The sequence below is a fragment of the Leptonychotes weddellii genome, chromosome X (assembly GCF_054177405.1).
Source record: "Leptonychotes weddellii isolate Sample4059 chromosome X, ASM5417740v2, whole genome shotgun sequence".
In the NCBI taxonomy this organism is placed as follows: Eukaryota; Metazoa; Chordata; class Mammalia; order Carnivora; family Phocidae; genus Leptonychotes; species Leptonychotes weddellii.
The window spans coordinates 79,030,506-79,102,594 of NC_138385.1; the positions used below are offsets into that span (position 1 = coordinate 79,030,506).

The 72,089-nt window shown below is 36.6% G+C and overlaps 1 protein-coding gene across 1 annotated transcript; it reads right to left on the reverse strand.

Annotated features, from left to right (window-relative positions):
- Positions 1 to 21,961: 21,961 nt before the first annotated feature.
- On the reverse strand, positions 21,962 to 53,163 carry LOC145717738 (cilia- and flagella-associated protein 47-like). The gene is made up of 4 exons (XM_081807961.1): positions 52,920 to 53,163; positions 27,758 to 27,858; positions 23,384 to 23,509; positions 21,962 to 22,197 (listed from the first exon to the last, which is right to left on the reverse strand). The coding sequence occupies exons 1-4, from the start codon at positions 53,012 to 53,014 to the stop codon at positions 21,962 to 21,964; spliced, it is 558 nt and encodes a 185-aa protein (XP_081664087.1). The 5' UTR covers positions 53,015 to 53,163.
- Positions 53,164 to 72,089: the final 18,926 nt, after the last annotated feature.

Below are 72,089 nucleotides of genomic sequence, written 5' to 3' on the forward strand. Positions count from 1 at the left end.
ATGTCAATAAAACTTTTCTTTCTAATAGAACAACAGACTTAAAATATTCTATTTCAGTGATAATGATATCACAACAATCAGCTTTCAGTATGTCACTAATGGCTACCATATTGAAGAAACTTCAGGAAACATTTTAGCATATGAAAGCCATAGATCATAGTTTATTGCATTTAAATTCATCATCATCATCATCTACTGTGTGTCATGTAATACATACTTTATTATTTCTAATTCTATTATCAACCAAGTTTGGGAATTAACATCTTCAACTTTACGGATATTGAAATTGAAGCTTAAACAGATTAACTTGTGCAAAGTCACAGAAGTACAGAAGAGCTAGAATTTAAGCCTGCATCTACCTAATTCAAAAGCCATGCTTTCACCAAAATAAAGTGAATTCTTCCAGAATCACTCCTAGACTGCCGCTTTAAAATATTTTCATTCTTAGATGCAATTCCCTTAAATAAGATACCATAATGGTCATGCATAAGTAAGAAGGGTATAAAGTTTTCAAAGATAAAAGAAATGAAGTCACAAATGGAATTAAATTTAAAGGGAAGTAAGTTGGTTTCCTAAGTGTATTTATTTTTGTGAATGAAAAATTTATTTAAAAATCAATGATATTGGGGCACCTGGGTGGCTCAGTTGGTTAAGTGTCTGCCTTCGACTCAGGTCATGATCACAGGATCCTGGGATCAACCTCTGCATCGGGCTCCCTGCTCAGTGGGGAGTCTACTTCTTCCTCTCCCTCTGCCCCTCCCCCCACTCATGCTCTCTTTCTCTCAAATAAATAAAATCTTTAAAAAAAATCAGTAATATTAGAAAGTAAGAGTTATAATAGTTTTATATTATGTGCTATCCTACATTACAGTTTCAAAGCAGGATACATAGTATTTTTATTCTGCTGCTGTTTTAGTTTTATATTACGGAAATTATCAACCAAAAAAGTTTATTTTTTCAGTGAAAGTTAATTATATCATAAAAATGATTATTGTTTATAAATAAATGAAATTATATCAAAGGATATTAGGCACTGTGTTAATCTGCTCGGTCTGTCATAACAGAATACCACAGTCTGGGTATACAATAGAAATTTATTTTCTCACAGTTGTGGAGACAAGAAGCCCAAGAACAAGATGGTGGAAAATTTGGTTGCTTGTGAGCCCTCTCTTCCTGGCTTGCAAACAGCTTAGGGGTCCCATCTTTATGATATCATTAACCATAATTACATTCTTAAAGGTCTTGTCTCCAAACAATTGCATTGGAGGTTAGGGCTTCAACATGTGACCTGGAGGGAGACCCAATTCATTCCATAACAGGCACAAATGACAAGAAACATTAAGGATATTATTTCACATACACGAATAAGAAATTTATTACACAATATAATGCCTTTTTTCAAAATAGTTTTTACAACATATATGACATTGTCATGGGCTGAATTGTGTCCCCCCCAAAAGTCACATGTTGAAACCCTAACACTTGGTACTTCAGAATGTGACTATATATTTGGAGTTAAGGCCTTCAAAGAGGAAATTAAGATAAAATAAGGCCATTAGGATGGGCCCTAATCCAAACTAACTGGTGTCCTTAATATGAAGATGAAATTTGGACACACAGACACCAGGGGTGTGTGCACACAGAGGAAAGACCATGTGAGGACACAGAGAGAAGGTGGCTGTCTGCAAGCCAAGCAGAGAGGCCTCAGAAGAGACCCAATCTGCCAACACCTTGATCTTGCACTGCCAGCCCCCAGAACTGTAAGAAAATAAATAATAAATAAATTTCTGTTGTTTAAGCCTTCCAGTCTGTTATGGTAGCCAGAGCAAATTAATATGGCTATGAGGGAATAAATGCCTTAATAGTTATTTGGGGGAGGGGGTTAGGGGGAGGGAGTAACAGGGCGTTGGGTATTAAGGAGGGCACATGTTGTGATGAGCACTGGGTGTTATATATAACTAATAAATTAGTGAACACTACATCAAAAACTAGGTCAGCTAGCTATACAGTGGCTGACTGAAAATAAAAAATAAATAAATAAAATAAAATAAAAAATTTTAAAAGTCTCTTGTAAAAAAAATTAAAATAATTAGCTATTTTTAAGAATTTATAATTTAAAATTATCAGCCAAGTTCAATGTATAACTTTCATAGTACATATTCCAACTTTTTCCAACTTGATCCTTTCTCACTGGTTACACCTTCTCTCCTGGAATGCAAATGCTTTACAACTTTCCTTCTCTGATCCCTAATTTTTCATATTTCACATTTTCTCCATTCCTATATGACTATCCTGAGACCCAATTGCAAAGTTTTATTCCTTTCACCACACAGGCTGTGAAAAACAATGTTAATAAATAATGTTAATAAATAAATAAATAAAAAGAATAAACAATGTTAATAAATAAATATTCAATGAACATTGGCCCCATTCTGTGTTATCAAGGATCCTGGGTGTTAGAGATGCCAGATGAGTGAGATGTGCTTCCTGCCCTCAACATGCACATAAATTAGGGGGGTATAACTCACGAATAAGTCAGTAGTATTGAAAAATAATTTACAAAGTTACACATAGCTGTGCTGTTTTCCTTAACTGATATAATCTTTCTCATTCTCTCAACCAGATTGGGTACAAAGGAATAGGGAAAAAACATAGACTTAAATGTTCACATATTTTAGAGTCCTCTAACTTCAACAGTCTCCTTACAGTAATTCTGTTTTTTGGGATAAGCAATCAAAATTTCAGACCTCCCCATCACCCCACACGATGGCATCTGGGAAGAGGCAGATTTATTGTGTAGTAAATAAAGCTTCAACTTGAGATTTCGTCACTTTCATGAGTCTCTTCTAAAGCCATGTTTCTAAAGTTTGTATTTTTAATTTGATATTATTTTACAAAGGAGGGATCTCCAAATTGTGTAAGGCCTCTCAGAACATGGGTCAACCCTACATTTAAGCTTACATGAAGTAGGTGAGAGGGACTCTTGTACCTCTACAAGCAGATCTGTGATTACTTTTCTGGATCCTCAGTCTCTATGGCAATGCCCCCTATCACTGCCTGGAATCTAGTTGCCATGTGGGCAATTGCTGCTGAAGCCTGAGATGAGGATCTTGCATTTCTCCTCTTACCTGATCGAGGACAAAGAGGTCCCTCCTAACTGACTCAGCCACACACCAGTCCTCATATATTTGTCATTCATACTCTGGCTTCAGAGCCAGCCACTCCTACCCTTCTGCCTCTTCAGTGGAATCCTTCTCATTTAATCTACCTCCATAACAGGCTGCCTGGGTCTTAACTCAGTCCCCTTCAGGGACTTAGAAACTTCTAGATCCCTTACAAATCACAAGAAACTCAAGCCAGTTTTGACCATTCACATGGTAGAGCCTAAGAAATGAAGAAAGGATAATTTGTTCAGTTCCATATCTAATTTTATTTATTATTTAAATTCCAGATAGTTAACATAGTGTAATAATAGTTTCAGGTGTACAAGACAGTGATTCAACACTTCCATACAACACCTGGTACTCATTGCAGCAAGTGCACTCCTTAATCCCCATCATCTATATAACCCATTCCCCAATCAAAGCCATCCGGTAACCATCAGTTTGTTCTCTACAGTTAAGAGTCTGTTTCTTGGTTTGCCTCTCTTTTTTTTTTCCCTTTGCTCATTTGTTTCGTTTTTTAAATTCCACATGAGTGAAATCATATGGTATTTGTCTTTCTCTGACTTATTTCACTTAGCATGATACTCTCTAGCTCCATCCACGTCACTGCAAATGGCAAGATTTCCTTTTTATGGCTAAGTAATATTCCTGTGTGTGTGTGTGTGTGTGTGTGTGCGCGTGCGCCATTTATTTATCAATTCATCAATCGATGGACACTTGGGGTATTTCCATAATTTGGCTATTGCAAATAATGCAGCTATAAACATCAGGAACATCAGGGTGCATGTATCCCTCTGAATTAGTATTTTTATATTCTTTGGGAAAATACCTAGTAGTGTGATTGCTGAATTGTAGGATAGTTCTATTTTTAACTTTTTGAAGAACCTTCATGTTTTTCACAGTGGCTGTACCAGTTTGCATTCCCATCAACAGTGCAAGAGGGTTCCCCTTTCTCCACATCCTCAGCAATACCTGTTGTTTCTTGTGTTGTTGATTTTAGCCATTCTGCCAGGTGTGAGGTGATACCTCATTGTAGTTTTGATTTGTGTTTCCCTGATGATCAGTGATTTTGAAGACCTTTCCATGTCTTTATTGGCCATCTATATGTCTTCTTTGGAAAAATGTCTTCTGCCCATTTTTTCATTGAATTATTTATTTTTGGGGTGTTGAGTCATATAAGTTTTTTATACATTTTGGATATTTATCTTTATCAGATAGGCCATTTGAAAATATCTTCTACCATGCAGTAGGTTGTCTTTTAGTCTTGTTGATTGTTTCCTTCTCTGTGCAGAGGCTTCCTATTTTGATGTAGTCCCAATAGTTTTATTTTTGCCTTTGTTTCCCTTGCCTCAGGAGACATATATATAAAGAAGTTGCTACACCCGATGTTAAAGAGGTTACTGCCTGTGTTCTCTTCTAGGACTTTTATGGTTTCAGGTCACACATTTAGGTCCTTAATCCATTTTGAATTTATTTTTCTAACTCGTGTAAAAAAGTTTTCCAGTTTCATTCTTTTGCATGTTGCTGTCCAGTTTTCCCAACAACATTTGTTGAAGAAACAGTCTTTATCCCATTGTATATTCTTTTCTGCTTTGTCAAAGATTGACCATATAATTGTGGGTTTATTTCTGGGTTTTCTATTGTGTTGCATTGATCTATGTGTCTATTTTTGTGCCAGTACCATACTGTGTTGATAACTACAGCTTTGTAATATAACTTGAAGTCTATAAGAGTGATGCCTCCAGCTTTGCTTTTCTTTTTCAAGACTGCTTTGGCTATTCAGGTTCTTTTGTGGCTCCACACAAATTTCAGGACTGTATGTTCTAGCTCTGTGAAAAATGCTGCTGGTGTTTTGATAGGCATTGCATTAAAAGTGTAGATTGCTTTGAGTAGTACAGACATTTTAACAAAATTTTTTCTTCCAATCCATGAGCATGGAATGTCTTTCCATTTGTTTGAGTTTTCTCCAATTTCTTCTATTAAAGTTTTGTAGTTTTCAGAGCAAAAGTCTTTCACCACTTTGGTTAGGTTTATTCTGAGATAGCTTAATGTTTATGGTGCAATTATAAAAGGGATTGATTCCTTAATTTCTCTTTTTGCTGCTTCATTATTAGTATATAGAAATGCCATAGATTTCTGTATGTTGATTTTGTATCCTGCAACTTTACTGAATTTGTGTATCAATTCTAACGGTTTTTTGGTGGAGACTTTCGGGTTTTCTATATATATAGCATCATGTCATCTGCAAATAGTGAAAGTTCTATTTCTTCCTTGCCAATTTGGAAGCTTTTTATCTTTTTGTTGTCTGATTACTGTGGCTAGGACTTCCAGTACTATGTTGAATAGAAGTAGTGAGAGTGGACATTCCTGTCTTGTTCCTGATTATAGAGTAAAAGTTCTCAGCTTTTCCTCATTTAGGATGATGTTAGCTGTGGGTTTTTCATATATGGCCTTTATTATGTTGAGGTATATTCCCTTTAAACCTACTTTGTTGAGGGTTTTTTTTTTTTATTATGAATGGATGTTGCACTTTGTCAAATGCTTTTTCTGTATCTACAGAAAGGATCATATGGTTCTTTTACTCTGTGATGTACCACACTGACTGATTAGCAAATATTGAACCACCCTTGCAACCCTGGAATAAATCCCACCTGATTGTGGTGAATGATTTTTAAATTTTTGTTGAATACGGTTTGCTAGTATTTTATTGAGGAGTTTTGCATATATGTTCATCAGAGATACTGGCCTATACTCTTTTTTTGTGGTGTCTTTATCTAGTTTTGGTATCAGGGTAACGCTGGTCTCAAGGAATGAATTTGGAAGGTTTTCCTCCATTTCTATTTTTTGGTATAGTTTGCGAGGAATAGGTATTAACTCTTCTTTAAATGTTTGGTAGAATTCACTTGTGAAGCCCTCTGGTTCTGGACTTTCGTTTGTTGGGAGGTTTTTGATTACTGATTAAATTTCTTTGCTTGTTATCAATCTGTTCAAATTTTCTATTTCTTCCTGATTCAGTTTTTGTGATTTACAGGTTTCTAGGAATTTAACCCTCTCTTCTAGGTTGTGCAATTTGTTGACATATAGTTTTTCATAATATTCTCTTATGATTATTTGTATTTCTGTGGTGTTGGATGTTATTTCTTCTCTCTCATTTGTGATTTTATTTATTTGGTCCTTTCTATTTTCTTTTCAATATGTCTGGCTACAGGTTTATCAATTTTATTAATTTTTTTCAAAGAACCAAGTCCTAGTTTCATTCATGTGTTCTACTGTTCTTTTAGTTTCTATATTATCTATTTCTGCTCTAATTATTATTTCCTTCCTTCTTCTGGCTTTAGGCTTCATTTGTTGTTTTATTTTCTAGTTCCTTTAGGTATAAAGTTAGGTTGTTTATTTGAGATTTTTCTTGCTTCTTGAGGTAGGTCTGTATTGCTATATATTTCCCTCTTAGGGCCTATTTGTTGCATCCCAGAGGTTTTAGACCATTGTGTTTCAATTTTCATTTGTTTCCATGTATTTTTTAATCTCTTCTCTGATTTCTTTATTGACCCATTCATTGTTTAGTAGCATGTTATTTAACTTCCATATATTTGTTGTCTTTCCAGATTTTTTCTTGTGGTTGCCTTCTAGTTTCATAATGTTGTGGTCAGAAAAGGTGCATAGTATGACTTCAATCTTATTGTATTTGTTGAGGTTTGTTTTGTGGCCTAATATGTGATGTAGTCTGGAGAATGTTCCATGTGCACTTGAAAAGAATGTGTATTCTGCTGTTTTAGGTTGGAATGTTCTGAATATATGTGTAAAGTCCATCTGGTCCAGTGTGTCATTCAAAGCCACTGTTTTCTTATTGATTTTCTGTTTAGATGATCTGTCCATTGATGTAAGTGGGGGTGGTAAAGTCCCCGACTATTATTGTATTATTACTGATTAGTTCCTTGATATTGTTATTAACTATTTTATGTATTTGTGTGCTCCCATGTTGGATGCGTAAATATTTGCAATTGTTGTATCTTCTTGTTGGATTGTCCCCTTTGTTATTATGTAGAACCCTTCTTTGTCTCTTGTTACAGTCTTTGTTTTAAAGTCCAGTTTGTCCAATGTAGGTATTGCTAATCTGGCTTTCTTTTGACATCCATGTGCATGTAAATATTTCTCCATTCCTTCACTTTCAATCTACAGGTGTCATGAGTCTCTTGTAGGCAGCATATAGATGGGTCTTCTTTCTTTTTTTCCATCCATTCTGACACCCTATGTCTTTTGACTGGAGCCTTTAGTCCATCTACATTCAAAGTAATTATTGATAACTATATATTACCATTTTATTACTTTTTTTGTGGTTGTTTCTGGAGATTTTCTCTGACCTCTTGTCTTCCTCTTTTTTATGTTTTGCTTATTTTCTTTAGTGATATATTTGGATTTCTTTCTCTTTATTCTTTGCATTTCTAGTAGTGGTTTGTCCTATATGGTTACCATTAGGTTTGTATATAACCTCTTCTGAATATAGCAGTCTATATTAAGTTGATGGTCATTTAAGTCTGAACCCATTCTTTTCTCCTCTTTTCCCCATGTTTGAGATACATGTTAATATATTTTATACCCTTTTTTTGGTGAGTTCCTTGACTGATTTTTTTACAGAAATATTCATTTTTACTGCATTTGTGTTTCCTGCATTGGTCCTGTCACTTTTGGTCTCTCGTTTCCACTTAGAGAGTCCCTTTTAATATTTCTTGCAGGGCTAGTTTAGTGGTCACAAACTCCTTTAGTTTTTGTTTGTCTGGGGAAATGCTTATCTCTCCTATTCTGAACTGAGGCCTTGTTGGATAGAGGATTCTTGGCTTCAGATTATTCCCATTCAGCCCTCTGAATATATCGTGCCACTCTCTTCTGGCTTGCCAAGTTTCTGTTGAAGAATCCCCATCTGGCCTTATGGGTTTTCTCTTGTAAGTTAATGACTTCTTTTGTCTTGCTGCTTGTAAGATTTTTTATCACTATACTTAGAAAATTTAATTATAATATGTCTTGGTGTTGGCCTGCTTTTGTTGATTTTGTTGGGGGTTCTCTGTGCCTCCTGGATGAGGATGTCTGTTTCCTTCTCCAGATTAGGGAAGTTTTCAGCTATTATTTCTTCAAATAAATTTTCTGCACCCTTTTCTCTCTTCCTCTGGAACTCCTATAACACAAATGCTATTACGTTTGATAGAGTCACTGAGTTCCCTAAGTTTATTCTCATTTCACATAATTTTTCCTTCTCTCTTTTGTTCAGCTTCATTGTTTTCCATTTCATTGTCTTCCAGGTCATTACTTCATTTCTCTGCTTCTTCCAGCCTGGTGTTCATTGCATCAAGTGTGTTTCTAATCTCATTTATTGCACTCTTCATCTCTGATTCTTTTTAAATTCTTTTATCTCTGTGGTAAGGGTCTCCCTGATGTTCTCTATTCTTCTCTCAATTCCAGTAAGTATCCCTATGATCATTGCTTTACATTCTCCATCAGGCATGTTACTTATCTCTGTTTCACTCAGATCTCTGTCTGTGACCTTATCTTTTTCTTTCGTTTGGGATAAATTCCTCTGTCTTCTAATTTTGTCTAAGTCTCTGCCTGCTTCTTTTATTAGAAAAGCCAGTTATTTCTCCTACTCCTGAAAGTAATAGCCTTATGAAGAAAAGGTCATGTAGTGCCAAGGGCCTGACTCTTCAGGGAGTGTCTCTGGTATGTGTTACATGGGTGCTGCCATTGTGTCCTGGCCACTTTATCCTTCAGGCCAGTCATCTGCAGAGGCTTTCCTTGCCTGCTGTGGGCAGTGTTTGATTCCTGGCCTGAATGTGGCAAGTTTTAACTACATATGCTTTGGTCTGCTTGTGAAATGAGACCTGTCACCACCTCCACTCTCTTGCAGGAACTGAGGTCCTGCAAAATTCTCTGGTCAGGAGATGTGGTATGGAAGGGGTTTGTGCTGCTCTTCTGGGGGAAGGATCTGCCGGCTGGAACTGATGCAAGTATGACTGAGAAGGGCAGTCTCATTGGAGTGCAGGGAGGGAGGCTTAGTATAAGCAAGTTAGACAGCCAGTATCATTGCTGTGCTGTTTCCCACTGGTGACTCTGTGCTTATGGTGAGGGGCAGGGGAAGGAAATGGCACCAGCAAGCTCCTTTGTTCCTGGAGAGGTGTCTCTGTGAATGCTGCTTCTCAGTGACACACTAAGAAAAAATGATCTCCCCAATGTGTGCCCCAGTCGTTCTTCAGCTCACTGTTTCCATACTGGATGCCCTCAGGTTGTTTGCCTGCCTTCTCTCCTAGAGCAGCACAGAGCTTTCCAAGCTGTATCACAGCAAGCCCACTGACCTTTAAAACTCCAGGGTTCAAGTCCCACTGGTTTCAAGAACTCATGAAATTCTGCCCCTCTCATTTTGCAAGCCAATGTCTAAGAGGAAACATTCTCCTTTCGTGTTCCCCTGCATGCTCCTCTCTCTATCACCCTTCTCAATGACCATGGCTCCCTCCCCTCTGCAGTACCCAGGATTTACTTCTCCCCTAAACCACTTCTCCACACTTCCTACCTTCTTCAACGTGACCTCTTTTCTCCCTTTAGTTGTGTAGTTCTATCAGTCCTCAGGTCAATTTCTGGGGTATTTAGGATGATTTGATAGTTATCTAGTTGTGTTCATGGAACAAGGTGAGTCTAGGGTACTCCCACTCTGTTGTCATATTCCTGTTTCTCTGCACCATGTCTAATTTTTAAGACCGTAGTATTGCAAGGGACTCAAAAATTCTGATCTGGGAATTAAAAAAACTTGAACACCAATTTTTCATTTGCATTCCAGCTATAAGATTCCTCCTGTTACCTTTCATCCCCACCCCTGCTAAGGTAGGTGAACATCTCTGACTAACTATGGAGTAGATTCCATACAGAAAGAAGCAATGATGTAAAAACACAGTAATATATTTCAAAATATATGAACCCTATTGCATAAATGATTATAAGTAACAAATGCTATTTTAGTGTTACAGAAGCATGGTTAAATGGAATAGTAACACTGCTTATAGATGTTCCAGTGGATAAGGATACTGCAAATATAGGTAAAATAAGGAATATAAATTCACCCATACTCTCCTTAGACTTTTAATAAACACTGCTTTTCCATTTCTTGGCCACTCACCATTTAATCTCTGCAGAGGAACTACAGACCTTATAATGACAAGTATTTTTCCTGTATTTTCTGTCAACCATTTATGGAAATTTTCACCTGCTGATTATTTTTATATTAAAAGACTTAACTATGCTGACTAAAAATTCATAGTATAACTTGAGATTATACTAACAGTATTCTGAGAAATAAACTTACTGGTTTCATCCCTTTTTACTTCTATGGATTTCTATATTTGTCCAGGTAAAAAAATCTCAAAATGAGGTCATGGACCAGAACAAATAAGTATCACCTGAAACTCCTTATAAATACAAATTAACATCATAAACTCTGTGAGTAAGGGCCAACAACCTGTTTAACATGCTATCACAATGATTTGGATAGATGATAAAGCTTGAGAATGAGTGCCTTAGATTATCAATTTAATAGCCTATGAAGTGCTTATTTTCTATTATTTATATATTACAGGGTTATGAGTATAGTGGAAACTTAGTAAATATATTATAAAAAGACAAATAATTCAAAATCTATCTATCTACCTATCTACCCATCTACTTATGTATCTATCCAAGCCATAATTACATGTTTAAATTAGCACATCCATGCTCTTACTTGAGAAAGTCAAGAAGTGAAGAATGTTGAAAATGAAGTTGAGTCACCCTTTCAGTATAATCCTCAGGTGAGAACTGACTTGAATTAATTCCAGGTGGCATTTTTCCACTCAAGTGGAGCATCACATCGTAAATGGTCCTATTATATTTGGAAAAGTCATTCTGTCTAGAAAATTTTTTGGATGATGAGGTTGACGAGTAGAATTGTATTTTAAACACTTCCCTATGAGAAAACAATTTTAAAATTAAAAAAAACTCAACATGTTATGTTATGAAAAAATGTTCAATGACTAAATAAAGTTCAATTTAAAATCAAATAAGAAATTACAAAATTTACCTTATTCAGCTACCATTTGTTAGTACAAATTAGATGTTTTGATAACCCTGGAGCTTTTCACTACCTTGTTTTAAACACACATCATTATCTAATGTTGCAATTGTCAGGTCTGGAAGATTGGACTGTGATCAGAAAATGTAAGTGCTTTGGAGAAATAGTACATGGGTTAAGTCCTGGGCTCATTACCTACTAGCTGGTTGAGAAGTTATCCAAACTCACTGAACTCAAATTTTATACCATTTAAATTGGAGATAATAATGCCTATAATAGTTTTGAAGATAGATGTCAAACATTCATCACGCATGTTTAGACGAAAACAAATTTACACATATTTTCTCAATTTTGTATTTTAATAATTAGAAGGGCACATTGGCCTAAGTGGAGATTCACATTTTAAAGATAAGTCCAGAGAGCTATTGCTCCTATATATTTCTCTGTTCTTTAAATAAGACAGTACAACCTCTATTTCTGATACTTCCCACACTCAGTTATACTGCATGCTAATTTTTTTTTTTAAAGATTTTATTTATTTATTTGACAGCAAAAGACACAGCGAGAGAGGGAACACAAGCAGGGGGAGTGGGAGAGGGAAAAGCAGGCTTCCCGCCGAGCAAGGAGCCGATGCAGGGCTCGATACCAGGACCCTGGGATCATGACCTGAGCCGAAGGCAGATACTTAACAACTGAGCCACCCAGGCGCCCCTGCATGCTAGTTTTTAAATTGAGTAAAATAAATCCAACCAATCCTTGCTGTCTATACTTTATCAGTTATCTAATACTATATTATATTGTCTATTTGCTTCCTAGCAGTCAAAGTCAAAATGTATCACTAACTTAGACTAACAAATAAAAAGTGCCCAAGGAGCCATTTTGAATGGCAGTTCTCCAGTTTGGTAGCTAGTAGGTCTGTATTGCATATTATAGGACAAAGTACATTGACTTAGGTAAGGGGCTGACTACCATTGCTCAAACTCTGGCTCTGCCTCTTACTGTGGGACTTTATGGAAGCTATTTGACTTGTCTGTTTCTCAAGTTCCTCATTAGTAATGTACATAACAGAGCAGTATATCCTGAAGGTACCAACAAAGCAAACAAATATTTCAGGGAAAAGAATTAACACCTGAAAATATTTCTATAAAAAAATTATGAAAAAGATAAATGATCTAAACAGAATTAAGACATAACCAGACATTTACTAAAAAAAAGGAGAAAGAACCACAAGTTGAATACAAATAGAAAGAAACAATAAATAACATAAACAGACACACAGGGCCCCCACATATTACAGTTTTAAGACACAGATTTTAAAGTAATTGTATGTACTATGATTAAGATTGAGAATTTTGTCATCAAACTATAAATACAAAAATGTAACTAATGGAGGGGCTCCTGGGTGGCTCAGTTGGTCAAGCATCCGATTCTTGATTTTGGCTCAGGTCATGACCTCAAGGTCATGAAATCGAGCCCTGCGTAGGGCTCTGCACTCAGAATGGAGTCTGCTTGAGATTCTCTCTCTCTCCCTCTGCCTCTGCCCTTACCCCCAATTGCTCTCTCTCTCTCAATAAATAAAATCTTTAAAATATATGTATATAACTAAATGGAAATTTTAGAAATAAACAAATCCAGTAAGTAAAATTAAGAGAGCAATGGATGAAGTTAACAGCAGACTAAATCAAGGGAAGAATTCATGCAATGGAATGTAGGCCATAGGAAAGTGTCTATACTGCAACAGAGAGGGACACAAGGATAGAAAAATACAGGGTGCCTGGGTGGCTCAGTCGTTAAGCGTCTGCCTTCAGCTCAGGTCATGATCCCAGGGTCCTGGGATTGAGTCCCACATCGGGCTCCCTGCTCTGCGGGGAGCCTGCTTCTCCCTCTCCCATTCCCCCTGCTTGTGTTCCTGCTCTCACTATCTCTCTCTGTCAAATAAATAAATAAAATCTTTAAAAAAAAAGAAAAAAAAGAAAAATACAGAAGAGTGAGCAAAGGAAAGGAGCCTCAAAGAATAAGGTAGTCACATAATGGAAAGGATATCGGTTGACAACTTTCCAAAACTGACAATAAAAAATCAAACCACAGATGAAAGAATCACTATGAATTCCAGTAAGAATAACTACAAAGAACAGGCTCTTTATGACGAAACATTTCCAAATGACCAAGAACATGTAAAAATTTTCTTAATAGCAAGAGCAGTAAGATGTCAGTTTAAACCACACCCATCAGAAAGAGCTAATATTGAAAAGACTGACAATATTAACTGTTTCTTACAATGCAGAGCAACTGGAACTTTCATTTATGACCTGTGGGAATGGAAATTGGTACAACCACCTTAGAAAATTGTTTAGAAGTAATTTCTAAAGGTGATCATATTTCTATCTTATGATCTGGCAATTTTAGTCTTAATATATATGCCTTTCAGAAATATGTACCAAAAGACATATTAAAATTTCTATAGCATTATTCATAATAGAAAAATCTAGAAGCCAGTGAAATGTCTATGAACAGAATGATTAAATAATAGAATATTCATACAATGGCCTCGTATGCAGGATTACTAATAATCAACTCTGAAATGCAAAAATGAATCATATGAACATAATACTGAGCAAAAGAAAATCCAGATTCTACAAAAAAATGCAAACTGTATGATTCTTCCTACATAAAGTTCAAAAACAGAAAAAAACTAATCTTTGGTGTTAGAATTCAGGATAATGGTGACCTCTCTGGGAGATGGAAAGGGAGTTGGAAGGGGCAAGGATTCGGAGATATTAGCAGTGCTCTATTTCTTGGTCTAAGTGGTAGCTACACACATGTTCACATAGTTATAATTCTGTCTATATGTTACATGGTGACAAATATGATTAAAATTCAAAGAAACCTTAAACTCTGGAGTTTACAGATCTATGCTTGCATAATAAAACTTAAAAAAGAAAAGGTAGGAAATGATTACCATAAAAGTCAAGCTAGTAATTTCCTTTCAATTATAGAGATCTGGTAGGTTGTGTGGGTCATAAGAGGTTTCTGGGGTGCTGTCAAAGTGAAACCTGCATAGGGGTTTGCTCTAGGAGTAAAATGAGGGGTTGTACTTGGGTTTGTGAATCTTTCTCTATGTGTGTTTTATTTCATGATTTAAAAAGTCAAAAGGAGGGGCACCTGGGTGACTCAGTATGTTAAGCGTCTGCCTTCAGCTCAGGTCATGATCCCAGGGTCCTCAGATCAAGCTCCACATTGGGCTCCCTGTTTGCGGGGGGCCTGCTTCTCCCTCTCCTTCCTGCTCGTGCTCTCTCGCTATCTCTCTCTCTCTCGCAAATAAAATAATTAAATCTTATAAATAAATAAATAAAATCATGAGGAAATAGCTTGGGTCTTCAAAGTTCCTCTAGCACCTGAAGACTGACTGAAATTAGCTAGTTAAAATTATTGTTCAGAGGACTGTTAATGGAAAAGGTGATATTGTTAGTGAATAACTGGATTGCCCACTGGAAGCACAAATTATAATGTATAAACTACAGTCTTTTCTTTAATAACTATATGCATGCATATCCCACAAATCTGAACTTTATGTGTCCACAATAGCCAAACTATGGAAAGAGCCAAGATGTCCATCAACAGATGAGTGGATAAAGAAGATGTGCCAAACTGGAATAATGAAATATTATGCAGCCATCAAAAAACCCGAAATCTTGCCATTTGCAACGACATGGATGGAACTAGAGGGTATTATGCTAAGCGAAATAAGTCAGTCAGAGAATGACACGTATCATATGATCTCACTGATATGAGGAATTCTTAGCCTCAGGAAACAAACTGAGGGTTGCTGGAGTGGTGGGGGGTGGGAGGGATGGGGTGGCTGGGTGGTAGACATTGGGGAGGATATGTGCTATGGTTAGCACTGTGAATTGTGTAAGACTGTTGAATCACAGACCTGTACCCCTGAAACAAACACATTATATGTTTAAAAAAAAAAAAAAAGACGATAGTAGGAAGGGAAAAATGAAGGGGCGGGGAAATCAGAGAGGGGGAGATGAACCATGAGAGACTATGGACTCTGAGAAACAAACTGAGGGTTCTAGAGGGGAGGGGGAATCGCTGCCCCATACGCAAACAATGAATGATGGAACACTACATTAAAAACTAATGATGTAATGTATGGTGATTAACATACCATAATAAAATAAAATTTTAAAAAATCTGGACTTTATGTTAATTAAAAGCTTGACAATTATTAACAATATTCCTTCTCCTCTTGTTTACATATTAGGATATTAAATGATTTTTTAAGTTTCTTATTCAATTATGAAAGTCCTCCTACTTTGGAGATTGAAAATATGCACAAGCAAAAGGCTCAATATACTTATGTCATGATCTATCTTTCCAGGTAAAGAAACCACCTACCACTTAATCACTATCACCAGTAAGCAAGTAATAAAATGGTTAAAGAAGGAAACTATCTTGAAAAGAATTATAAAATGATTCATTATTCTTAACAACAATGTGGAGCAATGAAAAAAACTCAAGGAAGCCAACTCTAATCAGTTACTTAACCACTTTTATTTTAACACTTTCAGTCTAAAGACACATTTTTGTGACTTTGTTGGACATGGCTGGCAGAAAGAAGAGGCAGGCTGCTCAGAAACAGAGGAGAAACTTTGTTTATATTATTAAATTTATCAGTAATCTTGCCAGCAGCTCAAAGTGGCAAAGAAAAAGCATCACACACACACACACACACACACACACACACACACACACTTTTTAGAAAACATTAGAACTTCCTACATCAAACTGGGGAAAAATCCTGTGTGAGGGAAGGGAAATATTATTAATGAAATATCATTTGGTAAGTGCTTGGAAAAGATAGGTTTGTTCTTTTTTTTAAAGACTTTATTTATTTATTTGACAGAGAGAGACATAGCAAGAGAGGGAACACAAGCAGGGGGAGTGGGAGAGGGAGAAGCAGTCTTGCCACTGAGCAGGGAGCCCGATGAGGGACTCGATCCCAGGACCCTGGGATCATGACCTGAGCCAAAGGCAGATGCTTAATGACTGAGCCACCCAGGAAAAGATGGGTTTTAAATTTACCTTCCACTGTGAAATAGAAGAGTTAGTGAATACAATGAATGAAATCAGAAATATAGAACACTACTAACATAAATCCATAAATTTAATATTAACAGCTAATATTTATTGAATGCTTACTAGGTCCTATGTGCTATTCTGATAAAGAAATTACCTCTTCTAAATATCACAAGAACCCTATAAGGTAGGTATTATCATTACCTCCTTTTTACAAGTGAGGAAACAGAGGCACTGAGAAAATATTTTATTTTGCATGCTGTCATTATGAATGGTAGGACATTCCAATGATTGACTTCCTGTGAGATTCTATATACTTACACTACATACAAACTTCTGGGATAGAATGTAGCTTCAAAACAATTTGAGCCCTGCCCCCTAAGCTTCCTGACTGGCATTCCCAGATGTGTTCTCGGTGTGTGGCAGCTGGAAGGAGGTACATGTGGGAGTGGAAGTTTAGACCAGCACTGGTAAGTACTGCAATCACTTCTACCAGATGCAGTGGAATTGCCACTAGGATTTGAATGTTTCTGTGATCAGTTGCTCAGAGATCTTCCCAGTAGTGTTTGGAAAAAATGCTAATTCCCACAATTCATCCAACTTGAAGTAAGTGGACTATAATATTAAGTACATTTCCTCTGATGATTTCTGAAACATAAATTGTGTTCTTTTATATTTTTCAATAGCTATTTCCATCTTTTGGTGATTTGGGGAAGGGCTAAAAATAAATAATATTTAGGGGCCTCTAAGAATTGAAAACAGACTACTAATCAATAAAGGTAATTTCCTCATATAATTGGTTTCTGCTATTCCACCTGAATATCTCTCAAGTCAACAAATGAAATGGGCCATAATGCCTGTCTGCTGCAAATTGTTTGTAAAGAGTGAAATTACCTGAGATAATACACCAATAAAGCAGCATTTCTGACAACCTGTATCTGCAGGTTCAAGAAAGGTGATGCATAAATATGTCCAAAAATGTTCAATAATGTTAAAAGGAAAACAAAAAGTTTTTGATATCCACACCATACTTCACAATGATTTCTAGTCTTCCAGGCTATCCGTCCTGTAGTGAATGACTCTCCAGTGGGGGGTTATTGATATAATGCCAGGCAGTTCCACTTTCCCTGTTAATATGGCTGACTTCACTAGAATTCACGGCTTGCCCAGGACTTTGAGCTTCACTTGATCTGAAATCCTAGACTTTAGCCTATAAACATTAGGATTACATAACTCTCCTCAGTTCTAGACTATTGTATTCTTAATCTTCTTGAACTGATATACCAACCATAGGTACTTAATAGTGCCCACTCTAAAGCCAAAGACAAAAATGCCAAATGGTGGAGCTCATGTCTTTCAAGTATTAAAGTTTCCTAAATCTTTTTTTTTTTAAAGATTTTATTTATTTATTTGACAGAGAGAGACACAGCGAGAGAAGGAACACAAGCAGGGGGAGTGGGAGAGGGAGAAGCAGACTTCCCGCTGAGCAGGGAGCCTGATGCGGGGCTCGATCCCAGGACCCTGGGATCATGACCTGAGCTGAAGGCAGATGCTTAACGACTGAGCCACCCAGGCGTCCCAATCTTTTTTTTTTTTTAAAGATTTTATTTATTTGACAGAGAGAGACACAGCAAGAGAGGGAACACAAGCAGGGGGAGTGGGAGAGGGAGAAGCAGGCTTCCCGCAGAGCAGGGAGCCTGATGTGGGGCTCGATCCCAGGACCCTGGGATCATGACCTGAGCTGAAAGCAGACGCTTAACAACTGAGCCACCCAGGGGTCCCTAAAGTTTCCTAAATCTTAATCTGATTCTGTAATAATTGGCAAGTGGCATAATGCTTAAAAGTACTAGCTCTGGGGTAGAATGCTTGGGTTCAAATCCTGGCTCTACTATTTATCAGCTGAATGACCTTGGAAAAGTTACTAATTCTCTCTGCCTCAGTTTCTCATCAGTAAAGTGGGGATAATAATAGTACCTACCTCACAGGGTCATTATAAAGAATAAGTGAATTAATACCCACAAAGCACATATAATTATGCCTTGTTCATAGTAAGAGTCCAATACTTATGAACCATTATCATTAATAAAATACCATCACAAAATTATTTTTAAAGGAACAAGGTAAGAGACATATTGCCAAGCAAGTTCAGTAGGGCATGGATTACTAGACCACAATAGTGAAAGCAATAACAAAAATGATAGGTCATTAAGGTGGAATAAATGGAAGAGTAAAACTGTGGAAAACTATGAGAAGGAAGATCAACTTTCTATTCAAGATGATAAAATGAACATCTGTGCTTATCTTCTCTCCCTCTCAAAATATTCCTGAAATGTCAGAAAGACTAGAGACCTGTAACAACACTAAAGTTGGGAAAAGAGCAATTAGTATACCAACAACTCTGAAGAAAATCTATAAAACAAAGAATGGATGGAATTGTACTGACGAATAAATTAAAATGATGGACTGCATAGCAGTAGGCTACAGGGGAAAAGGACACCATTTTTCCGAAAGGAACATAAGAGAGTCACCAAGATTACAGCTGGCAGATACAGAGGAAGGAAGTGACCTTCAGTACAGTAACCATGATGATTAATTCAAGTACTATATTTGGAAGAGATATTTGAGAAGGCAGGCATCCAAAACACAAAAACAGGATGCTATTATGAAAGAAATGGATGGATGGATGGATGGATGGATGGATGGAAGGAAGGAAGGAAGGAAGGAAGGAAGGAAAGGAAGGAAGGATGGATAACACAGAGTTCCTGAAAAACAAACTATAAACACCAATTTAAAAATTTTATACAGGACTGGAAGAGCAAATGAAGAAGATCTACAAACATAAGGTACACCTGGGAGGCTCAGTCGGTTAAGCATCCAACTCTCAGTTTGGGCTCAGGTCATGATCTCAGGGTCGTGGGTTTGAGCCCCACGTCGGGCTCCAAGCTCAGCAGGGAGTCTGCTTGAGATTCTTTCTCTCCCTCTCTCTCTGCCCCTCTCCCTGCTTGTGTTCACATGCACGCTCTCTCTCTCTAATAAATAAATAAATAAAATATTTTTAAAAAAAGAAGGTTTACAAACATAAGAAAGCAAAGACAGAAAAAGATAAAAATCATAGGACAAAACTGAAAGTGGTATAAAGGATCAGGCATGCAGATGCACCATCATTCTAAAAGGAGATTAAGAGAGAGAGAATAGAGAACAAGAGAGGGCAGGAAAGAGGAGGGAGGGGAGAATAGTCAAAAGATGAGTTTTCTAAGTGAAAGGGCCTAATGAATAGCAAGGAGATTCAATGATATAAAATATTCCCACAGTCAGATTTTATTTCATAAATTGCAGATTAGCAAGGAAATGGGAACCATAAAATAATTCTGAAAGAATGAACATGGTACTCACAAAATATGAAATCAGACTTCTCATAAAAAAACTGAGTGAGTCCAGATAATGGGGTAATGTAGGAAACACTGAGCGTGGGGGTTCAAAGACTGGCAACATTATATTACCTTGAAAATACCCTCTTAGCCTGAGAGTCCATGATTCAAAGATTTCAAATAATGAATTAGCAGTGAATAACACTGTTACTTGGACAAAGTTTTTATTTATTTAAGATATTTGGTTTGGGGCAGCTTTCTTCCTAGGGTTAGAGAGGTCCCCGTATTCCTCTAGAACTATGTTTCCCCAAGCAGTACCCAATGACATGAATGAGTACCCACCTATCAAAATAGCAAGGTATTCAACTCTGTCAGTTAAAAACCAGACCAGCAATGTAACTCATTAGTAGGGATATAAAATAGAAAACTTACTAGAAAATCACCCAAAAATAAAGCAGATTTTTAAAAGCTTATATTATTTGATCCAGTGATAACACTCTGAAATCCTTCCTATGTAACATCCAGAAATATCTGCTACTATTTACAAACAGATATATTGAATCTTGGCATTGTTTACATTAGGAAAATATAGAACAAAATAACATAATTAAATACCCCCAAGTTAATGAGAATGTGCAAGTATATAAAGATGCATAAATTCAATAACATATTATACAACAAATTAGCAACTGTTATAGTAAAAATATACAGAAAATAAAAATTAAGATCACATGCTCTATAAAAAACAACAAAAATGAGAATGCCTAATAGCAAAAATTCTGGGATGCATCCAACATGAAATGAAGACATAAATGTATAGACCTGAAAATAATTAAGCATACAAGTCAAGTTTAAAGAAATGAATTTTAAAGAAAAAATCAGCATTAAATGATTTAGAAAACATAGAAATGGATAAATTAATTCAAAAATTTATTCATCACAGGAGACATAAAAGTATAATATGTATAATAAAAATTAGATAAAAATTATAAATGAGAAAGAGACTATGAACATATAAACAATAATACTAGTAGTCACTACTGTCAGATAATGAATTTTAAATGTCTGATCAATGATCTTCCTTAAAATGAAAATAAATCATTAAAATTTACTCAAAATAGACACAATTTTCAGTAGAACAAACAGCAAGGCAGAAAACTAAAAAGTTATTAACAGAATAATTTCTCTAAAAATATTCCCTGGAGTCAGATGATTTTATGATCAAGCCTGTAAATTTTCAGTGTACCTGCTGTATTAATTTTCCCCCAGCATAGGTAAAGATGAAATATTAGCTAATCATTCTATGAAGCTGATATTGTCCCATTAATCTAAAAAACTGAAAAAGATAACTTAAAGGAAAACTATAGATTTAGCATAACCTAACTCCCTCCTGAATATAGACGCAAAAATGCTACTATAGCTCTTCTAGCTACAGAGATGAAGTCCTCACCCCTATGGTGCCAGCAAATCACCCCAAGCTCTGAGAAAGGAGGTAGAACTGTGAGAACCACTACAGCAGCAACGTGAACCAAGGGAGGTGCTAAATTCCAATTTAAATTAATAACAGAATTAAGTGACTTGATATAAACCAATGCAGTTTACCTACTTTAGATATGCTGAGTACTAAAAAGTCCATGAAAGAGGGAAGGAAATGTACTGTCTACCTGACCACACTCCAGATCGAGAGCTGATAGTTCCTTTATATGTACCCATGGAGTTTCCAAAGTTTTCAGATTTAAAACGGCTTTTCTTACCCATAGTTTACCCGTTGTCATTTGACAGATGAGGAAAGTGAGGTTCAGAGATTTTAAATACTGACCTCAAATCATGCAATGTTTAGAAGAAATAAAAAATATATACCTATAGCAGGGGAGCCTCTGTGGTTCAGTCAGTTAAGCTCTTGGTTTCGGCTCAGGTCATGATCTCAGGGTCCTCGGGTCATGCCCCGTGTGGCGACCCATCTGGGGCTCTGCGCTCAGCCCAGTCTGTTCGAGATCCTCTCCCTCCGCCCTTCCCCCCGCGTGCACACAGGTACACGCACTCCCTCTCTAATAAATAAACAAATCTTTATTTTTTAAAAAAAGTATACCTATACCAAAGAATTTATATTTGCGTCCTTTTGCTTTTCTTAAAGTAGCCTCCTCCTAATTTACCAGCGTAGAATAAATCATTTAACATTGTGTTTCACATAAAACCACCCCAATGAGTAGACTATATTTTATTATATGATACAAAGCAAGTTTTAGAGAAACACATAGCTGTTACCTTCTAATTGTTTCTGGAATAGAAAGAGAATGGGGTCCTTCAGGCCAGCCGAAGAGACTGAACCAGGTCTGAGCAGCATTTACAACCTTCTCAAAGAAGACATACGCCTTTGTTCCTTCTTCAGGAGAAAACCAATGCTCATTTTTCTCCTCCTTTTCCATAGATCTATCATTGTCTTTCTTTGATGTTTTACTTTTGCCTGAGTTCAGCCTTTCATGTATTATTTCAATTCCTAAAATTCACATTTGTTTGTAAAAAAAGGTTACATCACCATAGAGTAAAATAATCCTGTCAGCTATTGCTATTCGTATGCAGACAAATAAAGCTCATTTTACAAATTATGCTAGGTTCTCAAAGAAATTCTGAGTCAATTTACTGTATCTTGAAAACAAGAAAATAGATTTATTTTCAAATACATAACAGAAATACTTTAAAAATGGTAGAATTTCAATAAAGAAAACCATTAAATTTTCTTCTTGCCATAATGGTATGTGTAAACATGCCCCAAAGTGGAATGTTTCATTTTCAATTACACATGTAAAATATTTTGATCATTCTTCAATTCTACTTAATAGACAGAATTAAGTCTTAGATGGAAAACTTACAGAAACAAAATATTGGTTTCATATTCAAAATGACTTTTTATCCAAGTGAAGCACTTTAATAAAACAAAACGTTTCAAGGTAGAGAAATTTTCAAGGATACAAAATGCTTTTATATTTTTTTTCACAAATATCTATGTAAGGGCACAAGCACACAGTCATTTAAAAACCTCACAATACTTAATTTAGTTTGGTCCATTCAATAAACAGGAAAATTTTCAATATTACCCATATCCAGAGAAAGGAATATTTGAATAGTTAATTACAAATGATAATACCAAATTCATATCTTTATCTATTTATCTGTGCTCATCTCTTTCTAAGATAGGTAATACTGGGTCCAGCTAAATAATTGGCAGACAAACCCATAGTTTGGCAGTTCTCAGACTGCAGAGAGAGTAGCTGGGATGTCACGGCAAATTTAGAGGGGCTCTACAGAATATTTAACATTTTAGTTAAATATCACTACTGCATTTGTTGGATATCATATGAATTACTAGTCTTAGGTTTTTCAACCAAAACATTTAATAAAGGGAATTGCTTGGCACATCTTTTGACCTAGGGGAAAAGTAAGATACTAAGTATACTGTGTATACTGATACTAAGTATACTGTGAACAAAAAACATTGGAGAATCTCTGCTCCACATCATTGGAGAGAGCTCCCAAAGCAGATGACCCACTTAAAACTAATTAAAAATTCATGTTTTACTTCATGGATTTCTTCTTCCCTGAAGCCCAAGTTTTCAATTCAATAATATTAAACAGATCATGTTAAGAAGTGGGTTTGTTCGGGACAATATATATTTGCCACATACCAACAAATAATCTTCTCTCTGCAGGCTCAGCATCATTAAATTTAGTAGGAGCAGGAGAGGATAAACCAGCTTCTTGGTAGGGAAGCAAAACACTGTCTCTATTCTTCAAAGAACTGTCATCCTTATCTACAAATGATACATTGTAACACAGTAAGTCAACAAGCATTTGTGAGCTCACTCTCAAATTACTGAATCTGAATTTCATAATTTTCTATATTATATATAATAAATATGTATATATAGAGAGAGAGAGAGAGAGAGAGAGTAAAAAAATTTTTTTAAGTATAAATGTCCATACTTAAAATAAGATGTCAAGGAAAAGACTGTAAAAGCTGATATGGTTTTCTGAACTGAATTAATTTTATTCAACAAGGCCATTATTATGGCATATCAAAGTTTTTGGACAATGAACAATGCTCAACTTTAGGATAAACAAAGATATCTAAACCATTTTAAATGTTTCTACACCAAAATTTTTGGATTCTATATGGTGCTCAAAATTGAATATAAGAAGAGCATCACTAACAAAAGTAATTTCTTCCTAGTTAATTTTCTGAAATGAAATCACTGCTTGGTTATGAGTTGACACCATTTTGCATGGCTTTCAATCTCTATTCCAGTTAGAGTTGTCTGTATATACACTAGAATTTGCCACCATGGTAATCTGAGGCCAACCAAAGGCAATGTTAAGAAAAGGCAGTATGTGTGAATGAGATATTACTCAGTCATCAGAAAGGATGAATACCCACCACTTGCATCAACATGGATGGGACTGGAGGGGATTATGCCAAGTGAAATAAGTCAAGCAGAGAAAGACAATTATCTATGGTTTCACTCATATGTGGAACAAAAGCAATAGCACGGAGGACCTAGGGGAAGGGAGGGAAAACTGAAGAGGGAGAAATCACAGAGGGAGACGAGCCATAAGAGACTATGGACTCCTGGAAAGAAACTGAGGGTTTCAGAGGAGAGGGGAGTGGGGAGATGGGGTAACTGGGTGATGGGTATTGAGGAGGGCACATGTTGTGATGACCACTGGGTGTTATATGCAACTAATGAATCACTGAACACTACATCAAAAACTAATGATGTACTATACAGTGGCTAACTGAACATAATAAAAAAATAATAATAATAAAAGAAGAAGAAAGAAAGAAAGAAAAGGCAGTATATGTGAACTAAGGCCAGATTATCTATCTATTTGTCTATCTATCATCTATCTATCATCTATTTTCTATCTATTCACACATATGTATATGTATATGCACATACATATATGCATAATGTAATTCTGTCAGAAAAGCATAGCCTTTGCAGTTAGAAATTTCTGATTTGAAATCTTGGCACTACAACTCCTGAGCTATTCAACTACGGGGATGTTATATAAGTTCTCTGAAACAGGTTTTTATCCATGAAATGACACCAAAGGTTCTGAGCTCATGAATCTGTTGTAAGGGTTACTTTACAGGCAATAACACAGATAAGTAAGCTGGCATATACTAAGTTCCTTCCATTTTTTCAATACAAAGCCAATCAGAATTTACCAGAGAATGTGCTTATCTCTGCAGTGCTACACCACTACAGACTTCATAAAAATGAGCCTTAGAAAATTCAATGATATAATGATTCATTGTGGATGCACTAGGCAATATCTTTTCAATTTACCATCAAATAATAAAAAGTTCCTAGTGGGGTGCAAACCCACATCTGTACTCTTCAACTAAAGGCAATGATTCATACATTAGCTTATATTCAGCATATTAGCTCAAACAAGTAAATCATACTGCTTTACTTTTTGAAATAATGTGTTTTAAGATTTCACCTTTACTGAACATATCATACTCTAGAGCACAGTAGCTAAGTGTGTACGCTCTGAGGTATTACAAATTTGGTTAGAATTCCCTGGGGTAAGCTGCTCAAACTCTTTATGACTCAGTTTGTTAATCTGTAAAGTGAAATTAATAAGAATATCGCACTCAGTTGTTGGGGGCACTAAATGAAATAACAAATATAAGGCACTTAGCAGAGTACCCTGTGCCTGGGAAGCATTAAATATATATTATAAATTTTACTGTACATATTTCTAAAGATACTTTAGAATATTTAAAAATCATGTCTTTCTATGGTAATATTTACTGAAATGGATGCATTATTTTTAATCTGCAGATTTCATACTCAATTATCATACAAGCACTAAGATTCTATTCATATTTTAGCTTTTAAAGAAATAGCAATATTTTATACAGTAACTCCTCATTACTTTTTTGGAGGATATTGTGAAAAATATAAAAGTGTTAAAGTAATAATAATAATAGCAGTTATGATAGCAATAATAATAAAATGATGATAATAGTAATGATAATAATTTCCAGGTATTTCCTCCATGAGTCCTCACAAAAGCCTTTTGAAATAGATATTGTTAGCATCCTATTATTCTCCTACCATGCACATTTTGTTAAATAACAGGTGTTTGAGGATCTGAGAATTAACGGTAAAAGCATATGGCAAAATGGTGAGATTAGAACACAAAATAGAATTTCCACCCAGGTTCTGTGATACTCATCCACTGCTCTTTCTGTTGTGTTGTATTATCTGAAATCTGCCCCCTTCCCAAGTATCTTAGAAGAATACAAAAATATAACATCAAGTTCGGTCAGAAAATCTTTTAATTTTTGAGAATGTGTATAAAATTTGTAATATATATGTGCTCAGAAGGAACAGTCAGAGAGGTGAGAAGGACCCCAGGGAAGTACAGTATGTGGAAGTCCAGAGGGAGTCTGATGAGAGGTTGGGGATGAGGGGTGAGGTGATCAACAGTGTAAGATGCTGCTCAGTTGCGGGGTAACAGCAATATAATGGCAGAATGTTCTGCCTCACCCCTGACATGTCCTTCCTGTTAAAGGAAGCTATGGTACTCTAATTATTTAGTTTCCTTTGCTATTTTTCTCCCCATGTCTGGGAAATCAAGTGGCTTATCTGATTGGTAAATTTGCCAAGATTAAATCAGGAACACAAGGCCTGGATTCACCTTTTTTCTCTTTGGGAACAAGCCTATCCACTGAGAGGATATAGTCTCCTCTTTCTTCCCTGTTGTCATCCTGCACAGGCCCCCAAAGAAGCTAAGAGGGAGGCATGATTTGAAGAGCAAGAGTAAGCAAGGTTAGCTAATTAAGCAAGGTGTCTGGATGAAGGGATTCAGATGGAGGAATGGCCTAAATCAGGAGAGAGTCTTGCCTCTCCCAGCTTTGTGACAGGAGAGATGATGGGTTCCAATGCATGCTTGGTATTTGGAAGTTCAGAGTATTCCTGCCTGATGGTCTCTATTTCTTCTGAAAAGTTACAGAAAAGGTCATGCCCTGAGACTGAGGCAGAACAGGACTGAAGAGATTTCACAGGAGTGGCAAACACTTGAAGAAGCAAGTAGAGAATAGGAGAAAACTGGTTACAAACACGGAAAAGATCTCCAATTCAACCCTGAAACTTAAGGCCTTGACAATCTACACAGATGGAATGTTTTCCCACTCCTTATCCTTTCTCCTCCTCTGAGATTTACTCCATCAATCATTCACCTCTGTGTCTTGCATTTCAAATTTCTCAGCTCAGTAGCTTCTCTTCTGTTGTTCTCAGTCTCTCACCATTTCCCCTGCAGCAACTCCTAGCCGGCCTACTGACCGCTGTCTTTCCCATTTTAATTCAACTCTCATCCCAACAATTATTCCCTTTATAAATCACTGATACTCAGAAATCACAGAAGGTTCCCACTATTATAGAATAAAGGGTGCAGCCCATCAGACCCCCATGCTTTTGCTACATGGCCCTTTGCCCAGATTATGCTGTTCAAGATCATTTGTCAAACTCTACACAGATGTCATCTCTTCTATAAAGTTATCCCAGACCCCAAAAGTCAGCATTAGCCTCTGCACCACACCCACATTTCCAACACTGCAATTGGCTCTTACTTCAATCTTCTTTGTATTTATTTGTTTGTGTCTTACACTAGATTTTCAGCTTTTGCAATTAGAGACACGGCCATATTCTGCTCTCAAGGCTAAATACAGATCCTAGAAATGGCGAGAGTTTAACAAATATTTGTTAATTTTTTTTTTAAGATTTTATTTATTTGACAGAGAGAGCGCGCGCGCAAGCACAAGCAGGGGGAGCTGTAGAGGGAGAGGGAGAAGCAGGAAGCCCAACACAGGGCTCGATCCCAGGACCCTGGATCATGACCTGAGCAGAAGGCAGACACTTAACTGACTGAGCCACCCAGGCGCACCACATCTGTTAATTTTAAAGTCACATTATTTCCAGGTGTCGACCTTGGATAACAAGAACATACACGGTGAGAATAGGAGACAACAGTCATATCTAACTTACCATCCTTTAAAACAATTGTTTGCTTATCAAGATGAGTTGCCATATATGGGTAAATGGTAAGAAGACAGTTTTCTGCTGTTGCAGTAACTGGAAGCAAAAACCTAAAAGTGAAAACATTGCATTTCAATAAAATAAAATTGTCAGATGCAGTAAATACAATGAAATATTTTTTAAGTACCCAAGATGGCTTAAATGATCAAGACATGAATTATTCATCATTTTTCTTTCCACCTGCTTTGTTTTTCATAACCATCTACTGTAACTACTATAATGGTTTAAGACTATTTACTTCTAAAGCTTTTAACAGAGATGGTTAATGTCACTGTCAAGTGTGCTCTAGAACACTGTTTGTAATTATACAGGCTCACAAACAGATTCAGGAAGTTTTAGAACTGAAGGAGCCTCAGAGTGAATTTACTCACCTTCTTCTTTTGTAGAATCCCTGACGAACAGTATCTAGCCTCAGCTGACACTACGAGGGAGACAATACCAGAGTGACACTCATGCCTCAGAGACAACCCATTTCATATTTGGAGAGCTCTAACTTCAGACATTCTGTTTCAGGGCAACAGGGAACAAAATCTATGATCTGAGCCCTGTTACAGTCCTTCAAATACTTAAAAACAGTCATTGTATCTTCTCTAGGTTTTCTCTTTTTTAACTGAAAACATTTAGAACATTCAAGGTTTCTTTCAACTACAAGGTCTCCAGAAATTTCACACACCATCTGCCTTCTTCAGATGATCTTTTATTTTGTGTTTGTCCTTTAAATGTATCTGAGAACTGAAAACAATGCTATAAAAGTTATTCAACCACTAGAGTATTAATCCCTTCCACAACCTACACACTATTAAACTATTTTATAAAAGCATTGTGAACATTCTTATTAATAAGAGCCACAAAATACTCTAAGATTATATTGGGCCTGTCCAATTTATGTGACAACTCTGTCCTTGCCCAACTTTCTTTAAAGTAGGTTCTTACCCAACAGGGGGCTGGAACTCACAACCTTGAGATTAAAAGTCACACATTCTACCGATGGAGCCAATCAGGCGTCCCCAACTGATCTTTTAACACAAGTACTGTATTTTTTATTTTTTTATTTATTTTTAAAGATTTTATTTATTCATCAGAGACAGAGAGAGAGGCAGAGGGAGAAGCAGGCTCCCCGCTGAGCAGGGAGCCTGATGCGGCACTCGATCCCAGGACCCTGGGACCACGACCCGAGCCGAAGGCAAACGCTCAACCATCTGAGCCACCCAGGCGCCCCCAGAAGTACTATATTTTATATCTATACCACTGTAATATTGGATTATTGGCTTAATTTCTGCATTATAGTAATGATCAAGATAATTAATAATAATCTATCATATCAGTCCTTCTATGTAGTTTACGGTCACTGAAAAGGTGAAATGACAAATTCTGTGTTATAATCCAAGTTGATACAAATAAAATATAGAATAGGATAAAACTAAGAAAAACTTTGTAGCTGAAATATAATGAGCTGTCAGGAACATTAAAATAAACATGTTATATGTAAATGAACTGATTTTCACCTCAGTTCTGCATATTTTCTCATAAGGAATGCATTATGCTTTTCTCTTTACCTACTGACATGCATTAAAATATTATGCAAACTATATATATTCAACATTGTCTTATGTGACCAACCCTGATCATTCTATTCCATCATCCTAAACACATGTTTGGATGACACAGATTGCCCTTGTCAGGATTAAATTGTAGTTCTATATTATAATTGTTTTTTTCTATAGGATGCCCTTCTTAAGGTGAAATTTAAAATTCCTTGATAGCATGAATCATTACTTCTATATACTATGTATTTATGCTACATGTAGTGATCAATCAAAATTCCATTAACTGCCCAACTAATATTTTTCAGATTAAATAACATAGTTTATCCATAGATACCATCATCATTGTTATCTTAGAACCAAAAATGCTTTCTGCTTTAACAGTGATTACAGAAAGAGAAAAAACAGAAAGGAAAAAAGACTTCTCCAGCAAATGGTGTGGCTGCTCCTGCCCTTATGTCCTTATCTCCTAGGATGTAATTTCTTTGTGCTGGGCTCCCACCCTCTGGGTGGGCATAGTGGGGTAAGTGTAACCTTCAAGAACCAGTGTTGGATTGCTAGAGCTGCTGAAAGCTTCAATTGCCTTGGGAGTTTAGGGTCCCCTGGGTAATGCCATAGCCAATGCCTGTGCAGGGCAGGAGTTTAAAAGAACAGGTTCTTTGCTTCAAATAGGACACAAACTCTGTGGTGTAACTTCATCTCCAGAGGATCCCATGGGATCAAGCTGAGGTTGGGACTCTGACTCAAATTTCATTTTATTTAGGATGACTGATTCCGTGTTCTGCTTCCCCTACCTTGTTTTTTCCTGGCAGTCCTTCCTTAATAAACCACATATCCATGAATCTTCATCTAAAAGTCAGCTTGTGGACAACCCCTACCCAAGACAACAACTAAATGAACCAAATGAATGATACTGCTTAAAAGTATCAGAACTAAAGAAAATACAGAACTAAAGAAAATAAGGTTGAACTAAAATTCATTTGGAGAATGAAATGGGAATATTGTAATTTTTCCTCTTATAAAACTAGTTTGTTGCAGATGATAACACTGATTTCAGATACTCCTCAGAGTAAAGAATGACCAACATATACAAAATTCATTTGACTACATTCTTCTATGGAGCACATGATATAGAAATTATACAACTTGCACAGCATGGGAATATGGGCACTTTATACACTAATATCATTATTATTAAAAATACATTAAAACAGAAAAGGGACTTGCAACCAATAATATTAATACGCTACATTTAACAAAAATATTTCTGGGAAAATAGGGCACCTTATCAGAGAATACTGGTATTATTTATGGATTCTCTATACCAATCCATATAGCCAGGAACCATTAGTGGTAGAGAATTTACTCTAAAAATACTCAAAATTACAGTAACAGTAAAATGACTATAACACTGTACAGTAACAGTGAAGTGACTCTGACATTATGGGTTTCAGTTCCATTTGGAGACTTAAATAGCAATCTTCAAGCACAAGTGATTTAGAAGAGTTCCGATGGGCAAAAACCAGGAGGGACATTCCTGGCAACAGAGTTGATATGATGCGGATGGTGGTGCTGATAGAAATGGGCTTGAACTATTTGTGGCAGCTATTGTTCTGGGCATCTAAAATGCATTATTTCATTTACATAAATCTCCTCAACAGTCTTTGAGGATATATATTATTAACTCTCTCAGACTTTAGTTACAAGAGCAAGGTCCAGAAAAAGTCAACAATTGTTTAAAGTCACACAATTAGGAAATAGAGAGCCCAAGTTCAAGTTCAATATACCTGAAGCAAAGCTATGCTCTTGGCCACTGCATGAGAATGGTTAGCTTCCAGATCTGTCTTGCTGCGCATATGCTCAAAGTTACCAAGTTGGGATAGAGTCATATATATGATGATGGATGTAAGCACTTACAAACATTTTTTATCAATTATCTCATTAAACAGCATGCATTTTAATACTTACAGCTGTTCGAATAATGTTAAATTATAAAAGTTCCTATTAGAAGCTGGTTTAAATAAAAGCCTTTTTTTGGAAGCTATAAATATTCTCCTAGATTCTAATGGAGAAATATTTTATTTCAGATGTTTTCCTAGTAAACAATAACCAACACTTATAAAATCGACACATGAAAATTCTTACAGAGGTGGAAAGTTTGTTGGACACATGAAAATTCTTACAGAGGTGGAAAGTTTGCAGTTGTGTATGGAAACAAAAGGTACTGCTGTACCCTAGGGGACAATGCAAAATGAGAGGCTAAGGAAAACTCTGGCTGCTCTCTATCTCCCACCGCTTTAGATATGACCGTCATGCACAAACTATGAACATTTTAGTATGATAATCAGTAAATACCATAATGTATAGAAAGTCAAATATGGAGTGCACAATTTATTTTTATGCTTTGTCATTTTAAGGTTCACCTGAAATTCCTCATTAATGGTTTTTTTTCCCCTCTACCTCAACATTGTACTTCACATTTTTCCAAATTCACAGAAGAACTGAAAGACTAGTAAAATAAACATATATGTACCCTTCACGCAGTTCAGCAATTACTATTTTGCCACATTCATTTCTCTCCTATTAAAAATTTATTTTCTTGGGTGCCTGGGTGACTCAGATGGTTAAGTGTCTGCCTTCAGCTCAGGTCATGATCTCCAGGTCCTGGGATCGAGCCCCACACGTCGGGCTCCCAGCTCAGAGGGAAGTCTGCTTCTCCCTCTCCCCCTTGGTTGTGCGCTCCCTCCCTCCCTCTCTCTCTTTCTCTCTCAAATGAATAAAATCTCTTAAAAAAATTATTTTCTTAAAATGTGTGTGTACACAAATTTACCCTTAAATATTCAGCCTGTATACCCTAAGAACAAGAACATTATTCTATATCATCATAACTGTATCATAACTACCATCAAATTTAACATCAGTACAAGAATATTATCTAGTTTACAGTCCATATTGAAGAGTCCCAGTAATGTCAAAGTCCAAACTGAGATCACTGATTGAATTTACTTTCCTTTAAACCAGGACAAACTCCCAGTCTTGTGTGGTCCTTCATGGCATTGACATTATTTTTAAGAGTCAAGGCTAGTTGTCAGAAATATTCTGATTATCCCCTTAAGACTGCATAATGTTTTATTTCTGACCAAAAAAACTTCACATGGGCTGTGGCACAGTTCTCATTTCATCCCACCAGGAAGCCCAACAGGTCAGTGTTCCTCCTTATTAGCAACACTGAGTCTGGTCATTTGGTTATGATAGTATCCATCAGATGCCCTTATTTTTTATACCAACATTTAAAATATATAATTTACATGTCATGAAATCCATCTTTTTAAGATGTACAACTCAGTAATTCTTAATATTTTACAAATTTACACACAAAAAGGGTGGATATGTTTATTTAAATATTTAATGCTTACCATTGCTAGTACATTTATGTTAGTTAGGTCAATCAATGGGACTTAATCTGGTACTGTAATGTATATTTATAACAGTCGAGGTCATCCATGATGTTGCCAGAGAGAAGAATCTCTCTATCACAAGTGAGGACATCAAACATCATTTGGTTAATCATTAATAAAGTTACAGAGTTTTTATTTATTCATTTTTAATAGGTCAAAACAGAATGAAAAGGTTCTTGATGATAATGTGATTCTCACTTATTTAGCTTTTCAATATCCTTCTTTGAGTGAAGGGGAAAGAAATAAAATTATAGCTGCTCTTCTGAACATTGCAATAATCCACATTGCAGCCCATCAAGGTGCTGTTATTTATGAACATTAATAATTCTAGGAAATATATGCTATTAACTGATTTAGTGACCTTAAAAAGATTTTAGGTTTTATTTTTTTTATTTTTTTATTTTTTTTAAAGATTTTATTTATTTATTTGACAGAGAGAGACACAGCGAGAGAGGAAACACAAGCAGGGGGAGTGGGAGAGGGAGAAGCAGGCTTCCCGCGGAGCAGGGAGCCCGATGCGGGGCTCGATCCCAGGACCCTGGGATCATGACCTGAGCCAAAGGCAGACGCTTAACGACTGAGCCACCCAGGCGCCCCAGATTTTCGGTTTTATTTTAATGTACATAAATCCACAGAACTGTGTTTCACATGTGAATGTATTCCACTGATTTTTATCACAGCAAAGTAAGGTAAAGGCAGAGAATTCTTCTTTAGATACATGAGAGATCCATCGATATCCCTCAAGTCTAGAAATATATGTCCATTTAGCAATATTTTAAATATATATCAATTCTTTTTAGAAGAATCATCTCATTTTCGGTCTGCCCAAAAATCTGGAAATAATCCCATAATTGATGTACACCATTTTTGAAATCTTAAAATCTCTCTTTAGGTCTATTCTCACAATTTTAAATCATTAACTTTGATTAATATACTATTTCAAAACATTTTACTCTTAATTCGGTGTTCTTACGGGAAAATATATAGTGGTTAACACAGTTGATGGGTTTCCAGGAAAGAGTTGAGACAAAAAGTAAAATTTGCCACCAAAATTTACCATTTGTGTCTATGCATAGATATGTGTACCATTAATGTATAAACAAAGTTTCTATTTGTTTTCATGAAGGTATATAAACTTATTATATTCCAATAATATTCAGGAAAAACTTTAATCAGAAAGAAATACAGATTACTCTAACACAGCAAAGGGCACTACCTTCACCCCCCCAAAAGTAGAACTGCTATATATGGCAGCACGCTGTATAATGTGATGAATACAATAATGCCTAGGGGTGCCTGGGTGGCTCAGTCGTTAAGCGTCTGCCTTCGGCTCAGGTCATGATCCCAGGGTCCTGGGATCGAGCCCCGCATCGGGCTCCCTGCTCGGCGGGAAGCCTGCTTCTCCCTTTCCCACTCCCCTTGCTTGTGTTCCCTCTCCCTCTTTGTGTGTCTCTCTCTGTCAAATAAATAAATAAAATCTTAAAAAAAAAATACAATAATGCCTAATAAAGTTGAGTTGAAAAATTATTTCTAAGTTGGGTGAATCATTAGCTGTTCTGCTGCTTGCATCATTATATACTTACTGGTTAATTCCAAAAAACTTAGAGCCAAAGCTCTAGCTATTAGATACAATATACAGGTCAGGATTTACAACTTGATGGAACCAAACAGTAAAACTCTCTCCATGATAACACGAACTCACACAAAACAAAAAGCTTACTTTCATTAAATTCTTTCTTCCTTTTTTTTTCTTTTAAAGATTTGTTTACTTATTTGAGAGAGAGGGGGGGCACACATAAGCGGGGGACAGGGGGATGGGGGGTGAGGAGGATGGGCAGAGGGAAAGAATCTGAGCGCCGAGCCCATTGCGGGGCTCAATCCCACAACCCTGAGATCACAATCTGAGCTGAAATTAAGAGTCTGATGCTTAACTGACTGAGCCACCCAGGCACCCCTCATTATATTATTTCTAGAATGCTGTAGTGCATTGTACTTTAGAAGACAACCATGATCTAGCTAAAACACAAACTAGGTAGTTTTTTTTTTTTTTTTTCAAAGAGTTGTTGTTGTTGTTTTTTAAGATTTTATTTATTTATTTGAGACAGAATGAGAGAGAGAGAGAGCACATGAGAGGGGGGAGGGTCAGCGGGAGAAGCGGGCTCCCCGCCGAGCGGGGAGCCCGATGCGGGACTCGATCCAGGGACTCCAGGATCATGACCTGAGCCGAAGGCAGTCGCTTAACCAACTGAGCCACCCAGGCGCCCCTAAACTAGGTAGTTTTTACAAGTTAGTTTCATTTTATCTCTTAGAAGATTTTAGGATACATATGTATTTTTAATGAACCTAACAAAAAATAAGAATTCATTATTTGAAACATCTAGAATCAATCAGTTCTAAGGAAGAGTGGGGGTTTTTTTTGTTTTTTTTTTTATAGTAACAAACTAGGTAGTTTTTACAAGTTAGTTTCATTTTATCTCTTAGAAGATTTTAGGATACATATGTATTTTTAATGAACCTAACAAAAAATAAGAATTCATTATTTGAAACATCTAGAATCAATCAGTTCTAAGGAAGAGTGGGGTTTTTTTTGTTTTTTTTTTTATAGTAACACAGACTAAGATCAGAGTTGGTGAGAGTTGGAGGCCATCAACTCTGTGCCATGATGGAACTTCCTCTAATACAATTCCTTGTGAAAAATCATTTCCCTAACTATCTGGCCAAAGGCCTAAAATCCCACAATAAAATACGTATTGTTATTGGGTTAGAGCAATGCAATCCAGAATATTTGTCGATTAGAAATGAGTATCTTAAAGGTTAAAGATTAACACCTAAGCAAGGGAACACTTATTAGAAAGCAACTAGGATACGATGAAATGGACCACAAGGGCTTGGGAAACCAGGTGATGGTCTGGCAACACTTTCACAGAGAATATGGTTGCAGAGTATGAGGTCAGCTGGGGACTCCCAGCAAAAGAAAAGTGGTTCTGAAGGGAAGGGAAAAGCAAATTAACCAGGAGTTACCATGTATGAAGTACAGCTGGTCCCTGACTTAGATGGTCTAACTTATGATTTTTAGATTTTGGTGATGATGCAAAAGCAATATGCATTCAGCAGAAACCATACATCAAATTTTGAATTTCGATCTTTCTCAGGCTAGTGACATGCAGGACAATATACTTTGAACCATTATGTTTTCCACTTTTAGTAGAGCATTCAATAAATTACATGAGATATTCAATACTTAATAATAAAACAGGCTTTGTGTTAGACGACGTTGCCTAAATGTAGGCTAATGTAAGTGTTCTAAGCATGTTTAAGGTAGGCTAGGCTGAGCTACGATGTTTGGCAGGTTAGGTGTATTAAATGCATTTTTAATTTATGATATTTTCAATTTATTGTGGGTTTATTAGGGCATAACCTCATCATAACTCAAGGGACATCTGCACAGCATAAAATACTCTTACCTCATTAATATCCCAAAGTTAGATGATACCTTTCAGAATATTCCCACTGCATGTAAGTCCAGTGATAGGAAAAGAGAAAAAGTTTATTTGAATTGTGTGTTGTTTTATTCCTTTCCAAAAAGAGATAAATGAAATTCATGCGAAGTTACCTCTTCAAAATCATTAACAGGTGTAGAACAGTAAATATACCAACAGGTTTCCATAATCTATGAAAATGGTTCCAACTTGTAGGCCACAGACTCTTACAAAAGCAGCATAGGGTATGTATTTGCTGAAAAGTAATTTGCCTAACACAGGTTTTAAAAAATGAACTTAGAGATTTCAGTACGTGCCCTAATAGTTAATAAAAATAAATTTTTAAGTGTTACTGAATTTAGAGTAACTTGGTAATATGTTTTCTCAAAGAAATACCAGAGTAAAATGTATCTCATGTAGAGGGTCTAGTAAATGCAGTACTTGAAACATAAAACCATTGCTCTTCAGCTTGAATATACTCTAAAAAAGGCCACACTAGTATCCCATTAGTTTATGCAAGACTGAGATAAAGATCATTGGGAGTGTATGAAAGACAGGTATCATCAAACCCTATAGTAGAATCCTGAACTATCTTTTTCATTTTAGCATGGAAAAAATTAATTCAACTTCCTGTCACTGCTGCTTCTTTATGTAGACTTATCTAATAGTAATAGGAAAACACTATGTCCAGCAAGACCCTGGAAGAGATCAGATTCCATTATCTACAAACATCCATGTGCTGGCTACAAAATGCACTAGGAGACTGATTCTCACTGTTACAGGGAATATGCTGTTAAGATCATAGGGCAAACATTTGCTGCTGGATTTGTAAATTAGAAAAGAAAACCCTTGAAATACAGTAACCCTGAGGTAAACAGTTGTCAAGAGAACAACAGAGTATGAGATTAGGGGAAAAGGAGGCATCAAAGAAAGTATAAAATAAATAAACCAAAAGAGTATAAAGCATAATGAATTTGCATGGCCATTTCAGTAAGTTGACTGATAACTTTGAGAGTTTTACTAATGACTACAAAGACTATATTTGGGAGATTAGTAGCATACAGGATATTTTGTTAACAAATAAAAGTAAAGAAGGGGCGCCTGGGTGGCTCAGTTGGTTAAGCGACTGCCTTCGGCTCAGGTCATGATCCCAAGGTCCTGGGATCGAGCCCCGCATCGGGCTCCCTGCTCGGCGGGAAGCCTGCTTCTCCCTCTCCCACTCCCCCTGCTTGTGTTACCTCTCTCTCTGTCTCTGTCAATTAAATAAATAAAATCTTAAAAAAAAAAGTAAAGAAATATTGTTACACAAAACAAACTACAGCAAGCTACAAAAATTGATTTAATTAGCATCTAATTCACATTCATATATGCTGCTTTTAAATTTTCTTTCATTTCAAGGGTTTGTTGATGTCAGGCATTGCCATCGGTCACCATGTCCTTACATCGATTGAATCAGAAATCACTCCTTCCCATTCTCCCTTTACTACCATCACTGTAGTTCTCTACCTCTTCACAGCATCAGTCTGGGATAGCTTATTTATTGGTCTCCATTTCTAGTCTTTGTATTTTCACAGTCGCCCAACACATAAATATATTCTCTCTTTCATCTAGCTCCATACAGGCAAAGACCAGTATACAGCACATAAAAGACACATGGAAGTTGTGACTACATACATGGGTGGATGGATGTACGGATGGAGGATGGATGGATGGAGTGACTGACATCCTCATTCAAGATCCATTTGAGCTAAAAGAAAAGACTACTTCATAGCCCTCATCAGGGATACCACAAGTATAATATTTAACCTCAAATTATCATAGTTTGGGCTTACTGGAAGAAGATAGTCTGGGGTTTAAGAAATTTATTAGAATCAATACCTATGTAAGAAAGAGGGAGGAAGTAGACTGGAAAATAAGAGCAAGAAGATGGGCTGCAAGGTGTGGAAAACAGGATGATGTAGAACAGCCATATTGGCCTAATAAGGCCTTGGTCAACTGGGCAGGGAGCTTTGGATTGCCCTTCAGAGATTCTGGCATCGGGCTAAAATGTCTGGCCCCCTAAGCTTGCCTGAGTCAGTCAGGGAATGCAGGCTGTTTGCCTGGTGGAGTATAACCTTAGGTCAAGCGGAGCTGGGACAGTCTGTATAGGAGCTGACAAATGGAAGTAGATGGCTGGCTTCATTCCACATGGTTGGACAGCAAATCCTACCTTGAAGGGGCACGAGGGGCATGTATTCCATACTAATCAACCCATTTTTATTTTAATTTCTAAATCAGAAAAATCTACCAGGTGAGATGATCATCTAGTATAGCAAGGTGTACAAACTGCTAACCCAAAACTCTTGGTGTGTTTTACAACATGTCGGTCAATTTAAGCCACTCTGCCTAAGTAAGGAGAGGCTGAGTGACCAGTCAAGAGCTTCATATCTTCCCTAGATCCGTGAAGCTCTTTGTAGAACACAGAGTCTTGAGGCACATGTTAGAATTCTACTGACTATAAATGTGAAATTGCCTTCTTAGTCAATTTTCCCGATGCCCAGCTCTTATCCATTAGTATGAATTCACTGTATATGTCACATAGCACTCACCTTTTGCAATAAGTATCATTTGAATACCTGATGGCCAATGGTATGGTATTTAAAGTTAGGGTTTCAACAAGTGAGAACCAACTGAATGCAAGTGGACAATACTTTCATTTTGAAAGTAAGGGCATGACTGCATCCTCTAAGATTTATTATAATGATATTCATCTTTAAATAAAATCCAAGCATTTAAATGATTAACTTTAAGCAGCCTGCTGAAATTCTGAAACACTATTATTAAGGCACTTTATTATATCAGTTGCTATTTGGTTGTAATACTGAAAGTGTTCAGGCCATAGGTAGAGGTCAAAAAAAATTAAAATAGTAAAATTACATAAAATTAAGAATATTAAAATAAGATAGTTCAATACCTTTAATCAACATATTAAAATAATAAATGCTAGTTATATAGTTTTAAGTTGAATGCAAATTTATAAACATAAAAAATTCAATTAGTTCTACCACGTTCTGCCTTTTTTTTAACTTGAGGAAAGTAAATGAATTTTGATTTCTAGTAATACCTTCTGTAAACATAAAGCATAAGTTTGAGTATCACCTATCTAATGTGAAATGCTCAAAACTAGAGAGAGAAATAATTATAGAGAACTAATGGCCACAGAAATTAAACCAGGTTGCAGTGGGAAAGAAATACACAAGAGATCTCTGGGAGCATCAGTGATGTTCTATTTCTGGACCAGAGTGGTAGACAGAAGTGTTTACAATGATTTGTTAAGATATGCAAATTCATTTCACATAGTTTTATCTATGTTGTTTCAAGAAGAAAAAAAAAACCTTTCTAAACAATTAATCAAAAAAGCAACTTGTAAACCAAATGCCCTCAAATTGATACTGCTGTGGTAGTTGAAAATTCTCACCATGAAAATACCATTTGCACTAAGTACAAATTTAGAAGTGATTGGAAGTTTCTTTGCAAATGTGGAATTGATGCTGGCATTTAGAAATTGGGAATGTTAACACAAACATCTCCCCACATTATCTCCAAATCAAGATTATAATCAGCACTGACAGCAGGAAGCAACCCTTAGTTGTCAACAGAGAAAACCCCCATATGCCATACCACGAAATATGTGAACAAACCTCTTCTTATTAATGATAGGTCAAGAATACCAATATACTTGTTTGGAGGAATCTAAAATACAGAATGGCCGGACATAGAAATTAGGATATGTTTAAAAACAAATCCAAGGGGGCACCTGGGTGGCTCAGTAGGTTAAGCGGCCAACTCTTGATGTCGGCTCAAGTCATGTTGTCAGGGTCCTGGGATCGACCCTACAACAGGCTCCGAGCTCAGCGGGGAGTCTGCTGGAGATTTTCTCTCTCTCTCTCTCTCTCTCTCTCCCTCTTCCTCCCCCGCCCCCAGCTCTCTCTCTCTCTCTCTCTCGCAAATAAATAAATCTTTAAAAAAATAAAATAGAATAAACTAGAAAGAAATCCAAGGATTCAATACAAACACAAAAGGATAAACATATCTGAGCACCAAAAGGAAAATTTCCGAAAGCTGGGGCTAGCGTGCAGAGTCATGTCACCTTCATCCACACAGTTCCCACTGAAACACTACTACCAAACCTGCTGGTGGAAACTGGGCACCAGTGTCAGGGCCTTTTGGGTCTTGCACAGCTTCCAGTGGAGAAGGCCAAATCTGCAGTTGCCTGAAAGGCTCGACTGTATGAAATGCAATTAGAACACCAAGAAGGATTTATAGGATGTAAAATTTAATAAAAGCCCGGAAGTAATGTGAAGGAGAAAGACCTTTCCTACTTGGGTTGGAGTCTGCTGTTGCCCAGAATCTGTCCTCTTGTTTACAGAAACAGAATCCCCCTCCCAAGGGTCGACAGGACACATAGCCATGCAGGGACACACACTTGCACCTAGGCAAGCCCCCAGGACAAGCTTGAGCCAGTGACATACTGGCCAAGGTGATGGGTACATGTTCTAGTTCATCCCCTTAAAATCTTTGGCCTGCACTCCTTGCATTCTATTCCATTAGTCTAGAGGTAACAGCAGCAGACTTCAGAAGCTGCACATTAAAGATGTTGGAGCTAGCCCACAAGCCCCAGACTACCTTTCCACTTCATTCTGCTGCGTGACATATGCAGAAAAAAACCCACGGACTAATTAGGCATAATATTATCTAAAAACCACCTTTACCTATGTCTGTATCAATGTACACATATTTGTCCATACATACCTATGTAGGGTTGCATGTATTTGTATAACCAAAAGTACTTTACGAAAAGATACTGCATTTTACAAGACGTGATCATGTATGTGGGATTAAAGGTGGAGAAGCTAACTATTAGTAGTGTTTTCAACCTTTCCATTGTTTGAATTGTTATAATAAGCATGCATTCCTTTTTGTTATTTACATGCCAGGTTTTCTATGCATAAAGCAATCAAATATTATAACAGCAATCAAATATTATAATCCTGTTATGTATTTTCTTGATTAATCAATTCATATTTATAAATAGGTGAGGGGCTGAGGTGCCAGACAGGGTCTGAGGAAAGAGGGATGGAGAGGACCCTACCAATAGGTCCCAAGGCGGCAACCAACTGCATGGGGATCCAACTTCTAGGAGCTCTGTGAAGACCAGCAATCAGGCAGGGGCTCATAACCAGTAAGGGAGAGACAAAGGGCAAGACATTAGAATTCCCTCTAAAATGAAAAGTCTCTAAGCAGGGCAGAGACTCTCCAACCATCACTGGCACCAAAGAGAATGGGGGTAAAGAGAAGGAAAAAGGACTGTGGTTAACTTTTCTTTCTGCAACCTGTGTTAAAAGCACTATGATTTAAATATTGCCATTAAATAATGGCAAATATTATATTGAAGTTTCTGGGTTTTTGAAATTTCTATACAAATTTTAGCACTACCATTTTGCTATAAGTGAATGACGAACAAATCATAATTATGAAATTCTTCTGTTGAGAGTTTATTATAATACATTGGTATCCTATGTTTTGGTTAAATACAAATAAACATTCTACTTTATAATTGAGACTTTGCTACAATCCAGTGCTCTGGCTTAACAGATCTACCATGAAAATAATGTTCTTCATAGAATGAAGGTGCCATTACAAACAGCCTTCCACAGGCCTAGGTCAAGGAATAAGGAACAGACGATTATATCAGAACAAAGCATGGCCCCTTATGAATTCTACTCCCTCCTAATTGCATCTTCTATCTATACACACAACACCAGGAAAGGTGGACAAATACGAGTGTTCTGTATAACCCAGCCCCCCAAAACATGACAGATAATGTTTCAGGGCAGTATCCCAACACTGTCTTCAGTTATGATCTATTAGATGGTTATTGAAATATTCTTGAGATTTCCCATTGCCTGCATTTCAGCAGCCAGGATGCTAAAATTCTAGATGGCTCATTGTTAACAGTCAGCCGGTTTGTGCTAAGAATGGAGACTCTGAAAGATGAACACGTCCTAAATAACTAGTCTTCTTAATACATAAGGGGAGTTTTGAATACCCCAAAAATTGCTTCTACCTATCTGGTAGTGTCCCGTAAAGGTTCTTGACTCACTTTATATACTTACTTTAAATATTTAAATGTCCATTTAAATATATATTTACAGGCTTATTTTAAATATCCAAATATCCCAGAAAGTCACATACAAAGCAGATACTAATTTAATACTAGAGTTACTAAGGTCACATTACCAACCTGAATGCATTAATGCTCTATATGTTTGACTCTGGGTCTGATTCATTCTCTGTTAATCTCCTTTACGTGATGCAAGTTCCCACCCCTTCAAAAACAGTAAGGTGTCGGGGCGCCTGGGTGGCTCAGTCGTTAAGCATCTGCCTTCGGCTCAGGTCATGGTCCCAGGGTCCTGGGATCGAGCCCCGCATCGGGCTCCCTGCTCAGCGGGAAGCCTGCTTCTCCCTCTCCCACTCTGCCTGCTTGTGTTCCCTCTCTCACTGTCTCTCTCTGTCAAATAAATAAATAAAATCTTAAAAAAAAAAAATAACAGTAAGGTGTCTGGAAGAGGCACGCTAAGAAATACTAGAAACAGAACCAAAGTTGCCAGGTGCACACTATACAAATACCAAATTATTCACTGGGTAAAACAATAAATAGAATCACTTTTCATTATTCTCATTTCCTTTTTATTGTACTGAATGCTTTAAAAAATAATACAATTTCAATTTACGTGATTATCAATGCCCTATTATTTTAATAAAAGTAACATAACAAGATTTACTACACCTCAAAAATGTTTTTGAATCCATAACAAGGCTGATAAAATGTGACTATACGTAGAAACAGATATAATTAAGAGCTGTACATTCTCAGGTTTTGTTTTGTTTTGTTTTTTTTAAGATTTCATCTATTTGACAGAGAGAGACAGCGAGAGAGGGAACACAAGCAGGGGGAGTGGGAGAGTGAGAAGCAGGCCTCCCACTGAGCAGGGAGCCTGATGCGGGGCTCGATCCCAGGACCCTGGGATCATGACCTGAGCCGAAGGCAGATGCCCAATGACCGAGCCACCCAGGCGTCCCTCAGTTTTAAACAAAAGATCTGCACATTTTAAAATATATTTCCTCACCAGCGAAATGTTCAGTGTATTTGTAATTAAGACTATGGGCTTTATCTCTAAACGTAGAATGGAATAACTAACACATATCAATGAAGAAGGTAGAAATTACAATTTATCATTTAAGCTTCCTATCAATGCATTAATTTACCTATATATGCCAACTCTTTATTTTGTTTTTTGTTTTTTTTTTTAAGATTTTATTTACTTATTTGACAGAGAGACAGAGAAAGAGCACAAGTAGGCAGAGTGGCAGGCAGAGAGGGGAGAAGCAGGCTCTCCCCTGAGCAGGGAGCCAGACGCGGGGCTCGATCCCAGGACGCCGGGATCATGACCTGAGCCGAAGGCAGTGACTTAACAGACTGAGACACCCAGGCGCCCCTCCTTATTTTGTTTTAATGTCAGAAGACATATAGAACCCAGTACCTTAAAAGCAGCAACTTGCAAAACAAGACTGTGACTAGTTATTTTTCAGAAAAGATCAAGAATTTTTCAAAACCACATCTTGCTCATGATTAGGAGAACTACAAATTCGTATTGCTTTAGAGTGAGCAACTAAATCAGGCACAACCCAGAAATTTCTGTGCCAAGAAATTCACAGAACAGACACTTCAGGGGCAGCTTTGCTGCTAATGACACTGAAGCTTCTAAATACCAGCCAAACTCAAAAGTGTGGGACCTCTTCTCCTGATGTCACTGAAACTGTATTAACTGTGTTTTTTGGATACAAAACTCATGTTTCACATGGTAAAAGGGTGATATTAAAATATTTATCTCTGAATATCAGTGAATTCTACAATCTAAAAGGGAGGTGCATATCAATATGTAGTGTAAGCACCTGACAATCAGTTTTTCTGATTGTAATGTTAAGTGCCTGACATTAGGCTTCTGATTGCAGGGGCATCCACTTCAAAGACATGGGTCTGTCTCATTCTCTCTCTCTCAAATAAATAAATAAAATCTTTAAAAAAAAAAAAAAAAAACAAAGACATGCATCTGAAATAAACATACTGCCCCCTACACAGCTAAATAGCCAGGCCACCCGACCTGGGAAGTTCCCCTTTTTAGAGATCTCTGGTTGACCTAGGTAACTGACCATCTAACTGCTTGCTTTTTTCCCCTTCCTTCACTTTAATTTCTGCTCTTATATTTTAAATTCACTAATAAAGAGTGAACCCCTGAAACCCTAGTTGCCCCACCCTCAACCCCAGGCTTGCACACTCTCTTTCTACTGGCAACCTCACTGTGTGGCCCCGAGCGTGCCTTATACCCTTAAAAACATGTGAGTAATAAACTTTGTTTTTTCGAAGTTCCTTGATGGTTTTTGCTGGGGCACATCTTGTAATCATAGTAACGATCACAAGGGTCTCGGTCCAGCTACAACATTGGCTCTGTCACTATCGATAATGTGAGACTGACCCAAAAGATAAATAGTATAGAATCCTTTGAACTCTGGCTATGACCGGCTTTAGCCTTTTAATTACTAAGGCTTTGTTGGTTAAGTGTCTGTCTTCTCTGTCTTCGGCTCAGGTCATGATCTCAGGGTCCTGGGATTGAGCCCCTTCAGGTTCCCTACTCGGTGGGGGCTCTGCTTCTCCTTCTCCCTCTTCCCTCCCCCCGCTCCTGCTCTCTCTCTCTTTCTAAAATAAATAAATAAAATCTTTAAAAAAAAAATTACTAAGTCTTGAGTAGGTCCAAGGTTCAAAAGGAGTGTTTAAGGGCAGGTCAGGCACCAGCGTGAGGACCTAGGACAGTGGCTGGTTACCAACCAGCAAAGAAATGTTTCTTTGGAAAATATTTCACTGGCAAAGATTTACCACTGTGTGCCAGCTAATCAGCAGCCCTGATTTTAGTTTAGCCTCATGTACCAAACAACCTGTTTGGTACTATTCTTCCTGTACATTTCTAATCAGCCTCTCATTCAGAATATAACATGTAGTTCAACTTGCCTTAAAACTCAAAATCTTCCTATTCAAGTAATGGATTATATACCACCTGACATATCAAAGCTTAGAAATAATTTTATTCAATGTTCTTAAGTAATCTGACCCTGTTTTAACAATAAAATCCTAGGATTTGAAAAGTTAAAGGGAAACAAAGTTGTGTGATAGAGATAATGAGATCTGATCTCAAATCTAGGTTCTTTCACAAGATAGCTGGGTGAGGGTCAAAAAGAGAAATAGTAGTACTTCAATTTCCTCTGTTATAAATTCAGAATTATACTTCACAATGTAGATCTCTTAAACAGACTAAGTTAGATAATGTATTAGCAAATAAAGCAAACCTACTCTTAAAGAAAGATGGGTATTTAAAGATTCTCACAGCAATACCATTTTCTAGTGTTAATGTTATTTCTTGCCAAATATTTAACTGTTCCACTCTTTAATCTCTCTTGATAGCATTTTTCCTTATTCAGTCTTTTTAGGTCCACTGCTTCATGAACTTTACTGCACATGAATCACCTGGGGATACTTTAAAACTACAGATGTTGGTTCCTTAGATCCAGAATGAGATCTGAAGTTCTGCCTTTCACACTAGCTCAGTGTCCGTCTGGACTAGCAACCTCAGCCTCAAATGGGAACCTGTTAGACATGCAAATGTGCACACCCCACCCAAGACTTACTAAATCAGGAACTTTGGAGGTGGGGCTCGGAATCTGTTTTAACAAGCCCCCAGAGTGAGTCCTATGTAGAGTCAAACTTGAGAACAGGGGTTCTAGCGTGAGGGTTCTCAATTTTGACTTCCCATTAGAATCACATGGGGAGCTTTCTAAATTTGCAGTGCTTAACTGACCCTCCAGACAAATTATATCATAGTCTATAGGTTGGACTGAGGCATGCATAGTTTTGAAAACTTCCCAGGTGAGGGGTGCCTGGATGGCTCAGTCAGTTAAGTGTCTACCTTCAGCTCAGGTCATGATCCAGGAGTCCCAGGTTCGAGCCTCACGTTGGGCTCACTGCTCAGCAGGGAGTTGGCTTTTCCCTCTCCCTCTGCAGCTCCCACTGCTCCTTCTCTCTCTCTCGCTCACTCTCTCAAATAAATAAAATCTTTAAAAAACAAAACAATACAAAACTTATCAGGTGATTCTGGTTTCCAGTCATGAGCAGTACTTCTCTGAGGGGGGGTAAGGGGGAACCACCGTATCTATTTGGTAGATAAGGAATTTAGGTTTCTTTCGTTTGGCTTAAATTTTAATTTTCAACTATTCATGTTAACTGTCTTATAAAACAGCTGAATTTTTTCCTTTGCTCTAAAGTTATTCGAATTAAATTGGGGTACTAACTGGGGCACCTGGGTGGCTCAGTCGTTAAGTGTCTGCCTTCGGCTCAGGTCATGATCCCAGGGTCCTGGGATCGAGCCCCGCATCTGGCTCCCTGCTCCGCGGGAAGCCTGCTTCTGCCTCTCACACTCCCCTTGCTTGTGTTCCCTCTCTCGCTGTCTCTCTCTCTGTCAAATAAATAAATAAAATCTTTAAAAAATAAATAAATAAATAAATAAATTTGGGTACTAACTAATCAGTTTTGAGTATAATAAATATGTGTTAAATATTTATGGGATTTAAAAAAATGTATGGAGTACCTCAGAGTTCTGACATGCCACATTCCTAATTATGAACCTTCAGTTTGTGTTTGCTATTTTAACAACGAGGCACTACTAACTCAGGTTAACCTTCAGGTCACCTGAAACATGCAAGTGAAATCAACTCTTGATTTTACAAAAGTAAACACGCTATGTTTGGAGTTATTCATAGGAAAATATTAAGCTGTCTTTGGCATCCTTAGGATTTCTATGAAATTAATCTCCAAAGCCATAACTTTCATTCTCTGCGAGGTCTAGGTAAAGTACCAGTCAGACAGTGAACTTACAAAGCAAGAGTAAGTGGCAAGACTTCATTCTCATAATTATAAGTTCCTTCAAGATGTAATGTTCCCTCCTCCTCAACCTGTTGTGCAAAATAAGGGATTACAACATTCTGGCACCTCTTAATCAATGTGTTCCCTGTGTGAATTCCCAGATCAGATACATTTTCAAATATAAAAATAAACCTCAATACTGAAACACAATATAAATGATTTGGAGATTCTCCAAAGCAATCCTTAACCTTAAGACAACTGTCCTGCCCCTGTCCCTTCTTCCCCTCACCCCAGGGTGGATCTAATCACTCTCTAAATAGAAGAAAGCCCCATGTATCTATAGTAGCCACTAGGATCATTCTGGAGATCTAGAATACTGATTTTAAAACTAATGCCAATTCTAGAACATTTACTCAGTTACTGCAACATGCCGGCACAGGGACTGTTCTAAGTGCTTTATAAGTAGTTTCTCATTAAATTCTCATAATCACCATCTTCTCAAATATCACATCCTCAGAAATGTTTCATCTGTCTGATACATGAAGGCATCCCTTACTTTCTATCTCATTAAACTCATATAATTTCCTTGTTAGTTTGTGACATGGTATTATTTATCAATTTTTGTCTCCTCCATTACAATGGAAGCTCCATGAGGCCAGGAGCTTTGTTCTGACCTCAGTGCCAGAAAAAAAAAAAACAAAAAACAGGTTTATTACTGCCACTTTGTAAATATTGAATGAATGAATGAATGAATGAATGAATGAGGAAAAAAAAATCTACCTGAGAACCAAGAAGGCTTTTCATGAAAAAAGGGATAGTTTTGGAAGCACAAAATTTTGGCAATAGGGAACGACTGGCTGACCTCATTACTGCTCAAAAGTCAAGGCTGCTACATTTTTTCACTGGCTCAGAACCAAGCAATGGGTCCTCATGTCATTCAGGGTAAAAGTTCAAATCCATACAATAACCTCAAAGGCCCCACTGGGTCCGGTGCTACTGTTACCTCTCCACCCCTTTCTCCTAAATGTCTCCCTTGCCTCATTCTACGTCGGCTGCACAGGCTCCTTTGTAAGCATCCACCTTGATGACCTTGCATCAGCTATTCCCTTGGTCTGAAAGGATATTCCCAGATATCTTTCTTTCTTTTTTTTTTTTTTTAATTTATCTGAGAGAGAGAATGGGAGACAGAGAGCATGAGAGGGGGAGGATCAGAGGGAGAAGCAGACTCCCCGCCGAGCAGGGAGTCCGACGCGGGACTCGATCCCAGGACTCCAGAATCATGACCTGAGCCGAAGGCAGTTGCTTAACCAACTGAGCCACCCAGGTGCCCCCCCAGATATCTTTCTAACTCGACCCTCTGCTTCGCATCTCTCAGATCCCATCCTCTTAAGGGAAACATGGCTTATCACCCTATATTTTACTGAGACCTAGTCACTTCCCTCTCTGGTACTCCCCAGGACCTTACCCTCCTCTTTTATTTTTTCCTATAGCCTCCATCAATGATCACATACCAGACCTACCCTTTATTATTGTCCCTTTCCCCCTGCTAGACTCTAAGCTCCATAGGGCAGGGATCATGTTCTGATACCTGAGATAACCCCTAGTGCTTAGAATGGTGTCTGGTAGGTGTCTGGTACATGGTGAACATTCAGTAAATACTTGTTGAATGAATGAATGAATGAATGAATGAATGCCTCAATCATTTCTCACAATGTCAGACTGCTAACTGAAAGTAGTGTTAAAAATATTTGGGTGACTGAATCAGAACTTTGCTTTGATTGTTCAAGGCCACCCTTGACTCTGGACTGCACTGAATTGAACACCTGGACATTCTTATTTCCCAGCTCCAATTTAAATGTTTATCACTCACCCAAAGTAGAGGTAATTATATACCTACTATAATTTCTAAAACTGTATCTTCTCCTTAATTATTTTATATTGATGATTTATTGATTAGGGGCCACCTACAGACATTTTAGACGTTCACTAATTTTATCAATAATCAGTTAACACTTTCTTTTCAAGGTAGATTACTTCTTAGGATGCTTTCCGTAAATCTTATACCTATGTAAGGGAATTCCTGTTATTTTATTCAGGTGATATTTCTTTATTCCCTAATTCTAAAGAGTATAACTTAAGACCTATATATGTATTTAATATAATTGTAAACTATACTCCTTGGTGCATAAATGCAATACAGAAACTAATATATATATATTACACACACACATATATATAATATATATACACACATATATTCTCTCTCTCTCTCTCCCCTCCCCTCCATATACCCCTACATTGGTACCTCATATGCCAAAAGTAAAAGTAAGGAAAGTCAAGAAGAAAACAGTTGTAATTGACTAGTACATAAGGAAGATAGTAAGTTAGAATAGAAGTTGATTCATAAAGCAGCAATGAAATATGTTACTATGTATTCCTTGACCTGTGTTCATTAATAGCTGTTGACCTCATGCTTCCTTATGCATCCAAGCTTTGATTTCTATAACATCACCTCTCCTAGCTCTCCTATGTCTCACTCATGGGTACCAAAGCAGAGCATGCAAGACCCCCACAATCTGCTCCCGCTGCTCTTTCAGCTTCATCTCTCACTTCTGCCTTGCCAATATCCATCAAACCAAAAACACCAAAAACATCCCCCCAAATATAAGGCTGCTTCAGCTTCCATACCTAGTGCATTTTTTTTACACACTTGTAATAGTCTTTGACCACATCACCATCCCTCCCATAGATGCACAGCCTCTGTCCCCAGATTTTGTGGGGAATTCAGAGAAAAGGCAAGTGGGGTGTGCAACCTCTTATAGCTCTTGGACCAGCTTAGCCAATTCAAATGTGACAAAGTCTAAATAAGGAAACAAAATAAGAACGCATTCATGTTAGGCCCCAAGGGGAACCACAGTATGAAATGGTCTTACATGAGTAAAAGAAAACAAAGCATAAAGGAATGAGAGTTTTATTTTGTACTGAACCCATGTGCTCCAATATGGACAAATTGGATGCAAAAAAGAAAAAAAAGGATTCAATTTAGGATGAACACTGACAAGTGCAATTTGTCCTTTGAGATTTTACTCAGGAACCTATGTAGCCATTCCCGCATTCCCCACTGCCCCAAGATATTATCAGCTGCTCCTATTGCACTGCCTTTTGTATTCACCTCTTGGCACCAAAGACTATATATAAAAAACACTTGTTTAAAGTCTACCTTTACTACACTGACCTCCATCAAGGAAGGGCCCCTTTCTAATTCACCTTTTCTTACCCAAAAGATTGGGCAGAGCACATATGGATTACCCGTAATAAATATAATAGATGAAAAGAAACAAAAGAATAAAATGTATTCCCAAGAGAAATTCTGAGTTGAGAAAGAAACTCTTGAGGAATTTCTTGGTGGAAGACCTCATTTATCTCAATGAGATCAAAGGTGGAAAGTCTACAGAAAGAAAGGCAAAGACAACCGTGGAGTTGAGAAGAAACAGAAGACCTGGTCATATGCACTACAGGAAACTAGATAAGGAGTTAACAATGAATGCATCAGTAAAGGGATTTGCCTGTATTAAGGTTCCACGGAGTGCTTATGATTCGTGTTCATCTGGGTACATGGGAAAGCCTTCTGTAGCCCATCTATGGTTTTCAAAGTTTCTAAATTACTTCTAAAAGCTCTATTTAGGGGCGCCTGGGTGGCTCAATCAGTTAAGCATCTGCCTTCGGCTCAGGTCATGATCCCAGGGTCCTGGGATTGAGCCCCGCATTGGGCTCCCTGCGGGAGGCCTGCTTCTCCCTCTCTTACTCCCCTTGCTTGTGTTCCTTCTCTCGCTGTGTCTGTCTCTGTCAAATAAATAAATAAAATCTTAAAAAAAAAAGTCATTAAAAGCTCAATTTAACCCAAACTTGCTGAAGGTTGAAATGGAACTTAGTGGAAAGTAAGGTAAGAAGGGTGGGGAAATCCAGGTAAGAGAAACCAGTCTCAAGACAGAAAGGAAACACAGCAATGACAAGAAAAGAAAAGAAAGATCATCAAATATAGCACCCCCCCCCCCCGCCTTCTAGAGACTGTTTTCAGGTCTCCTTACTGTCTTGTTTGCTGACCAGACAACAGTCAAGTCTGTTCATGCCCCTGTTAGAGGCACTCGTACCCTCGTCCCAGAAGCAATCTTGTCCACTCAGTATTGAGTGAAACTGTTTCCTTCCTCACCCTGTTAATATGGTCTGAGGCTTCATTAGCTTTAAGACATTCATGGATAAATTATTCATGATTTTTATTGGTGAGTCCAAAGGTCCACCTTACGTAGGGCTTTGAGCAAAGCGTGAATTTGTGGACTGGAGTGAAGTAAAGTTAAAACTTTTATGAACAAGGTCAGTAATGTACAAAAAGACAGACTGTCTCCCAGGACTGAGTTCAGTGCTTGATGGGAGCCTAAAGCAAAACCGTTTAAAAACTTGTTTTTAGGGGCGCCTGGATGGCTCAGTCGGTTAAGCGGCTGCCTTCAGCTCAGGTCATGATCCCAGGGTCCTGGGATCGAGCCCCGCATTGGGCTTCCTGCTCAGCAGAGAGCCTGCTTCTCCCTCTCCCTCTGCCTGCCACTCTGCCTACTTGTGCTATCTCTCTGTCAAATAAAGAAATTTAAAAAAATCTTTAAAAAAAATTTGTTTTTAAATATCAACAAAAGACAGACTGTTAGCATCAAAAGAGAAAAACAGGAGTCTGAGTGGTATAACTTAGATGATTTTATCCATCTACATATGCAAGAGATATGGAAGGTGGAGTTCAGGAGAACTCCTAGATACAGCCACCCTCTGCTCTGGACGAGACATTCCAATAGCATCTGTCTCTCTCCCTTCTAATTCCTAACACAGGAACCAGTCCATTGACTATGAATACACCAAATAGTAACAACCCCACTACAAGTCAATAAATGATCACACTGATCACATACACTGTCACTCATCTTTAGTGTATAATTCCCTCTAATGCTACTTCTCACTATAAACATTTTTAACAAACTTGTTTGCTCTACCCATTAATTAGCCTCTTCTAACTTCGGGAATCAAATCATCTCAGGGTGTAATGGAAAAGTGGGATTTCTTATCCTACAAGGTAAGAAATCCAGAAACATGTTTTTACCAAGGTGTATTTGGATTTCCCGGAGTCTGTTAAAGCAACATGTAACAAAATCGTACTGTTTGGAAACTCGTTACGCTGATATTTCTCATTTTCATTTAGTACTTATTTACCATTTCCTTTGTTCCAGTCCCTGTCCAGTTACTCAATGATTACTAACTCAGGGAATCTCCCATGATTACAGAGGAGATAGGTTCTGTTATTACCCCCATTTTATGTAGGAGAAAACAGAGGCACTCAGAAGATTAAATAAGTTCTCCTCAGTTAACAGAGCCAAGATTCAAAGCCACAGAGCCTACCTGCAGTATGTGCTGGTAACAGCTGTCAAGCTGTTTCTCATGGGAGCAATGCTACGTTTGGAACTTTAATGCACAACTTTACGGCCAAAGTCATTATTTTACGTGTCTCTCCTTTTAGCATTTTACAATAGTGTAAAACATAACTTATTATTCTTTGCTGTCAGATACAAAAGAATATCTTACCAGTTATCTCTGTTATCACAGAAAAGAATATCGGTGAAAAAGGACACAGGTTTAGATGATCTGAAGCTGAGGTGGCAGGTGAGCTCCGCATTCATTCCACTGGGAGAGCCTGTGATGACTCTGCCTTTTGGAAACGTCACAGAAAGAGGATGAACCTCGTCCCCATCAAAAAGTCTTGCTGGGGGAATCTGGACATTTAACGTTGAGTCTCTGTTTAAAATTAAAAAAAAAAAAAAGCTCAAAATACATGCAAATAATTGGATTTAAATGTGTCTTCCTCTGGTTTTTGAATCATTAGAACAACTAAACAAGAAATATTTGCAATAATATGCCCAATTATTAAAGATATTTTTGCATCATCTCTTATTTTCTGGTCACAATATAAGTAAGATGGATAATACATTAATTTGACCACATAGGATGATCCAAAATTCCTTCTGTCCTCTATGAATTAAAAAAAGAGGATTAGAACACCTGACTAAATACAATGTGTTTTTATCGATAGCCATGATATAGTGTTGTCCTTGAATGTATCCTTATAAAAATTTACCAAAACTTACCAATTTGCTAGCTAAAGCTTTAATGCATGTAGACTAAATATAATACTAAGAGATGCATATACACACAAAAAATTTTTAGTGTGCATACTATTAAGCACTTATATACATATGTCATGAATAGTTTCTAATCATTACTTCTAGAAAATTCCACTTAATGTTCACATATTTCATTATATACCTATAATTTATTTAACCAATCTAAAATGTTTATTATTTCTAATAACACAGTATGTAGTATTGACTTTTAACTCTAACACTTGATAACTTTTAGTGGTCAGTTAATATTTAGCCATATTATTTTTAAAATTTTATTATATATGTAGGCTCCTATAACAAATAAGAAGTGTTATCAAATGGGAATCATGTTTCCCTAGTATGTTAATTACAATGAAGATCATTCTGTTAATTAACTTAAAAAAGTAAAGAAAGATCTCAACTTCAGTTACTTAAACTGATATGGTTCATTGCATTAAAAAATTAAAAATGTTATTTATAAATCAGGTTTGAATCCAATTCTGTTAAGTAGCTAAGTGTCATTGGATAAGTCATTAATGCTGTTGATCTTATTGTGCGTACAATGAGGAGACTGGGTTATATCATGTCTACAGTCACTGTTACATGTTCCTTTCATTATACCGCATTTTTTCAAGATTCAACTTTTGACGTGAGATCATTTTTAAATTGATACCTTTATACATTCATTCAGAAGTTGAAAGAGTAAAACATTAATCCATATATTAGACAATGTTTCTTGATTAAAAAAATACTTTTTAGCACAATATATTTCAAGTCACTTCTATTTTCTGTTTAAGCAACAGGATTAGTGTCTGCTTATGAGACAGGGTCTTGAAAGAACTGGGAATCCCAAAGTTGTCCAATTAATGCTGAGCAACTATACTCTTGTCACCAAATGGCATTCAGAGCAAGCTCTAAAGTGTAAGTAAACACTCATCATATTCTGCAGGCCAAACATGAGAAACTACAGGTTGCTCTGGGTTCCACAACTTGAATAATATCCATTTATTTTCAACCTTGGGAGAGTCCCAAGCTGACTCCATGCTGAGTGCAGAACCCAACATGGGGTTTGATCTCATGACCCTGAGATCAACACCTGAGCTGAGATCAAGACGGAGGCTTAACCAGCTGAGCCATCCAGGTACCCCAGTGCTATGTATTTTAAATAGTGAACTTATATGTGTCTATTTTGATAAATGATCTTCATAGCTTTAAAATTTTACCTGTAGATTCTTTTAATTTCCTATATGGAAAATCATCTAATCTATAGATAATGACAGTGCTTATTTTCCTTTCCTTACATATTTTATTTCTATTAACTTCATTCATGGACTACATTTTTCAGGAAAATGTGTTAGACAGTGATAATAGGCATCCTTGCCTTTTCTTTTTTATTTAAAGGGAATTAATTTATGTTCCAGTATCCATGATAATGTCTCTTCTAGATACATGATAGAAAATTTTAACAATTTAAGGGATATCTCTTTTATTCCTGTTATTAAGAGTTTTATCATGAATGGTTTTGGAATTTTACCAAATGCTTTTCTTCTGCATCTATGGAAATGATCATATCATTATTCTCTTTAATTTGTAAATGTGGGAGATGAAATACAAAGGTATTTTAGATTTTCTAACATTAGGCAAATCTTGCAATACTGGAATACACCCAAGTTGGTCATGATTTATTAATATATTTGTATTATATATGTAATATACATTATATTAATATGTATACATAATTTAATTCATTAAGGATTACTGCATCTATAGTCAAAAGAGAGATTGGCCTATAATTTATCTTTCTCATACTGTAATTATCTAATTTTATAATAAAACTTTCTGACTTCATAAAACAAATTAGAGCACATCGTCTCTTTTTCTCTTTTCTAGAATTTCTACAAGGTTTGAGATATCAGTTTCTTGCAAGTTTAGTAAAACTTGCCTGTAAAAACATCAGAAGATGAGGGCGCCTGGGTGGCTCAGTTGGTTAAGCGACTGCCTTCGGCTCGGGTCATGATCCTGGAGTCCCGGGATCGAGTCCCACGTCGGACTCCCTGCTCAGCAGGGAGTCTGCCTCTCTCTCTGACCCTCCCCCCTCTCATGCTCTCTATCTCATTCTCTCTCTCAAATAAATAAATAAAATCTTTAAAAAAAAAAATCAGAAGATGATATTTTCCTTGTAAGAAGATTTTAAATATTGGGGCGCCTGGGTGGCTCAGTTGGTTAAGCGACTGCCTTCAGCTCAGGTCATGATTCTGGAGTCCCGGGATCGAGTCCCACATCAGGCTCCCTGCTCAGCGGGGAGTCTGCTTCTCCCTCTGACCCTCCCCCTCTCATGCTCTCTGTCTCCCATTCTCTCTCTCTCAGATAAATAAATAAAATCTTTAAAAAAAAAAAAGAAGAAGATTTTAAATATTGATTCAAAGACTTTTGACTTTCTATGTATTCCCAGTATGGTTTTAGTGAATTATATTTTTTCTACAAACTTCCCATTTAAGTTTTCAAATGTGTTGGAATAAATTTCTTCATAGTATTTTGATTATCTCATTTTTCTCCACTGGATATATAATATGCCCCATTATTCTTAATACTATTTAGTCGTATCTTCTCTCTTTTTGTTCCTTGTCAATATCACTGTATCAGTATCCATTGTATTAGTTTTTCAAAGAACCAACTTTCAGGTTCAGTGAGTCTATTTTCTATATATTTGCTTTGTATTGCTTTTATTTCTACTTTTTCATTTTATCTACATTCTATATTCCTTAGGTTTAATCTAATTATTCTTATTCTTATTTATTAGGTTGAATACTTGAAACTTCTAATCATTTTTTATCTACTATCAGCATTTAAGACTACACATTTCCATCTAAATACCATTTTTGCTACATTCCATAAGTATATTTATTTGTTTATTGCTTAACCACTGGAATTTAATATAACAGATGCAGTTAACTCAACACAGATGCAGGCTTACTTGTCTAAAGAAAGCAACAGAAGTGACAGTATGTGTTTCAAGTTAAGTCTTCAAATTTAATACTCAAACACTGCTTTTATATCAGTGAATGTTGTTTTCATGTTTTGATACATGGTATTTTAATTATTATTTATTTGCAGAATTCAGTATGGTATCTTCTTTGACTCTCTATAGAAGATTTTTTTAGGGGCACCTGGATGGCTCAGCCATTTGAGTGTCTGACTCCTGATTTTGGCTCATGTCATGATCTCAGAGTCATGAGATCAAGCCCCTTGTCAGGCTCTACACTCAATGCAGGGTATGCTTGAGAGTCTCCCTCTCCCTCTGACCCTCCCCCCACTCACATGGGTGCTCTCTCTCTCTCTCTTAAATTTAAAAAAAGGCAAGTTTTTTTTAAGCAGTTCCAAATGTATGGCAAATCTGTTAATATTTTCTTTAATGATTTTAAAATTATAATTATTATCAGAAAACATAGTATATATGATGTCAACTCTTCAAAATTTGTTAAATTTGACGGGTGCCTGGGTGATACAGTTGGTTAAGCATCCAACTCTTGGTTTCGGCTCAGGTTCTGATCTCAGGATTGTGAGACTGAGCCCTGAGTCAGGCTCTGTGCTCAACGGGGAGTCTGCTTGGGATTCTCTCTATCCTTCTGCCCCTCCCCACTCCCCACTCATGCTCTCTCTCTCTACAAAATAAATAATCTTTTTTAAAAAAACTGTTAAATTTGAACTATAGAATGATACACTTTCAGTCTTTGTAAATATCTCCTATATGATAGAGAAAACTGTGTATTCTATAACTGCAGGGTGCAGTACTTTATAGTACTATTTTTAATATTACTTTTATTTTTTTTTTAAATTTTACTTATTTATTTGACATAGAGAGAGACAGTGAGAGAGGGAACACAAGCAGGGGGAGTGGGAGAGGGAGAAGCAGGCTCCCCGCTGAGCAGGGAGCCTGATGCCGGGCTCAATCCCAGGACCCTGGGATCATGACCTGAGCCGAAGGCAGACGCTTAACGACTGAGCCATCCAGGGGCCCCTAATACTACTTTTAGTATTTTTAATAATATTAGTAAATGAATGAAGCCTTTAAAATACCCTTTTCAAATTTCCTTTATCTATACAAGTGTTTTTGTCTTTTGGACTCATCAGTAATTGAGGTATGTGCTGAAATATCCTACAGTGATGAAGGACTAGTCAATTTCCCCCTATAATTTTAATTTGGGGTTTATATATTTTAAGACTATTTTAGCTGTGCATACAATTTTAGAATTCTGATAGTTTTCAGGTGAGCTGCATCTTTTATAATTATTTAATGTATTTTTAATATTAAAAATATGTCTTACCTCTTGAATAAGGTTATCACATGTAAAATTAATACTGCTATCCAGCTTTCTTACAGTTATTCTGTTATAACTGTTCCTAAGATTTTAGTTTGATGGTTCTCAATTGGGCGTGGTTCTGCATCCCAGGGGACATGCAGCAATGTGTGGAGACTTTTTTTTTCTGTCATAACTGGGGGAGGATGCTACTGGTTAGAGACCAGGGAGGCTGCTAAACATCCTACTATGTACAAAATAGCCTCCAGTGAAAAAACAGAAGTATCTTTCCAAAAATGTCAACAGTTCTGAAGTTGAGAAACCCTGCTTTACTTCAATCTTTCTTGTCCTTCTGTCTCACATATACTTCTTTTAACAGTTAGATTTTTTTTTTTATTTACTCTAACATTCTCTGTCTTTTAACTAGTCAGAGTAACTTACTTACATTCAATTGTATTACTCAACTACTTAGAGTTTTTGCCATCTTTTTTGTTTCAGGTTTTTCTTGCTTTTTAAAGTATGCATCTCTTTTTCTCTCTTACAAAATTAACCGAGATTCTGTTGATTTCTATACTGTTTGTGTAGTTATATACAATCTTAGGTTTGTGGATGCCCTTAAAAATTTACCCTACACACTTTGTTTTAAAATTCCTAAAAGTTATTATATTTGGTTCATTTTCAAGTCTATATTGTATAATTCCATGTTCATTACTAATTTTTATAATGCGATCTTGTTTTAAAAAATTATTTATACTCTGTGTCTGATAATTCCAATATCTGACTGACTTCAGAGTCTAAATTTCAAGATGGTTTTTTGTGCTGACTCTAAATGATGGCATCTTCCCTTGTGAGTTTTGCAATACTTGATATTACACTCATGTCTGGTTGATAGCAATTGTGGAAACTGAAGTATCAGCCAAAACTGAGGATGGCTTCATTTAGAACGGAGGTTCACAAAGTGTGGTCCATGCATCAGCAGTATAAGTATCATTTGGAAACTTACTAGAAATACAAATTATTACATACCATGCCAGGCTTCCTGAATCATAAATTCTGGGGATGGGAAGCAACAATCTCTTTTAAAAAGCGTCTCAGGTGATGCTGATATACACCAACGTTTAAGAACCACTGATCTAGAGAAGATTTGCTTGCTTCTGCTGAAAGGTAGAGGGATTTACTCACGTGAACTATTTTAGCCTCTTCCGGTGTCCCTGGATTAATCCAGGAATTTGAGATTGTTTCCCTACCTTGAAGAAGTCTCAAGTTTTAAGAACAAGCCTGCATTTGGCAGATTATTACAGCTCACCACTCCTACTCTGGTTTCAGCTTGTAAGTATGTACTGGTTTGGTCTGGTTTGATCTGAGCCCTTTGGAGACCTCCCACATTTCTCAGAAGCCAGCAGTTAATTAATTAACTAATTAATTAAACACACACATAATCTACTTGTTTTGTAATATGAGGGTACATAATGTATCTAGGGCAATATACTATTAGGGTTTGGGATGCTGATAAATTTTTTTAAAAAATGAAAACAGTCGGCATTCTGCTATACTATGTACATATGATAGGCAGAATTCTGAGATGGTCCCCAAGAGCCTTAGTATACATACAAACTCTCTAATTCCCACCCCTTGGGTGGCAGAATCTGTAAATATGATATCACTCTGGTGAATCAGCTGTGTTATACAGCCATGGTAAAGGGACTTTCCATATGTAATTGACATCCCTAGTTAAATAAATTCAAGTAAAGCAAAAGGAAGATTATCATGGGTGGATTAGACTTAATCAGGTAAGATCTTAAAAGAAGGTTTGGAGGTCAGAGACTGAGAAGTCAAAAGATGGTCACTTCTGGCTTTCATTGAGTAAAGTACAATGATGGGAGGAGGATTTGGCCAGGATGTGAGGGTGGCCTCTAAGAGCTGAGAGTGATCCCAGCCAACAGCCAGCAAGAAAATGATACCTTAGTTCTACAACTAAACAGATTAATCTGCCTACTACCAGAAAGCTTGCAGGAGGACTGAGCCTCAGATGAGACAGCTGCTATAGTCTGTACCTTGAGAACATAAACAGTGGATGCAGCTAAACAAACCTGGATTTCTGACCCAAAGAAATTATGAGATAACAAATTTCTGTTTTAAGGCACTAAGTTTGTGGTAATTTGTCACATAGAAATAAAAAGCTTGCTTCTTGTACCATGAAGAGAGACATATCAAAATTTTTTACAAGAAAATCAAATGACTAATTGTGAGGTAATTAAGTGGGCTTTAAATGAAAATGTGGTAAATTTACATTAAGCATTTACCTGAAATAGTTTTGGGGTAAAATGTTGATATCCATCACAGTTGTTACATCCAGAGGAACAGGAGTAAAAAATATGAATGGAGGGTCAAACAATAACATGGGTGATTTCACCTCTCCAACCAAACATAACGTTCGATAGCCAACTGGATTATCATTTAGACGAATGGGAATATCAGCTGTGTATTTTCTAGGATGATCTAATGAAAAACAATTTTTTAAAAGTATCTTAGATTTGTTCACATACACAAAAAACATTTACATAGTTTAAACTTTATTTAATATTAAAATGTACTATGAGGTTACAGCCCAATGGAGAATAGATTACCCAGAAACTGGAATTATCCTGCCAAGGAACTTAAAACATGTTAATGAAGTGTCACTGAATCAAAAATATTCTAAAGTGCACTATGCCTAGAAATAGGGCGGATCTCCTTAAAGCAAATTTTCGTTATTATTGGAAAATACCTATACCTGGAGGAAACAGCGCAACAGGACTTCTTTTTTTGATTCTTTTCTGTGCCTTAACAGGAGCTGCCCGTCCCTTTATTATATGCAGTATGAAGATGAGGTCAGATAGTTGCCATAAGGATTTCAGGGGACTAGTACTGTGAAATGGGTGTGCCGAGAAAAAAGGAATGTTGTTCCTCCCAGATTTTTAAATTTATGGAAAGCTGCCAGGGTTGACTGGCCAATCTCACCTGGTAGGAAAAGACAGGAAATTCCCATGTGGCAACTCACTATGAGGTAAGGCAGTCTGTGTTGGAGAAAAGGGCTCAGCATCTGAGGCTGCAGCCTAGTCCCAGACAACAGGTTCCATCTCAGCAAGCCGCCAACGCCCTTTTAGACCCAAATGCCCAAACACAGTGTCTCGTAAAGAGAAAAATATGATCTGGTGAGTATGAACTCAAGGTAATATCTTAGAATTCAAAAACTAGACACCAGAATGACCTGGCACAGATCAGGGCCACCAAGAGTATCACCAGAGCACATGATGAGTGTTCTGGATGATGCATGTTCAAAGGTGACACACTGTGAACCACACACAAAAACAAGGTATCATTGAACTGATCATACCCACTAGATTTCTCTGTGCTGGGTGCCTTCACTTGGCCCAATCAGTCTTTTACTTGTTCATATAGTCTAGGATCCTTGGAAAATGAGAGGTGGCTGGAGAGGGAAGTGAATTAGTGACTTCCTACTAATAATGACAGATGAACACTGGAAAGACTTTGTGAAAACATGAGAGACTATATCTATACCTTGAGCTGAGAAAAGGAGTTATAATAGAATTTATGTGTTTAAAACTGTAAATCTATAGAGAAATGATTGTTTCATTTAATGAACCTGATATTGTAAAATTTATTTTGGGGAGAAAGAAAATCAAGTTCATTACTTCCAAAGTTAAGCAAGGTTTTAATTAGGACTTACTGAATTCTGAATTTTGAATGGGCTATTTTGAGATTATTTCTGGGTTTCACACCTGGTAAACATTTCTGGGGTCATGGAGAAGGGGATTCTCTGTGTAACCTAAGACTACTGGACATTCGGTAACACGTTTTTCTAAGCTCAGGTGGTCCTTCTCTCTCATCTGAGATGTAAGTTATATAAATGTGTTACAGATACGTTTTTCTCAAGAGTGAGGTTGAAATCCTAAGAAGGCAACTCATAGATTTGACTGCTTAGGCTTAGCCCCATACTGAAGGAAAAGTCAAACGGAAATGCTACTTATTTCCTTCTAGATTATCTATTTTATTTCATCTGGATAAAAATGTTGATACAGACATAAAGGAGAAGCTCTATACGGAAATACATATGGTGGCTTTAGCGGGACTGGCTTTCCTGTAATTTCTTTCAGGACCAGACATAACAGAAACTGAGAAGAAATACACAGAAATACATAATGAAACCTAATTACTTTTACAAAATAAACTTCAGAATGGGGAGAGTATACGATGTCTTCTATTATATTTTCAGAGTTCTAAACAGAGATAATAAAAGATGAAACATTTTTCAAATCTATCAATCACAGTACTCTATGTACTGTTTCTTGCCATTAAAACTAAAATGATTATAAAATGCCACGCTGAAAAAAACAAAAAACTAAAATGTCATGCTAATAGAGGTACAAGGACACGGAGTTAAGGCAACGCAGTGCTAATAGCATATTACTGAGAAAATATACAGCTGAATGAAATCTAAAAAGCTTAAAAGCCATAATGGGTTCTTATTCTGCCTTTCCTGTTGATAACATAGCTAGTTCTTGGTATTTCATTTAGATTGCCACATTTGTTTTAGATGTGTAAAACAGTACCATCCCAAGGATTCTGACGCAAGTGATTTATGGAGGGCATGCCCTCAGGAAGAACCTGTATATAAGTGAAGAAGGAAACAAAACAGAGGAGGGCAAGAAGTTATGAAAAGGTGCAGTTTTATAATCCAGATTCAAACACACGCAGCTACGGGATGTGAATTCACCAGATAGGTTGTCCCAGCTGAGGGAGAGTTAGTTGGGCCAGCTGAGGTAGTAGCGCTGGTGAAGCTTACCCTCCTAGATACCTCCTTCCGCTAAGGGTAACCTTCTAGAGAAAGGGACAGATATAGCCCGTCAGAAGCCAATACCCACAACTGAGAGATGGATGGGAATACCCAGTAATGGGAATCTGGATGGGCCCAAACAGCATATAGCAGAGACTGCACTCCTAATGTTGCTTTGTAAGTAAGAATAATTAAGAATAATAATAGGTCAGTTACTGTAACACCCTTTTAAATAGAAAAATAGTCTGGAAATGGCATTTGGTGTGCTTATTTAGTTTGGGCATATAAACTGTAAAGATACTGAAGCAGATGCTTCAAATTAAAGACAAATACCAGGATAGAGTTCCTCAAAAAGGAGAAAAAAAAAATCTTCATAGATGTGTTTTCAAGCACCTTCCTGCTGTTCCTTTGCTTCAGTCTGCTTAAAGAAGCTAGTTGTCAATACCCTCACTTCCTGAAGCTCATTACCAGAAAAATTCTATATTTTTATGCAGCAGGGATTCTCATGTTGGGAATTTTCTAAGTTATGTGCCCCCTGGGTTGTGAAACATTGAAGCTATTTACATGAGAACTGAGAACAATCTTATTCAAGGAAAGTGAGAGTCTACCCACCCAAATTAGATTCAAGAACAATGCTTTGGATTCAGAAGGGATTGGAGATTCGCTTAGAGATCAGTATGGGTCACATATTCTATCACAGCCCCAGCCACTGTCCCTGTGGGGGTCCAAGGAAGAGATAAGAAAGGGGGAGTGAAAAGTAAAAACCACCTCACTAAAATTCTTGAAGGCCCTGACCTTATAAGGCAGCTCTGCATGGTGGCCAGTATAACAGGTCTAGCCATGTGGAGTTATGTAGATCCACATGACTTAGGTGATATTGATGGCAAAGGATGTGTCTACAAGGCAAAGAAAAGAGAATGAGACATAAAGGCCCTGACCATGGCTTGGGATAAGAGGGTTACACCACAGTCAGATTACAAGAAAAGAAAAGGGCAGAAGAAAAGTATAATCCATTCCTAATGCCTGCTAGAAGAAAATGGCAGATGCTACAGGATAGCCCAAAGAACAAGGCCAAGATCTTACTGGTATAACTGAAAAAAATCCTAAGTCAATAATGAATGATCCATACACATGCAAAAAAAAAAGGTTGTCAACAGAAACTGTCCCTGAGAAAGTTCAAGCATTGGACATATATACATATGAATATACATAAACATATATTTAAGTTGTGGAGTTGAAAAATACAATGACTGAAATGAAAAATTCACTATAGGGATTCAACAGTAGATTCGAACTAGCTAAACAAAGAATCAGCCAACATGAAAAAATGTCAGTTGAATTTACTGATTCTAAGGAACAGAAAGAAAAAAGGCTTTGATTTGTCTTTAGCTGAAGATGGTATTTAAGCCTGAATTTTAAGCCACTTCTGAGACTTACTCATTTTCCCGAGTTATCTCCCATATATACATGAAATATACATGTATACATGAAATATACATGTTAATAAACTTGTTTTCCAAAAAAGAATGAAAAATGAACAGAGCCTCAGAGATCTATAGGGCATCATGAGGAATACCAATATATGCAAAATAAGAATCCATGGGATGGAGGAGAGACGGAGAGGGAGAAACACTGTTTGAAGAAATAATGGCCAAAAGCATCCAAAATTTAGTTTAAAAAATTTAATTAAAAAAACATTAATCTAAACATGTAAGAATTTCAGTGAACTAAAGTAGTCATCAAAAAACTTCTCACACAGAACAGCCAAAACTCAAATGCACTCATTGGTGAAATCTACTAAACATTTTGTGAAGAATTAATATCAATCGCTATATAAATATCTTTATATTAATATATATATTAATATGTATGAATATGAGTACTTCCCAAGACATTCTCTAAGACCACAGTAACAGAAATGAACACTTCTGTTTATGGCCAATTGATTTTGAACAAGGGTACCGAGACAATTCAATGAGGAAGCAATATTCTTTTCAATAAATGGTGCTGGTACAAGTAGATATACCCATGCAGAAAAATGAGGATGGAGCCCTACCTTACACCATATTAAAAAAAAAATAACTCAAAATAAGCCATAGACTTAAATGTAAGAGGTAAAATTACATGATTTTAGGAGAAAACATAAGAATAATTCACCATGACCTCGGGTTATGTAATGTTTTCATAGATATAACACTGAAGGGGCACCTGGGTGTCTCAGTTGTTAAGAATCTGCCTTTGGCTCAGGTCATGATCTCAGGGTCCTGGAATCGAGCCCCGCATCAGGCTCCCTGCTCAGCGGGGAGTCTGCTTCTCCCTCTCCCTCTACTCCTGCCCCTGCTCATGTTCTCTAATAAATAAATAAAATCTTTAAGAAGAAAAAAAGATATAACACTGAAAAGCCAAAGTAACAAAAGAAAAATTAGATAAATTAGACTTCATCAAAATTGAACTATTTTCCATTAGTTGAAAAGAGAAATCTCAGAATGAAATAAAATATTTTCAAATTGCATATCTAACAAAGTAATTTTATTCAGAATATAAAAAGAAGAGTGACAACTCAAAAATAAAAAGACAGCCAAATTTTAAAATCAACAAATGTTTCGGGGCGCCTGGGTGGCTCAGTTGGTTGGGCGACTGCCTTCGGCTCAGGTCATGATCCTGGAGTCCCAGGATCGAGTCCTGCATCGGGCTCCCTGCTCGGCAGGGAGTCTGCTTCTCCCTCTGACCCTCCCCCCTCTCATGTGCTTGCTCTCTCTCATTCTCTCTCTCTCAAATAAATAAAATAAAATCTTTAAAATAAAATAAAATCAACAAATGTTTCAAACAGACCTTTCTCCAAAGATGACATACAAACTGACAATAGGCACATGTAAAGGTACTCAACATCATTAGTCATCAGGGAAAAGCAAATAATAACTACAATGACCTATTACTTCATACTCACTAGGCTAGCTATAATAAAAAAGATTACAAGAAGAGTTAGCAAGGATGTGGAGAAATTGGAACCCTCATTCATTGCTGATAAGATTTTAAATTGTTAAAATTGCTTTGTAAAACAGTTTGACAGTTTCTTAAAATGTTAAACATGGGTGGCTCAGTCGGCTAAGCGTCTGCCTTCGGCTCAGGTCAGGATCCTGGGGTCCTGGGATCGAGTCCTGCATCAGGCTCCCTGCTCAGCGGGGAGTCTGCTTCTCCCTCTGCCCCTCTCCCTTGCTCATGCTCTCTCTCTCTTGCAAAAATAAATAAAATATTAAAAAATATAATAAACATCAAATTATCCTATGACCCAACAATTCCACTCCAAGATATATAACCAAATAAATGAAAACATGTGTCCTCACAGAATTGTATATGAATGTTCATAGCTGTTCTATTCATAAAAGCCAAAAAAGTAGAAATGATCGAAATGTCCATCAAATTTTAATAGTTGTAATTAAAAAATCACACTTTTAAAAATAATCACATCTGAGTGTGAATTTTATCTTTATAGTATCTAATCTAAAATATAAGAATTTAAGGCAAAATAGAAGGCATCTTCTTCCTCTTCTAGTAGTATCCCCATTTAAATGAACAATAAAAACAACTGAGAAAACCAGAAAATAAATGCATACTTGATTTGGAAAGAACTCCTAAGGCAAAGTTAAAAGGGCTCTATTCAGTTCCATATGAGCCAGGAAAAGTAAAAATTGTCTGCACTAGAAGAAAATAAATGAGGGTGACCAAAAGATCAAGGAGGTACTACCCCAGTCCCAACTCAAAAGGCCCCTATAACTCAACTCCAACTCCCCGAAGATTCCATTCTCCATCCAGCTGTTTAATTCTGAAGAACCCAGCACTCTTCATCCAACCTGTTGGCTTTGATCTGCTAGAGTCTTGCCCCTGCTACCTCAATGCCTTAGAGATGGAAAAGACTCCAGCCCACTGATCAAGCAGTAGGAGGAATGGAATGATGCAGTTAGTGTGTAAACACACTAAATGGAAATAAAATTCCAAAGTATTTCAACAATTTCTTGAGTAAGAAATAAACCCATACTATAATTTTGTCTGTGGGCAAGTTCATGAATACTCTTCCATCATAGAACAGATAGGAAAATATGTGTCCAAAAAGGTATTGTTTTCAAAGGTTTAAAGATGATCTAGAGAAGAGAAATAAGATGTATAGTATATAAAACAAAAATTTGATCAATAGATAAAATTTATGAAAAATAATAAAAAATATAAAGGAAATATGAAATGAAACTGTCAGAAAATGAATATATATTATAACACAAAATATGAATAAGTTAAATTCCCCTCCTAAAAATCACATTTCAGTCTTGCTCAGGAAGAAAAGCAAGGTCCTTTGCTTTGCAATACTGGTCTTAAATTTAAAAGACACAGACTGAAAATAAAATGATATATCAACCAAAGGCTGACAAACGGAAGACAAAGTGGCAATGTATCACATAAACAGCATTCAAGCAAATAGCATTTAGTAGAAAAAAGAACATTATTTTAAATGTATATAATTATTTGTAAAATATATATAAGACATAAACTTTTTATAACATACAAAGATACAAAGCAAACCTACTGGAATCGAAAAAGTTTTAACAAACTGCCATTGTAGTAACAGGTTCAGATAGATTATACTAACAATTGTAATGCAATTGTAATATAAATGTAATGTAGCAACATCGTATTAACAGATTCAGGAGGAGAATAAGGCAGAGAAAGAGATATTGTCAATGAAGAAACAAATTCATTAGTTACTATGATTTTAGATTATAAAACTATTTACTTAAAAAACAACACAGAATAGTCTTTGAAAAACTTCCAGATCTAAACAGAGAAGTTCAGTATAGGAGCCAAGAGCCACATAAACTATAAATATATTCCTTTTATATAGTGATAGGTAATTAAAAGGAATTTAAAAATTCTCATTCACAATGACGCATATAAAATAAACTTTCATTACTAGAAAAACACGCTATTCTTTGAAGGGAAAAACTCAATTGTATGCCTTTTTCTAGAAACAGGAAAAAAATAATGTATAGTTCATTTAGAAAAGTAAATGTGTAAGAACGGCCAAGAACTGTTGTGATAGGTTTGTAATGACAGAAAATTTGTCACACCAACTATAAAAAGGTACAGTAAAGTTGTTTAACAAAAAACACCAGTAAAGAAGTGGACGTATAGATAAATAGACATGCTGACCAGCTTCCCCCAAAGCAAGTAACCCAAGAGTACAAGCTAGATGTGGCAATGCGTTTTCTGACCTAACCTTGGAAGTCACAAACCATCACACCCATAATATCCCATGGGTGATATATCAGTCCTATTTGATGTGGGAGGGGACTCTATAAGGGCATGAATACCAAGAGGTGAGGATCATTGGGGTTCATTTTGGGGGATGGTGACCACAAAATTCTAGTATGAAACTTCTTAGAACTGTTTTAAGAACACATAAAAAAATAATCTAAACTTTTGTGTACATGAGAAAAATAATATGTGAGGGATAAATTGATAGGAAATATAGGAAAAAAGTACTTACTTGGACAGAAACTTATGGAAATAGTACATTCTTCGTGTGGTTGCAGAATCCCACTCAGCACACTAATCTGGAATGTGCCATCTTTGAAAAGGTTCCCAGTGTCACTAATATCCAAAGTCCATTCCACATCTTGTTTTGAAGTATTATGTAAGACAAGATCCTGTTTACACACAAAATAAATAAATAAAAGACATCTATAAAAATTATAATATGCAATATAAAATTTAACTTGTTTTACCATGCCAACTTGAAGAACCTATGTACAAAGTTAAATGATTAACAGTGGAATTCATGGATAGTTTTAAAAAGTGATGTTAGGCAAAAAAGGGGTATGCAAGTATGTTCATAGCCTATTAACAACTATGAAAAATACATAAAGGATAGAGACTGGGGTAAAATAAAAATGTCAAAATAGCTATGCTAGCTAGCAAGGATGTAGAGTAGCTACAACCTTCATTCATGATTGTGAGACTGTAAAATGGTACAGTCACTTTGGAAGACAGTTTGGCAGTTTCTTATAATGTTAAACATACAACTACCATATGACCCAGTAATCCCATTCCAAAATATTTACTTAAGCGAAAATTTATGCTCACATAAAAATCTGTACGTTAATGTTTATAATAACTTTGCTCATCGCCAAACAATAGAGGAAAAAACCCCAAGATTTCCTTCAAATAATGAATGGATAAACATTTTGTACAATGGAATAAAATTCAGTGATGAAGTAAGTGAAGTATTAATTCATACAAAAACATAAATAAATATTAAATATATTTTGCTAAGTGAAAGATGCCAGACCCAAATGGCTAAATTTTGTATAATTAAATTACCTGTCAATCTGGAAATGTAAAATTATGTGGATAGAAAAAAAGAATCAGTGGTTGCCAAGTGTTGGTGGGAGGAAGAGTAGCTGACTGAAAAGGGGTTACACTGAGAATTTGTAGTGTCGTGAAACTATTCTGTAATGTATTGAAGTGGTAGACAAATTATTCTACATATTTTTTAAAATCCATAGAACTGTATACTACTAAGAGCAGACTTAAATGTACGTAAATTAAAAACAATCAACCAAGATGTTGAGAATCCCAGGATGGATTGTAGATTACAACATGCTATATTACAAATGTATGAAATAATCTCACGGAAGTTAGTGGGGGTAGGAGGAATGGCCTAAGTAACAGAAAAACTGTGTTTTGACTGGAAACTATATAGCTAAAGACAAAAAAATTACTCTTTATGAACACTGTACTCTAGTTGGTAAACATGTTAGCAATTCTAGCTACAGGATAAAAATTGTGAAACTTCTTTACTAGCACACTAGTAAAAAATAAGCAAATAAATTATAAATAAGAGAACCAGATTTCTCATTGTCAGAGAAAGTAGTTAAAAAGGAGCAAGGAAGAAAGACTGGAACAAGCCTTGTGCTAGATTAGATTAGATTCAGAAATATCAGTTTGAACTCATCTTTAACCAGCTAGATAAACAGATGGATGATGAGATAGAATGATAGAGAAATTATAGATATATGTATATTTACAAGTTAGTATACATACAAATATTTCCTGATTCTATTTGCCAAAAGGGCTTACAACATGTGACACCCCAGTAGCAGCTAGCACATCTAGTGTACAGATCTTGGTTTCTAAATACCATTCTTCCATAAATGGTACTGGGGTTTGTTGGAGAAAATATTGATTCGAGAGCTAGGAAAAAAAATAAATAAAAGATAAGCTGGACCATTTGGTAGTGCCAGAAAGTGTAAGAATGCTTAAAAATCATAATGATGGGGGACGCCTGGGTGGCTCAGTCAGTTAAGCATCTGCCATCAGCTCAGGTCATGATCCTGTGGTCCTGGGATCGAGCCCCGCATTGGGCTCCCTGCTCAGTGGGGAGCCTGCTTGTACCTCTGTCTGCTGCTCCCCCTGTTTGTGTGCGTGTGCTCTCTCTCTTTCTCTCTCTGACAAATAAATAAAATACTTAAAAAAATGATAATGAAGGAAGCATGTCAAAGGGCCAGTCTAAAAGAACTCTAAAGGGCCAGAGCTGGAACAAATTTAATAACAAAATAAATAATGTAATATTGGATTATAACTGAATGTATAAATATTTGTGAGGTCACACTGACATATTAAGTAATAAAATAACTAATAAAATAAACAAATTTTTCTTACAGAAAAATTTCAAATAATATATATAAATACCCCCCTCCAGAGGGTGCAGCTTGACACCCAACACCTTGAGTGTAGGCTGAAATTGACAAGTCACTTCTAAAATGCAGAGTATGAAAAAACAAAATGTTTATCCAACTTTTTTTCAATTCTCCTGACATATATCACCAGTGATATATGCTGATATCATGTACTCCCTTCACATGATGTGACAAAAAAGACATCTCACCTCTGTTACATTCTTCCCCAAAACCCATGAAAAATAAAAATGCAGTTGAGTCAGGTGGAAAAAATCAGACAAGCTAAAATTAAAGAACATTCTGAAACAATACCAAACCAGTACTCCTAAAAATTGACAAAGTCATAAAAAAATGAGCAAGACTGAGAGCCTGAGCCTGTCACATATCAGAGGAAACTAAATGAAATATGATACCCTTGATTGGACCCTGACACAGTAAAAGGACATTACTGAAAAACTGGTGAAACCCAAATAGAATCTGTTGTCTAATAATTTTGTACTAATGTTAATTTCTTAGTTTTGAAAAATGTTATATGGTTCTATAATGTGTTAATAGGGAAAGCTGTGTGAATAATATACATAAACTCTCTGTACTGTGTTTGTAATGTTCTGGTAAATCTGGGAGCTATATGCATGACTTGTGTGCAGACTTGTCCTTCCAGTACAGCATACTATTAAAATAAAACCTTCATCTAGGTATTGTTTTAACTTTACTTTTCAAAATTTGAAAAGTATAGAATGATCCATACAATTGGCACCACAACAAAATAATGTACTTCATCTCTTTCTAAAGTATGACTGATTTAAAATATTCAGGATTTTAAAATTAGTTAATTTTATTCCCAATGTCTCTCAGTACTTAAACATCTATTTAGGTCTAATATTTGCAGCTTATAAAGAAAACAACATCTTTTTAAAAAGAAGGTGGACATGAAATTGTACTAGTCATTTGAATGCCTCATTATTCTCATTCTGAAATGAGGAAATGGTAGATCTCTAAAAATAGTCTCCACTTTCCAATACTATCCCCAAGAATAGAACTGATACAGTCATCTATAAAGAAACACTGTTTGTATGTATCATATTGTGTTATTTTTTAAATAATTTTATCAAGATGATACATGTACACAGATTACACAAATAATTCAAAAATGCTTATAAAAAACAGTTGTCCCAAACAAACAACAACAAAAAACAGTTGTCCCACTCAACTCCTCCTTATCAACAATTCTGCTTCCCTGAAGCAACCAATTTTAGCTAAATTTTGGATTTTCTCTAATCGTTACAGCCTGATTCTAAATACAACATTGATAAGGCTTACTTTAGTTTTCTTATTGCTGCCATAACAAATTACCACAAACTTAGTAGTTTAAACCAACACAAATTTATTAAATTACAGTCTTGTAGGTTAGAAGTTCAACGAGCATATCACTGGACTAAGATCAAGGTGTTAGAAGGAACTATGATACTTTCTGGAGGGGTCCAGAGAAGACTGTTTCCTTGCGATTCCCAGTTTCTAGAGGGCAAACACATTCTTTGGCTGGTGGCCTCCTTCCACTATCTTCATATCCAGCAACATCATATGTCTCTACCCTTCTTCTGTCATCACATTTCCTTCTGAGCACAGTCAAGAAAGCTTCTCTGGTTTTAACCACTCATGTGATTCAACTGGGACCACCTAGACAATCTAGCATAATCTTCCTTGCTCAGGGGCCTTCATCTCCATCACATGAC

What these genes read in the sequence shown, in the direction of transcription:
- LOC145717738 (XM_081807961.1), bottom strand. Translation starts at nt 53,014, where the DNA reads ATGAATGCGGAGCTCACCTGCCACCTCAGCTTCAGATCATCTAAACCT. An exon ending in TGTGATAACAGAGATAACTG is followed by an intron (nt 27,859 to 52,919) that starts GTAAGATATTCT and finishes TTTCACTTTTAG; the next exon opens with GTTTTTGCTTCCAGTTACTG. An exon ending in AGAGAGAAGATTATTTGTTG is followed by an intron (nt 22,198 to 23,383) that starts GTATGTGGCAAA and finishes TGTGAATTTTAG; the next exon opens with GAATTGAAATAATACATGAA.